Source organism: Xylocopa sonorina, chromosome 1 (assembly GCF_050948175.1).
Source record: "Xylocopa sonorina isolate GNS202 chromosome 1, iyXylSono1_principal, whole genome shotgun sequence".
Lineage (NCBI taxonomy): Eukaryota > Metazoa > Arthropoda > Insecta > Hymenoptera > Apidae > Xylocopa > Xylocopa sonorina.
Window position 1 is genome coordinate 12,582,809 of NC_135193.1, and position 72,089 is coordinate 12,654,897.

The 72,089-nt window shown below is 46.8% G+C and overlaps 1 protein-coding gene and 1 non-coding gene across 3 annotated transcripts; one reads left to right on the forward strand and one right to left on the reverse strand.

Annotated features, from left to right (window-relative positions):
• Positions 1-42,130: 42,130 nt before the first annotated feature.
• LOC143426159 (calaxin) lies at positions 42,131-43,566 on the reverse strand. 2 transcript variants are annotated; one of them, XM_076899380.1, is made up of 5 exons: positions 43,342-43,566; positions 43,114-43,274; positions 42,971-43,051; positions 42,792-42,902; positions 42,131-42,707 (listed from the first exon to the last, which is right to left on the reverse strand). In XM_076899380.1, exons 1-5 carry the CDS (start codon positions 43,466-43,468, stop codon positions 42,519-42,521), a joined length of 669 nt encoding a protein of 222 aa, XP_076755495.1. In that variant the 5' UTR covers positions 43,469-43,566; the 3' UTR covers positions 42,131-42,518. The 2 variants fall into 2 exon arrangements, with proteins under 2 accessions (XP_076755495.1, XP_076755504.1); XM_076899389.1 differs by lacking the exon at positions 42,971-43,051.
• Positions 43,567-43,674: 108 nt separating this feature from the next.
• Positions 43,675-43,748, forward strand: Trnai-aau (transfer RNA isoleucine (anticodon AAU)). The gene has a single exon. It is a non-coding gene; the product is annotated as a tRNA-Ile (tRNA).
• Positions 43,749-72,089: the final 28,341 nt, after the last annotated feature.

The following is a 72,089-nucleotide window of genomic DNA, read 5'->3' on the forward strand; positions in this document are numbered from 1 at the left end:
CGCGGGCCTCTCTGCCAGGGCAGAAACGAGCTGAAGCCCTTCCACCAGCCCGTTTAAATGCGCCTGGCTCAAGTAGCCGCTACCGCAATTTGCATACAATCCACGCTGATTCGGCTCTCCGGTTAAGGGAAGAGGAAAAGGGCACCCACGAGCCACGATTCGATACTATACCAAAGGGGGACGCCTGGCCATCCCCAACGTTCGTGAATTCGATCGTTTCGGTTGGGCGCGTGCTGCGACAATTACTGCACACGGTGAAAATCATTCGATTCGTTTAAAAATTAGAATCGTTTCGAATCGAGCGATTAGAATTATGAAATCGATGACAAGGGTGTTAGGAGATTTGTTGTGGAATGCTAGACGCTGAGCTGTAATGCGAGAAGAGGGTGGCATGTAATGCGAGGCGGTTAATTTCTTTTTAATATTCGGAGAAAAAGAGGAACGAGCAGTAAATACGTGCGACGTGATAGGCCACGCGCAGGGTTCGCATAACGCGCAAGCAATCTGCAGTCAGCGTGCTTAACTTCCGAATTGTTGGCACTCGCCTAAGGACGAATAACCCTCGTAGAAAAGCATCAGGTTCGAGCCGGGAGCGACTCGATTTGCAGCCCTGCTACCGTTTCGTAATTACAATCACTCACTTCGAATCTACCTGCGAATCCTTTGATTCGATTCGTTTTCAGATGAACTCTTATATCCACCTTGTACGCCACTTCGATGTTCATTTTTTACTTGTTCCCCGTTTTATTTTACTCGTATAATACCTCTCTAGCCAAAACTGACACGATTGTGCCCCCTAAAAGCATCCCGCTAAGTCTAATCAGTCGACGTCAAGATGACCCCGCGGTGAATGATGAGGAGCAGAGTAGGACAAGACGTTGCACGCCACTTATGCATTATTCATTCGTGCAATGCAGCCTGAAGCGGGCTCGCCCAGAATTGGATTTTGATGAATTTAATCTCGAATTTGCTTTGGGCTCCGTGCGCCTTGGTGCACGGGATTAACAACTTCTCTCGAGCCCGCTGCAATGGTACGCGGCCACGTGTTGCTCGGATAGTTCTCCCCCGTTAACTCTTTTACCACCCGGCTAATTTTTGTAATCCTCTCGCGATTTTTAAACGAGAGCTTTCCCCTGACAAGTTTAATCAACGTTTCCGCGGCGGCGGAAGAGAGAATTACTTTCCCGCGAACGCCCAGTTTCCTCGCCCCTGCGTCGTGTAGCAAAATACGCCATAAAGGGGAAGAAGAAAACAACGACGATAAAAAAAAAAGGAACAGGCTGCGCCAGAAGCAACGCTCCGCCGAATAACTGTCTCCCACGTGCGCCGCGAGTTTAAAGGAATTTTTTAATTAATCCCCGGGAAGGTACGAAGGGCCAGCGTCTTGCAGCATCACGGACCGATCGAGAGTGGTCTGTAAAAGGGGCTACTCGAACGTATTGGTGAACAGTGTAGTCCGGTGTAGGCGGAGAGTTCACGTTGGCGAAACGAAGAAGAAGAAGAAGAAGAAGAAGAAGAAGAAGAAGAAGACGAAGAAGAAGAGGAGGAAGAAGAATGAAACGAGAAGAAGAAGACGAAGAAAGAAACAGAAAGGAACGAGTGGATGGGATGGTGGAACCGAGAGGCTTAATTAATGAGACGTACGCGGCAGCTGCAGATACCAAGATGCATTGTAAATACACCAGGAGAGGCCAGAAAAACTATTGTCCCCGAACGAGATTTATACCTATCCCAATTACACTCGCGTCGGGCCGTTCAATTTTTTTCGTTCACCAACAGACAATTCGTTGAGCTTCGCCCAGCCCTTTTTTGCATGGACCCCATCGGTTTGATAACGTTCGCGACTCTTAGACCAGTTCCACACTGGAGACTATCGCAACGTAACTAAACACCTTGTCACGAATAAATGTGTCCACGTCGACGAGAAACCACGAGTCAACGTCACTATCGACGTTACGAGAGCTTTGATGAGCTATGGTACGAGATTGAACGCCTGTGACGCGAGCATCCAAAAGTGAGAGCAAAAATCAGGACGACGCCATTGCTGCGCGGTGAAATAATTAGCGAAAAGCCGCCAGTGTGAATCCACTTTTAAGGCGAGCACACGCCAAACACCGAAATGGCCTGGCCTCTCTCGGCGGACGGGCGAAAAGGTAAAAAAGGCACGCTCACACCCACGCGAGCTGACGGGCACGAGGGTGCAGTCGTTTCCATCAGCGTTTTATCAATCGTCGCGGCGGAACCGCGCAGGCACGCTCGTGCAGTCAGCTTGCAATTTGTTTCTGCGATATTGGCTAACGACAACGGAGCGTGCACGCGTTTCAACAGGTGCCGAGCGGCAGCTACGCCGGCGGAATTTAAATATCGCGGAATATAATGGGTCAGGGAATTGATGGACGTTGCGTGCGCGAAATGGCCTGCTCGCAAATCGATTTCACGAGGTACAGATTCGTTTCGAATTCTTTATTTCCAGTGGTAACCGTACTCGCCGTGTCGCTGATTTTATTTTTAATTCGATTCGGATAGAAACGGTTTATCTTTTCCCTCGACAATTTCCGCGTCGAAACGACCTACCGCGCGAAGCCCTCCGTGCGAGCTCGACGAAGATAAAATTCTTCTGTCACGTAATTAACCGTAAGTGGTTTTGTCGTTTTTCTTTTAAATAAAATGCTGATATCCAGAGATCAAATTATGCAATTACAAATTGCGGCAAAATTGCGAGCACCTTAATGAAGTCGATAAACCCGATATCAATCTCGGCGAACGCTACTTCCTTTCAACCTACTCGAGTCGACGCTAATACAAACAGCAGCTAAATTACACTCTAGTTAATTATGCAAACCGCACGCAACGTCCAACGGCATTGAAATACTATTATTACAGAGCGAGCGTAGACGTAGCCGGTTGGCAACGTATACGTATAATTACGGCAATTACGTACCTAAATGGGTCCTCGGCGTTGTAGAGCGCGCTGTCGCCCTACGCCCCGGCTTATCCGCGAATTCCTCGCTGGCTGCCCGCGTAGGATAATTCCACGTCATTTTACGTGGCTTGTTTGAATTGCCTGCGACAGCTGTGGTTACGTGCGAACAGGAATTTCGTGAAGCGGCAATAATCTCGTCGCGGCTACACCCGCGGTGGCTCCTGTCAGAGAGTAATGACGGCTTTAAACACAGCAAGCGATAGGCCGCCGGACACGATAATACCGTAGCATTAGCATCTTTATGTGACACCACCGCGCGGACGCGTCGGGATGCTTGCTGATTTTATCGCGGGTTTCGCGCCGGCCATCTTACACGCACGACACCGTGTAACGACGCCAGCTTCCCTGTCAATAAGCGCGGCGACGAAAAGGAAAAAAACAAACGCCACTTTTATGCTTCCATCTCGACGATCGCCCTCTTTGCCTGGCGATCGCGCCGCTGGGAATTTTAATGCAGTCGATACGCGACTATGAATGGGATGCGTCGCACTTTACGCGGAGGGTGAGCTGGGTGCTTGACTCCTCCGCGAATGTCGTAAACCACGGTGGCATTGCGCGCGACGAAGCGCGCCGTACGGCAATCGCTGTGATTCGTCGCCAGTTTTATATTCTTAAATACTGGATAGGTTAAATCGCCGGCTGGTTGGGAAATATTTAATAGAGATATACTAACTGTTTAGATTTCGAAACTATCGCGAATCGTTCGAGCGTCGCGAGGCTCGAGGTTCTCTAATGGGGACCGGAATGAAATTCGGAGAACGCGTCTCGTAAGGGTGCGGTCAGAGCTCGACTTGCACCGCTGCAACCGCATAGTTCCGATACAAATAACAGTGCGACCGAAAAGGACGAGCTAAAGTGCGGTTTAGGGGAGAAGAAACAGCGGACTCGGATAGGAGGTGGACACGCGGTGGTTGGACGACGTCAAACCAGAACGATAAAACGTATCGTATTTTATCGCGAGTTATGATTGCCGGTGGAAAAGAAAATCGAGCCACAATTTATCGGTCCGCGCGCGACTGTCGGAGCTAAATCATTTTTGCCCGATCTCGTTCGGCCGCCGTTCTTTGCACAGCTGGACGTGAGAACCAGCATGCGAAATCACTGAATATATTCGCGCGGTATACGAAAAGATAAATTGCACTCGGCGTCACACTCGTACGTCCCGGGCTTATGCTTTATGGTTATCGATTAACGTAATTTCAATATCAGTTTTCAATGCATACCTCCCCCTTGGCTTCCTCCGCCCGACATGCTCGGGTCCCCTCGCATTGCTCTCTTTCTTACTTTGTACTCGGGTGGGGGGGAAAAAAAGGCATTGATGCGATCTTGTTGGCCACCCTTTTTGGTCTCCCGAAAGAAACGAGCGCGATCCGGTTCGGGGGCTCGTGTTCGGCTTGTTGACGTTTCAGCTGACGTGATTGTGGTTTAATGACGTACCACACGGTGACTTGTTTGCTGCACAGGTGGTACACTTCCGCGTGGTATCTTGTAGGTATTCCTTTACGGAGTACTCGTAAAAAACACCCCTAACGTTCGCATCGAGCAATAAAGTTTATATAGAATTTCGTGATCCGCGACAGAAGCAGCTTGCTTCTGTTCAGCGTCCACGAGGATCGTTGCCCAGCACTCTAATGGCCGTTGCTTAAACAAAGGGTTAACGCGAGGCTCGCGAGACGTCGGTTAATTGGTGAAAGTACGAAGAGTCGTGAGGGGGGGTTGAAGGCTGTTGTTACACGGGAGATTATTATTTACAGCGTCGTCGTCGATGCGATTCCTCGCAAAGTATAGAAGCCTCGAAAAAGCAATAGCCAGTGGAATGCCAGTCGGTGGGCAGCAGCTGGCCGATGCGCCGCCAAAGTGCCCCCGTTATTGATTTACGTTGATAGCTTCTTGGATCCTCGGTACGCGACTCTCCTCCACCCTGTGTACGGTTTCCGTACCGAGGCCAGTGTAAACAGTGCGTAAAATTACTTTTTCAGTCCGTCCATCCGCAGCGCCTCGAACGGCACGGCTCGGTTCCGAGCAAATTACCCGCGCGTCCATCGTGCCGCGTTTAGAGGGAGCACGCTTCGAGCGCGCGGTGATTATCGTGATATTTTTATTGAGCCTGGCCACGCTGCTCGGACCACGGTTCGTGGCCTCGAGATCTCCATCTCGAGGCTCGATTTCGTTTACGAACGTTAACCGTGCAATTCTGTAATTGGCCAGGCAACAATGGAATCCGCAGAATCCCCATCTCGACATCGCGAATACGTGCTCGATTCTAATATTGAAACTTGCTAATAAGCAAACGAAATTAAAACCCGCGCGTTCCGCTAAAAGGATAAAACCGGACGAATCTCTCCGAAGAACGAACGACACACAACTTCGTACGATGTAAAATGCGAAAGAGCTAGCGGAGGCGCGAAACAATCTGGCAAACCGGAATTCACCCTGTGTGTCCTGTGGCGTTGCATCGTGCCACGATCCCTTGCTCCGTTTCGTCCAGGCGAATCGGCGAATCGATAGCTTTCTTATTCCGCGACGACACGTAACGACGCTCCTGTTACCGGATTTTTCGAGTTCCAGCTAATTACGCGTTGTAAACGGAAGGGGGTACGGGGAGAAGGGGGGCGAGGAGGAATTTATGTAGCTCGTTCGCTTTAAGGGGGATGCTCGGCTCGGTCCGCGCGGCGGGCAAAGCGCTCAGGTGCACACGGCAATTACGCAACGTTTCCGACCGCGTCGCCAGAAGGAATGCACCGCTTGGAACGCAGCCCTTCCAGCGGTGGTTAAGCGTTTCCATGCATGAATTTCGCGGGGTCCGGCAAATTTTCAAAATTAACCGACCCCGTTGTTGGACTCGCGAATTCGCCATTGGAATTAAATAAGCTGCACGCTCGCGTAGAATGGTAACCCGTGTTTACGGGGATGATTCCGGACAGAAGATGGAGCGTTGGTTAGACGCTTGTCCAAATAAGAGGAGCATCTTCGCACGCTCGGAAATTATACATCCCTTGGCGATTTCATTTGCAAGGAATAGATGAGCGCGGAGTATCTTCTGGTATTTGCAATATTCGTGATGCAAATTATTCTTATGCATCCGCGAGACTATAAATTGATCGCTCTGTTTATTAAAAGAGTCATCAATGGTGTACGTATCTAATGTACAATGTGATGACAGAATGAAATGAAATGAATTTTATAATAAAACCATGCTCACTCGAGAAGTAAACGAGTGTCGAAATAACATCGTTGAAACGGTGTACGTTGAAATTGCATTTCTATAGACACGTAGCATTGAAACTGGAGAATCGAGGTCTCGAATGGACGTTAAAAGCCTCGCGGGGCAAACGGGCGAATCGTAAAGCCTGGCCGGTGTCGAAGGTATGTGAAAAGGCGAAGCAACGTCTATACATCACGCGGCTTTAAATTAGATCACATAATAAATTCTTCCCTCCCGGCTGGCTGGTAGCAGCATTCTGTATGCATAGGGTAGCCAACATCTTGCCAGGTTACTTGTTGCCGCTGCAGGTTCTCGCTCCGGGCACCGACATACCACCTTTGATTCTATGAAGAACAGCCCGCTTTCCAATATCGGAAACCTCCCGTGGAATCAACGTTCGATGCGATGATTATAGGTCCCGTGATCTATAGTGAATTATTTCGTCGAACGATGCTGGCGGATTATCCTATTCCAGAAATTTTATTGGTATTATTTATTGCGCTATTATCACGAATTATCCGGATACTGCCGCGCGAACGTCGAATATCTCACGACGATCGCCGATAAAGTTGAAGTTTTACTAAGAACTCTGCTCTACGAAATGGAAATCCGCGAAGTCGAAGTTTCACTCGAAACGCTTACGCGTTACAAGAGCCATCGATTTCTATCTCGGATGAAACTTGGCAAGTTCGTGACCGTGTTGGGGCAAAATGGTCTCGAAACGATCATTTTGAGGTAGGAAACAGGGTGAAACGTGCGAGGTCTATCGTTCAGCGGGCGATCAGCTGCTAGGCGGATAAATCGGCAAAGTGATAATTTGCGGGTCGCGATTAAGACGTGGAACTGTAAATCGTTGTCGTGGCGCGTCCGTTGTGCGTGACCAATCGGCCATTAAGGTAACGCTCGGATCACGCGAGAGGTGCCGGGTTAATTTGCGAGTCGTGTTTCTCTAAAATTATTTCCAAGCTACCCAGGATTCGCACGCATGCCATTGCGTAGTCCGATTTCTCCCTCGCGGCTGTACATGTTACGCCTCCCGAGCGATTTCCGGAATTCGAATCCCACGCTCGCCGTATGACCCACTAAACGGTTATGAAATTTCGTAAAAATCTTATTGAACAATCCGGCACGGACTTTTAAACTTTTTCGAGCATCGTTTATGTTCTTTTTGTCGAGTGTACTTAAGCGTTTCTTTGCTCTATTTCCTATAGAACGGTCGTAAAATTTCAATTAGGTCAGGCAATTTTGCGATAAGTGAATTTTTTGATAATTTTTAAATTACTCGTTTTACTCAGACTTGCCGTTATTTCTGTAGAAAAAAAGCAACGTTTCTCCAGTGTTTTCGACTGGTTTTATATAATCGTACATTAGTGTACCTTTTGTTTGAACGCTCGAAGGTAGCGAAAAACTTGTTCGAAGCGAGCGCGTGCGTGACACGAGAAAACACTCGAGGCAAGCTCGCATCAAAGTATCGCCGCCTCCTTGCTCCGTTCGCCACGTTCTGCCGTGACATCTGGCACACGGCAGCCTCGTTTGTCTCGTTATAAATCGGCGAAATTGGATAATCTGCGAAAGTTTCGCGCCGCGCCGTCATCTTTCGCGTTAAAAATTTTACATTCCCCAATTTCACCGTGCCTGCACCGAAGGCGAAATCGAAGCGGAACGGAGCTCGTGAAATAATTAACGAGGCCTGCACGACGAAACGACGGGCGCTGGTAATTTGACGAGCTCTCCTCGATCCTCCTCGACTGTCTCGAAATCTCGAGAACGCTTCGGCCGCCGCGCTCTATTCCAATTTCGCTGACAGCTACGCCACTGGCCCGTGGTCCTGGCCGTCCTCCTCGCGAGGATCCACCGTGCCAATTTACGCCTCATTATGCGGGGTTACGCTAACAAGGCGCGGCCACGTGAAATTGCGAGCCGCGGGACCGCGATGACTCCGTAAACTTGGCAAGAAAAGAAGGGCGTCGCACGTTCGCACCAAGATACGGTCGCGTACGGTCCGCGATTAATTCGTCAGGTTATGGGGGTCCCCGCCTCTTTTATTCGTCCCGGTGGCGGAGAATCGGGGTTCACGCTGCGATGCTCGACGAACGACCCACGGGTTCCTGAAATTGCTCGACACGGACCGGCGAGGACAGCCCGTGGCACATTATGGGCACGCAACGCGGAATCTGCAAAAAAGAAATTCGGCCACGTTCGATGGCTCCGGTTTGGGGTAGGTGGTTACAGCGTCTCGTCCGCCGGCGAACCGACTACACATTGATAGGCTCAACAACGATCCAATCTCTTCGAGTCTACGTCGTAACTTGCGAAAGTTATTGCGAACTTCATTGAATTTATTCTGTTACGTCAACTGGATAGAGTATCTCGTTTTATAAAATTGAAAACTGTTGGTTGAGCCGAATTATACTGGTGGCCGAATTATAACTGCTGGTTTACCGAATTAGTACGTATATTGGAACCAACATTTAAGCGATCGTCATCAGTCCAAACCTTTCACGCGTCCCTCATTTCATTTCCGACATCTCATGCCGGTTCGTCGGTATATTGAAATTTTTGGGGGAGGGTATATTCTAGTGAACCTTTCTGACGCTTCGAGGACCACTGACTGACCGACAACTTTCCTGGGAACAAATAACTTCCATGGTACGATGATGTTTCAATCTAGTTCGCGAAAGACGAACGAAAAGCGCGAGCGCTCCAACCCCATTTACTCTGAACAACGGCAAACTTAAAATACTGCCCCCGTTCCCGTTGCAGAAAGATTCTTCCATCACGATTTCAACTTACGACGCAACTCCGAGACCGCGGAACTTCTCGAACACCCCGGAGCTCGCAAACTCCGAAACTCCGTCTGGCGCAACGATTTCACCGCGAGCTAACCTAAACCAAATCGTGGTGGCTGACATTACCGCGAATCCATTACCGCCCTCTCCGTCGTGTAACTTCCAAGTCCCGCTCGCCGCCCACGCCCCGTTTTATCGTGGCTGGAAACGTTTCCGTTCCGTTCCGTCCCGTTCGTCCGCGGAACGCAATCAGCCGCGAACGGGGTCGACTCGTTGACCGGCATGAACTTTTCGCGAGCTGGGGCCTCGGAGTCACGACTCGGTCCGGCGAGCACGAGTGGGCTGGCAGTGGGTCCGCCAGCTCGCAGGCGGGTGGCCCCGCGGACGTGACTTTATGCGATGCTGCACCGAGGATATAACGCGCGAGAGCCCGGATACAATAGAGTGCCATCCTCCGGGGCACGAAGGGGAACGAGCGTTTCTCCGGCCTGCTGTTCGCGATTGATGATCGTGATTCAATTCCGAGAAGATCGCGACGGGACGCGTGTGGGGGGGGACCGTTAAACGTGATTGATAATCGTGTCATTAGGATCGTAGACTATGGGGTCGTTGAATCGGATTTTGGCGATAATTAAGACGACTTTTGGAAAAATAATCGACACCCTGGCTTGAAATGAACTCTCAGCTAAGTCCACGTTTTGCTTCTCTTCGCAGACATCATTCGAACAAATTTCATCGAACGCGATATCATCGGAGCCCCATTAACGGTGGGCCAACTCGAAACGCTCGATTTACACCACCCCCGAAGGTGGTGTCGATCGGTTCTCGGAACTCTGGCTGGCCGTTTAAGCGACCCAATTAAGGGAAACCACGAACGAAACGGATCGGACGAGGTGCCCGAGCGACGCGGGCCCGGGAATCGCGATTGTCACGGCACAAGTGCGCGCCGTGACGATCGTGGCCGGGTTCACCGGATAGCGCGGAATCACGGCATCCAACGGACTACGGATTCGTGACAATGCTCGAATTATATCTGACACGGTGCCCGTTCGGCACGAGCTAGATCAAAAATTCCAACGGCATTTTAAAGAGCGTTCCAAGGCGTATCTTTTAGGATAGAAATTAGAGAAAAAAAAATTCCAAAATTTTTCCGAAAATCACCCAATACCCCCCCATTGGGGTGTTTTTGAAACTTCAAACTTAAAAAAAAGTAACTTCCCGTGCAGCTAGATCAAACATTCCAACGGCATTTTAAAGAGCGTTCCAAGGCGCATCTTTTAGGATAGAAATTAGAGAAAAAAAAATTCCAAAATTTTTCCGAAAATCACCCAATACCCCCCCATTGGGGTGTTTTTGAAACTTCAAACTTAAAAAAAAGTAACTTCCCGTGCAGCTAGATCAAAAATTCCAACGGCATTTTAAAGAGCGTTCCAAGGCGCATCTTTTAGGATAGAAATTAGAGAAAAAAAAATTCCAAAATTTTTCCGAAAATCACCCAATACCCCCCCATTGGGGTGTTTTTGAAACTTCAAACTTAAAAAAAAGTAACTTCCCGTGCAGCTAGATCAAAAATTCCAACGGCATTTTAAAAAGCGTTCCAAGGCGCATCTTTTAGGATAGAAATTAGAGAAAAAAAAATTCCAAAATTTTTCCGAAAATCACCCAATACCCCCCCATTGGGGTGTTTTTGAAACTTCAAACTTAAAAAAAAGTAACTTCCCGTGCAGCTAGATCAAAAATTCCAACGGCATTTTAAAGAGCGTTCCAAGGCGCATCTTTTAGGATAGAAATTAGAGAAAAAAAATTCCAAAATTTTTCCGAAAATCACCCAATACCCCCCCATTGGGGTGTTTTTGAAACTTCAAACTTAAAAAAAAGTAACTTCCCGTGCAGCTAGATCAAAAATTCCAACGGCATTTTAAAGAGCGTTCCAAGGCGCATCTTTTAGGATAGAAATTAGAGAAAAAAAATTCCAAAATTTTTCCGAAAATCACCCAATACCCCCCCATTGGGGTGTTTTTGAAACTTCAAACTTAAAAAAAAGTAACTTCCCGTGCAGCTAGATCAAAAATTCCAACGGCATTTTAAAGAGCGTTCCAAGGCGCAACTTTTAGGATAGAAATTAGAGAAAAAAAATTCCAAAATTTTTCCGAAAGTCACCCAATACCCCCCCATTGGGGTGTTTTTGAAACTTCAAACTTAAAAAAAAGTAACTTCCCGTGCAGCTAGATCAAAAATTCCAACGGCATTTTAAAGAGCGTTCCAAGGCGCATCTTTTAGGATAGAAATTAGAGAAAAAAAAATTCCAAAATTTTTCCGAAAATCACCCAATACCCCCCCATTGGGGTGTTTTTGAAACTTCAAACTTAAAAAAAAGTAACTTCCCGTGCAGCTAGATCAAAAATTCCAACGGCATTTTAAAGAGCGTTCCAAGGCGCATCTTTTAGGATAGAAATTAGAGAAAAAAAAATTCCAAAATTTTTCCGAAAATCACCCAATACCCCCCCATTGGGGTGTTTTTGAAACTTCAAACTTAAAAAAAAGTAACTTCCCGTGCAGCTAGATCAAAAATTCCAACGGCATTTTAAAAAGCGTTCCAAGGCGCATCTTTTAGGATAGAAATTAGAGAAAAAAAAATTCCAAAATTTTTCCGAAAATCACCCAATACCCCCCCATTGGGGTGTTTTTGAAACTTCAAACTTAAAAAAAAGTAACTTCCCGTGCAGCTAGATCAAAAATTCCAACGGCATTTTAAAGAGCGTTCCAAGGCGCATCTTTTAGGATAGAAATTAGAGAAAAAAAATTCCAAAATTTTTCCGAAAATCACCCAATACCCCCCCATTGGGGTGTTTTTGAAACTTCAAACTTAAAAAAAAGTAACTTCCCGTGCAGCTAGATCAAAAATTCCAACGGCATTTTAAAGAGCGTTCCAAGGCGCATCTTTTAGGATAGAAATTAGAGAAAAAAAATTCCAAAATTTTTCCGAAAATCACCCAATACCCCCCCATTGGGGTGTTTTTGAAACTTCAAACTTAAAAAAAAGTAACTTCCCGTGCAGCTAGATCAAAAATTCCAACGGCATTTTAAAGAGCGTTCCAAGGCGCATCTTTTAGGATAGAAATTAGAGAAAAAAAATTCCAAAATTTTTCCGAAAATCACCCAATACCCCCCCATTGGGGTGTTTTTGAAACTTCAAACTTAAAAAAAAGTAACTTCCCGTGCAGCTAGATCAAAAATTCCAACGGCATTTTAAAGAGCGTTCCAAGGCGCATCTTTTAGGATAGAAATTAGAGAAAAAAAATTCCAAAATTTTTCCGAAAATCACCCAATACCCCCCCATTGGGGTGTTTTTGAAACTTCAAACTTAAAAAAAAGTAACTTCCCGTGCAGCTAGATCAAAAATTCCAACGGCATTTTAAAGAGCGTTCCAAGGCGCAACTTTTAGGATAGAAATTAGAGAAAAAAAATTCCAAAATTTTTCCGAAAGTCACCCAATACCCCCCCATTGGGGTGTTTTTGAAACTTCAAACTTAAAAAAAAGTAACTTCCCGTGCAGCTAGATCAAAAATTCCAACGGCATTTTAAAGAGCGTTCCAAGGCGCATCTTTTAGGATAGAAATTAGAGAAAAAAAAATTCCAAAATTTTTCCGAAAATCACCCAATACCCCCCCATTGGGGTGTTTTTGAAACTTCAAACTTAAAAAAAAGTAACTTCCCGTGCAGCTAGATCAAAAATTCCAACGGCATTTTAAAGAGCGTTTCAAGGCGCATCTTTTAGGATAGAAATTAGAGAAAAAAAAATTCCAAAATTTTTCCGAAAATCACCCAATACCCCCCCATTGGGGTGTTTTTGAAACTTCAAACTTAAAAAAAAGTAACTTCCCGTGCAGCTAGATCAAAAATTCCAACGGCATTTTAAAGAGCGTTCCAAGGCGCATCTTTTAGGATAGAAATTAGAGAAAAAAAAATTCCAAAATTTTTCCGAAAATCACCCAATACCCCCCCATTGGGGTGTTTTTGAAACTTCAAACTTACAAAAAAGTAACTTCCCGTGCAGCTAGATCAAAAATTCCAACGGCATTTTAAAGAGCGTTCCAAGGCGCAACTTTTAGGATAGAAATTAGAGAAAAAAAATTCCAAAATTTTTCCGAAAATCACCCAATACCCCCCCATTGGGGTGTTTTTGAAACTTCAAACTTAAAAAAAAGTAACTTCCCGTGCAGCTAGATCAAAAATTCCAACGGCATTTTAAAAAGCGTTCCAAGGCGCATCTTTTAGGATAGAAATTAGAGAAAAAAAAATTCCAAAATTTTTCCGAAAATCACCCAATACCCCCCCATTGGGGTGTTTTTGAAACTTCAAACTTAAAAAAAAGTAACTTCCCGTGCAGCTAGATCAAAAATTCCAACGGCATTTTAAAGAGCGTTCCAAGGCGCATCTTTTAGGATAGAAATTAGAGAAAAAAAATTCCAAAATTTTTCCGAAAATCACCCAATACCCCCCCATTGGGGTGTTTTTGAAACTTCAAACTTAAAAAAAAGTAACTTCCCGTGCAGCTAGATCAAAAATTCCAACGGCATTTTAAAGAGCGTTCCAAGGCGTAACTTTTAGGATAGAAATTAGAGAAAAAAAATTCCAAAATTTTTCCGAAAGTCACCCAATACCCCCCCATTGGGGTGTTTTTGAAACTTCAAACTTAAAAAAAAGTAACTTCCCGTGCAGCTAGATCAAAAATTCCAACGGCATTTTAAAGAGCGTTCCAAGGCGCATCTTTTAGGATAGAAATTAGAGAAAAAAAAATTCCAAAATTTTTCCGAAAATCACCCAATACCCCCCCATTGGGGTGTTTTTGAAACTTCAAACTTAAAAAAAAGTAACTTCCCGTGCAGCTAGATCAAAAATTCCAACGGCATTTTAAAGAGCGTTTCAAGGCGCATCTTTTAGGATAGAAATTAGAGAAAAAAAAATTCCAAAATTTTTCCGAAAATCACCCAATACCCCCCCATTGGGGTGTTTTTGAAACTTCAAACTTAAAAAAAAGTAACTTCCCGTGCAGCTAGATCAAAAATTCCAACGGCATTTTAAAGAGCGTTCCAAGGCGCATCTTTTAGGATAGAAATTAGAGAAAAAAAAATTCCAAAATTTTTCCGAAAATCACCCAATACCCCCCCATTGGGGTGTTTTTGAAACTTCAAACTTAAAAAAAAGTAACTTCCCGTGCAGCTAGATCAAAAATTCCAACGGCATTTTAAAGAGCGTTCCAAGGCGCATCTTTTAGGATAGAAATTAGAGAAAAAAAATTCCAAAATTTTTCCGAAAATCACCCAATACCCCCCCATTGGGGTGTTTTTGAAACTTCAAACTTAAAAAAAAGTAACTTCCCGTGCAGCTAGATCAAAAATTCCAACGGCATTTTAAAGAGCGTTCCAAGGCGCATCTTTTAGGATAGAAATTAGAGAAAAAAAATTCCAAAATTTTTCCGAAAATCACCCAATACCCCCCCATTGGGGTGTTTTTGAAACTTCAAACTTAAAAAAAAGTAACTTCCCGTGCAGCTAGATCAAAAATTCCAACGGCATTTTAAAGAGCGTTCCAAGGCGCATCTTTTAGGATAGAAATTAGAGAAAAAAAATTCCAAAATTTTTCCGAAAATCACCCAATACCCCCCCATTGGGGTGTTTTTGAAACTTCAAACTTAAAAAAAAGTAACTTCCCGTGCAGCTAGATCAAAAATTCCAACGGCATTTTAAAGAGCGTTCCAAGGCGCATCTTTTAGGATAGAAATTAGAGAAAAAAAATTCCAAAATTTTTCCGAAAATCACCCAATACCCCCCCATTGGGGTGTTTTTGAAACTTCAAACTTAAAAAAAAGTAACTTCCCGTGCAGCTAGATCAAAAATTCCAACGGCATTTTAAAGAGCGTTCCAAGGCGCATCTTTTAGGATAGAAATTAGAGAAAAAAAATTCCAAAATTTTTCCGAAAATCACCCAATACCCCCCCATTGGGGTGTTTTTGAAACTTCAAACTTAAAAAAAAGTAACTTCCCGTGCAGCTAGATCAAAAATTCCAACGGCATTTTAAAGAGCGTTCCAAGGCGCAACTTTTAGGATAGAAATTAGAGAAAAAAAATTCCAAAATTTTTCCGAAAGTCACCCAATACCCCCCCATTGGGGTGTTTTTGAAACTTCAAACTTAAAAAAAAGTAACTTCCCGTGCAGCTAGATCAAAAATTCCAACGGCATTTTAAAGAGCGTTCCAAGGCGCATCTTTTAGGATAGAAATTAGAGAAAAAAAAATTCCAAAATTTTTCCGAAAATCACCCAATACCCCCCCATTGGGGTGTTTTTGAAACTTCAAACTTAAAAAAAAGTAACTTCCCGTGCAGCTAGATCAAAAATTCCAACGGCATTTTAAAGAGCGTTTCAAGGCGCATCTTTTAGGATAGAAATTAGAGAAAAAAAAATTCCAAAATTTTTCCGAAAATCACCCAATACCCCCCCATTGGGGTGTTTTTGAAACTTCAAACTTAAAAAAAAGTAACTTCCCGTGCAGCTAGATCAAAAATTCCAACGGCATTTTAAAGAGCGTTCCAAGGCGCATCTTTTAGGATAGAAATTAGAGAAAAAAAAATTCCAAAATTTTTCCGAAAATCACCCAATACCCCCCCATTGGGGTGTTTTTGAAACTTCAAACTTACAAAAAAGTAACTTCCCGTGCAGCTAGATCAAAAATTCCAACGGCATTTTAAAGAGCGTTCCAAGGCGCAACTTTTAGGATAGAAATTAGAGAAAAAAAATTCCAAAATTTTTCCGAAAATCACCCAATACCCCCCCATTGGGGTGTTTTTGAAACTTCAAACTTAAAAAAAAGTAACTTCCCGTGCAGCTAGATCAAAAATTCCAACGGCATTTTAAAAAGCGTTCCAAGGCGCATCTTTTAGGATAGAAATTAGAGAAAAAAAAATTCCAAAATTTTTCCGAAAATCACCCAATACCCCCCCATTGGGGTGTTTTTGAAACTTCAAACTTAAAAAAAAGTAACTTCCCGTGCAGCTAGATCAAAAATTCCAACGGCATTTTAAAGAGCGTTCCAAGGCGCATCTTTTAGGATAGAAATTAGAGAAAAAAAATTCCAAAATTTTTCCGAAAATCACCCAATACCCCCCCATTGGGGTGTTTTTGAAACTTCAAACTTAAAAAAAAGTAACTTCCCGTGCAGCTAGATCAAAAATTCCAACGGCATTTTAAAGAGCGTTCCAAGGCGCATCTTTTAGGATAGAAATTAGAGAAAAAAAATTCCAAAATTTTTCCGAAAATCACCCAATACCCCCCCATTGGGGTGTTTTTGAAACTTCAAACTTAAAAAAAAGTAACTTCCCGTGCAGCTAGATCAAAAATTCCAACGGCATTTTAAAGAGCGTTCCAAGGCGCATCTTTTAGGATAGAAATTAGAGAAAAAAAATTCCAAAATTTTTCCGAAAATCACCCAATACCCCCCCATTGGGGTGTTTTTGAAACTTCAAACTTAAAAAAAAGTAACTTCCCGTGCAGCTAGATCAAAAATTCCAACGGCATTTTAAAGAGCGTTCCAAGGCGCATCTTTTAGGATAGAAATTAGAGAAAAAAAATTCCAAAATTTTTCCGAAAATCACCCAATACCCCCCCATTGGGGTGTTTTTGAAACTTCAAACTTAAAAAAAAGTAACTTCCCGTGCAGCTAGATCAAAAATTCCAACGGCATTTTAAAGAGCGTTCCAAGGCGCATCTTTTAGGATAGAAATTAGAGAAAAAAAATTCCAAAATTTTTCCGAAAATCACCCAATACCCCCCCATTGGGGTGTTTTTGAAACTTCAAACTTAAAAAAAAGTAACTTCCCGTGCAGCTAGATCAAAAATTCCAACGGCATTTTAAAGAGCGTTCCAAGGCGCATCTTTTAGGATAGAAATTAGAGAAAAAAAAATTCCAAAATTTTTCCGAAAATCACCCAATACCCCCCCATTGGGGTGTTTTTGAAACTTCAAACTTAAAAAAAAGTAACTTCCCGTGCAGCTAGATCAAAAATTCCAACGGCATTTTAAAGAGCGTTCCAAGGCGCAACTTTTAGGATAGAAATTAGAGAAAAAAAATTCCAAAATTTTTCCGAAAGTCACCCAATACCCCCCCATTGGGGTGTTTTTGAAACTTCAAACTTAAAAAAAAGTAACTTCCCGTGCAGCTAGATCAAAAATTCCAACGGCATTTTAAAGAGCGTTCCAAGGCGCATCTTTTAGGATAGAAATTAGAGAAAAAAAAATTCCAAAATTTTTCCGAAAATCACCCAATACCCCCCCATTGGGGTGTTTTTGAAACTTCAAACTTAAAAAAAAGTAACTTCCCGTGCAGCTAGATCAAAAATTCCAACGGCATTTTAAAGAGCGTTCCAAGGCGCATCTTTTAGGATAGAAATTAGAGAAAAAAAAATTCCAAAATTTTTCCGAAAATCACCCAATACCCCCCCATTGGGGTGTTTTTGAAACTTCAAACTTAAAAAAAAGTAACTTCCCGTGCAGCTAGATCAAAAATTCCAACGGCATTTTAAAGAGCGTTTCAAGGCGCATCTTTTAGGATAGAAATTAGAGAAAAAAAAATTCCAAAATTTTTCCGAAAATCACCCAATACCCCCCATTGGGGTGTTTTTGAAACTTCAAACTTAAAAAAAAGTAACTTCCCGTGCAGCTAGATCAAAAATTCCAACGGCATTTTAAAGAGCGTTCCAAGGCGCATCTTTTAGGATAGAAATTAGAGAAAAAAAAATTCCAAAATTTTTCCGAAAATCACCCAATACCCCCCCATTGGGGTGTTTTTGAAACTTCAAACTTAAAAAAAAGTAACTTCCCGTGCAGCTAGATCAAAAATTCTCCGGCGACGCTTCGAATCGATTACCAGCGGCACGAAAAGCGTACGGAACTTCTCCGGTGGTCCGAAGTCACGGATCGGCGGCGACAAACTGGGCTGATCGTACGAAGAAGATTCGTGTGGAATTTCAGCTGGAAAAATTCTGATCCCAGCGAGATAACAGCGAATCGACCGTTTAGTAGTCTGCGGCGTTCCGAAGCGAGGGGCAGAAGGAAGGCGGAATAGAAATTGGGGGATGGAGGAAAGCTCGGCTCCTCTTCTTATCGCGAGTATCTGGTTCGACGTTTCAAATTAATTGGACGTTGAAATTCTCTCGAGTGTCACGCTGTTCCGGATATTTCAGGGTTAGATTTATGCCAGAAGAAGTCGCCCTTGTGATTCCTCGGTTGTTCGAACTTCGTTTTCGAGGTTCTCGTGCAGGGAAAAGGGGATAGTTCCACGGCGTATTTCGTTCACGTATGGAAGAAACTGGCGGGCGAACGCGCGTTATCGCCGGGGCCATAATTCTAGGCTGCAGCCAGGGGCCGCCGCCGTATTTGATCCATTTAATGCCGCCACGACGACAACGCGTTGTCCCCGGGGGATGATTTGCGGCCGCCGCGTACGTGATTCCTCGTTTTCTAACGCCACGGCTGGGGCACGCGGCGATAAATTAACGGCGATACAGGCCGCGATAAAGCGAGAACTCGATCGCGCCGCGGCTAGAATGAATTGCGGGCGCGTGTTCCACGTGGAAAACGAAGAAGGATGGGGCGCAGGTGTAAACGACGATAGGCGTAGTAAACCCGGGTACGCGAATTTCGTCTGTAAATCTCGCCGCGGCGGGTGTCCCGCGACGCCGGTATCGATCTGCAATTATAATTCGCCGCGTAGACGGAGGCGTCACCCCGTTGACATTGTACCAGCCGACGGACTCGGGACAGGGATGAGGAATGGCGCTGTATTTCTAAGTAGTATCGCCAGTAATATAAACGGGTTCATTCGGACAAGTATCGGAAGATTAATTGCGAGCTTTCCTTCGTTCTCTCTTTGCGCATTGTATATGGTAAGGAGGTGATTAAAGCAGCGAAGTTCGAGGCAGAATTGGTTTTACGACGAAGAAGAGTGAGGAATGAGTAAGAACAGAGTAATTTACGTTCTTTCTTCGTGGTTTTTTCTTCTTTTTAAGTCGGACGTAATCGAAAGATGATTTATTGGACATTGTTGTAGAACATAAATTTCTTCGTTCTATGATGGTGAATTTAAGAAAGATGAATTCTCGGTTTTAGATGCTCCCGATGTAAGTGCCAAGTGTTGAAGAGAACACGAATTGACCGAGACAAGGAGGTAGCGTCTGTAAAATCGGAAATTATGCAGATCGTCGACCGTAACCGGGAATTTTGATGGCTATGTGCTCCAGATTAATATTAATTTAATTCCTTACTCGCGGCTATAAGGCCAGCCGGACGTTCGCCGTTGCACGTCCCTTCAAAGGGATGCCATCCTTTTTTTCCCCGAGACGAGACTAATGATTAAGAGCGCAGAACTCGAGCATGCGCTTCTGTTATTACCGTTCGCTGCGTGTACGATTGTCTTACCATCGAAAAATCCTCCTTTGATCCCTAGCCAACCGGGTTATTAAAGTTTACCCAAGATCGCGTACGATCGCGCAGTTGTAATTAAAACGTTCGTTAAATTTCATCTGACCGAGGCAAAAATCTTTTTGCAAGATGGTAGACCAGTGCGAAGCAATGTCTTTTTTTTAAGCGTTCTCCGATCTCCAAGGCAAATGGAGCACCGTTTTTGAATATTCATCCTGCGAACAAGATTGCCATCGTTCCATTCAATGTTTAGGTTAACAAAATATTGAACTTCTTGAATAAATGCATACCTTATCTTTTTCTAGTCGAATGGAAATTAATATTTCCGTTGCTTATTAATTTGATTTTTAATAGTGTTTTGAATGAGAATTTTTATATATTTCATATATTTGCCATGCTTCAAAAGGGAGAGTGAGATATATTTCTGTGATGCAACGATGCGCCTGGATACAGTTTACCCGCTAATCAGCGTTGCAATTTCAAGAGCTTTGGGCCTTTTTCTTATGCAAGTTTGTATCACTTAAAAGTATGAGACAGACTATATATACGACTGCATTTTTACAGACTAATTGTCTATCACATCATAAAATATTATACTTGTTAAAATAAGTACATTAAGATAATAAGATACCATAAAAGAAAAACTGCAGAAGAACTTTGAAGAATTAATCAAATTTAAGGACTCTCATTAACTAATCAGCAAAATTATTTCAAAATTGTACAATTAACGCAAGTATATACAATTTCCGAGCAAAACTAATCAAAAAGAAAAGAGAAATATTCGTTACACAACCTCCGCTATATAAATTCCAAGAAAAATCGTATTGCGCGAGACCTATACCTCTCTTAGTCCTTCATCGATGTTCCAAAAGCCCATCCCCTCCATTCCCCTTAATTAAAACCAAATCGGTACCCCTTCATTATCCCCAATAACGAAGATGGCCTGGTAATTAAACAAAACCTGGCCTCTACCCCTTCCCTCGCTGGGTTCAATGGTCAGCATCCCGTTGGGAGGCGCGATACCCCGCAACGTGACAGTGAAACGTTCCCTCATATGACCCCACGGCACGCACCTGCCTGACCCTCGGCCGAGCGAGCACGTGCACTCGTGCCGATGCGATGCACGCTGCCCACGCGCCTCTCTTTCTCTCTTTCCCTCTTTCTCTCCCTCCTTCTCTTTACGCCAGTCTACGTAATGGTTATGCAATTTCTGGAATCCCTCGGAAGAAGCATGCAAAGGGCGTTACGTCGGCCACTCCGCGGTGGAACGATCGTAAAACGCGCGAGTGGCTCGAGCGAATCCGCTTGGAAACACGCGGCGAAGCCGATATTTGGCGCGACGAAGATTCGGCGTGTGGGTTGCGCGCGAACACGCGGTGCGTGTTGAGCGAACGAAATTTATTCGCAATAGGGTTCGGCTGTTCGATGGAAGCGAAGGTAGAAGGTTAGGCTCTCCCAGCTTTGACAGGTATCGATGGCGAGGGGTGGCTGTTTGGTAGGCAAATTATCGCCGTTGCTTGAATTGCTTCCAGTGATCTCGGATTTGCCAGGAAGGTACTGCGTGTTGGTATCTTCGATTTGATCCAACGCCAGTGAGAGATCTAGGTTTTGCAGTCTGGACTTTTCGTTGCTGTAATTGCGCAAAAAATTGATTAGCTATCTTCAGGAGTAACTGAAGTGAAAGAAGAGGTGAATGGAAGATTGAGTTAGAATTGTGCGACGTTTCGGGGGAAAGGTTCTCATCGGAAATTGCCTGTAGGCTCGCACTCCCTTTCTTCGGCTATATTCCTTCAGGTCGATGAAGCACCGATGGAAATTACTAGCGGGGTCACAATTCAGGAACAGTCGATTCCGTGAGATTATAGGTTCGATTAAAGCAGCGGTCGATCGAGGCGGCGTGGAATTATCCGGGCGGCTCGTAAAAATCCTGACAACCGAGAAGATTTTCTAGCCGAGGGCAAACAGAGGAATTTATGATGATCGAAATTTTACGAAACGCTGCGCAGTGTGCCGGATGTCGAATCTGGCTGGACAAAATTAATAACTTGTGTACCAGAGGCACTATTATAACAGTATGAAATTTATAAAAAATTTGTAAAAAATGTATAAAAAATTATGTAGACTAATGCAATAAGTTGCAAAGAACATAAATTTGCAGTAAAAATATAAAAATTAATAAATCACGAGCTGTTATAATATGAAAATTGATTTTGTCAATCCGCAACCTCCAGAGAGTAGGGGGTTGACGGTAGTGGGGGCAAGTACTTAAATGCAGTGCCAGCCTGTCAAGTGCCTTTTGACCGTCTGGACGTCGAAGCGAGAAGGTCGGGGAGAAGGATGAGAGTGGTCGCTTCTGATGACTGGCTGTGGAGTGACCAAGGGTAGTGGACACTGGTGGACCATGGTGGACCATGATAGCCTATGGTGGCCCATGGTGACCCATGGTGACCCATGGTGACCCATGGGTGGCCCATGGTGGCCCTTTGTGGCCCATGGTGGCCCATGGTGGCCCATGGTGGCCCATGGTGGCCCATGGTGGACCGAGGTGGACCGAGGTGGACCGAGGTGGACCGAGGTGGACCGTGGTGGACCGTGGTGTACCGTGGTGTACCGTGGTGTACCGTGGTGTACCGTGGTGTACCGTAGTGGACCATGGTGGACCCTGGTGGACCGCGGTGGACCATGGTGGATGGCGGTGGACAGCTGTGGACGGAGGTGGATGACAGCGATTTTTACCTGCTGATGGGGTAAGTGAACAAGGGGTGGGTCCCTGCGTAGTCACCTCCACGGGGTGGACCTGGGCCCTTGGTAACGTTTTCGAGAGACCGGTCTCTCGAAAACGATATCAAGCTAAGGACTACGCACGTAGATAATAAGTATAGTTGTAAACTCAATACTAAAAGTATCGGAATTAGTTAAAAGATTACGATTTACAACTTCTGTCTTGCATACAGATTTCATAGACTTGCTATCATCATTTCATTTATTTATTTCATTATCCAACTGTTATTTCATTAACTTTGTAGTAGATTAGAATAATTTAATCACTGGTACTTTTAGTATCGAGTCTTTTGCAGTACAATTTAAATCTCTCAAGTCCTTTTCAGGACTTTGAAAGTTTAAGTTGGATTGCAAATAGTTTAAGTTAATTTTAGTGACTATATCTGTACATTCACATAATGTAATTTTATAAATACGTAACCTGAATCCCTTCTATCCTGACTTCCCTAATTTATCTCGATGGAGCATAATTATGGACGACGTTAATTACTTCATTTGGTATTATTCTCATTATTTTTCCATAAACACCATTGATCGGAACTAGGGACATTTAAAACAATACTGCATAATCTGTATTACTTTCTATCTCTCTGTGGTGTTTGTCTTCGACGGAGGATTGTTTGATGATTGGAAATCGAGTTAGTCTCTACTTTATTTTAATTTCTGCGTTTCTAAGTTTTTCCAAGATTCTTTCCATTGAAATTCTTTCCAAAAATTCTTTCGAATGATGGTTGGAAATCCATTTCATTCTCTTTTCATTTCAATTTCTACGTTTGACGCTGAATCAACGCTGGATCACCGCTGGATCACCGCTGGATCACCGCTGGATCACCGTGGGATGCGTGCGACCTTAGTTATAAGCATTTAGATTTAAGTAATTTAATTGTAACTGAATTGTAACAAAATTGTAAAGGAATCCATTATCATATCCGAAGTGAGAAATAGCCATTTCTATAATCGCGTGTAGTCAGTACTGATAAACATGCGTTACACACTCCCTTGAGCATTCTAAGTTTCTACTGCGTGAAATCGCTTCACGTAGCTTTTCTTTTCTTTTCTTTTCTTTTCTATTCTTTAGAGATTTCGTCTTCCATCGTCACGCAGCGAAATAGTCGATACTCAATCAAACTGATGTGGTTTTCGGAGCCCATTGAGATTTCGCAGCCCTTGTCGATTGGTACGCCCGTTGGGTACTCGACTTGGGTATAGGCTTAGTACATTGGACGCGCTCACGCGGGTTCGTTCCGAGTAGCTCCTACCCCGTGTCGCTGGGGTCTTCGGACCTGCTGTAAGACGACTTGGGGCGGTCTGCGAAGTTCGTTCTTGTCGTTGAGCAATGCGTCCTACTGCTAAGTCTCGCTGAATTCTTGATGGTACCCGCATTCACCATTGGGGAGAGCGTGGTATCAGCTGTTTCGTCGTAAGACGTGACATAATTTGCTCGCGCTTTGTGTCGGGTACGCTTCGCCTAGTGACTAGTGCTGAAGCATCGGGTTAGAATGCTCTCGCGAGAATCTAACGCTGGTTTTTCGGTACTTGTTCGTTTTGATCGCGTCGCGAATTTTATGTCTATTCTTATTTGATATTAACTTCTTTTATTAACTTTAATTTAACTTAATTTTATTCGAATTTTTACTAAGAGTCATCATCTTAAATATCGTACCGTAGAACACTTGAATTTTTCCAAAGTGTAAGTAGAGTCATCTTAGAAATTTCACTTTGTATAAGAAAATGGCATTCCTCGTCATCCCTTTCGCAAAAATCCATACTACAATTTCTAAAATCTATGTTAGACTTTGGAAAATGTATTATGGATTCCGGTTCTTTAAAATTTACAAGTAGAGTCAGTTCTCGGTACCTTCTGTACCGAGAACACACAGATGTAATGGAGGGTGGATGGGATTAGGGACATAGGGATGGGTCCCTGCGTAGTCACCTCCACGGGGTGGACCTGGGCCCTTGGTAACGTTTTGGAGAGATTGCACTCTGCAAAACGATATCAAGCTAAGGACTACGCACGTAGATATAAGTATAGTTGTAAACTCGATACTAAAAGTATCGGAATTAGTTAAAAGATTACGATTTACAACTTCTGTCTTACATAAAGATTTCGTAGACTTGCTATCATCATTTCATTTATTTATTTCATTATCCAATTATTATTTCATTAACTTTGTAATAGATTAGTATAATTTAATCACTGGTACTTTTAGTATCGAGTCTTTTGCAGTACAATTTAAATCTCTTCAAGTCCTTTTCAGGACTTTGAAACTTTAAATTGGACTGCAAATAATTTAAGTTAATTTTAATAAATATGTCTGTACATTCATATAATGTAATTTTATAACTTTGTATTTATCATAATATAATTTTATAACCTGAATCCCTTCTATCCTGACTTCCCTATTCTATCTCAATCGAACATATTCGTGGTCGACGTTAATTGGTTGAGTGGGTATTATTCTCATTATTTTTGTATTGCCTCTCTGTGGTGCTTGTTCCCAACGGAGGACTGTTTGATGTTGAACATCGACTTAATCTCTAATCTATTTTAATTTCTGCGGTTTTAAGTTCCTCTATGGGCAAGAACTCGCTTGAAATCATTGTGGGCTTGATAAACAGTTTTGTATTCTGTAATCGTAAAGCACTATCATTATTCTCTTTATATTTCCAAAAGAGAAAGTGGTATTTCTGATGAATATAGCGTTAGAGCTTCAACTTTTCCAAAATTCTTTCCAACTGTTTCATGTGAATAGATTGTCTGAATCTGTTCTGAACCTGAAATCACATTTTCTTTGAAGTTGTTCTCGTCATTCGATTCGTAACCCATCTCGTTCCTTCTTCTCTTCAATGTCTACATTCGACGCTGGATCACAGCTGGATCACAGCTGGATCACACTTGGATCACCGTGGGATGCGTGTGTCCTTAGTCATAAGCACTTAGATTTAAGTAATTTAATTATAACAGAATTGTAAAGGAATCCATTATCATATCCGAAGTGGGAAATAGCCATTTCTATAATCGCGTGTAGTCAGTACTGATAAACATGCGTTACATACTCCCTTGTGCATTCTAAGTTTGTACTGCGTGAAATCGCTTCACGTAGCTTTCCTTTTCCTTTCTTTGCTATTCTCTTCTTTTCTTTTCTATTCTATTCGTTCCAGATATCGTCTTCCATCGTCACGCAACGAAATAGTCGATACTCAATCAAACTGATGTGGTTTTCGGTGCCCATTGAGATTTCGCAGCCCTTGTCGATTGGTACGCCCGTTGGGTACTCGACTTGGGTATAGGCTTAGTACATTGGACGCGCTCACGCGGGTTCGGGCCGAGTAGCTCCTACCCCGTGTCGCTGGGGTCTTCGGACCTGCTGTAAGACGACTTGGGGCGGTCTGCGAAGTTCGTTCTTGTCGTTGAGCAATGCGTCCTACTGCTAAGTCTCGCTGAATTCTTGATGGTACCCGCATTCACCATTGGGGAGAGCGTGGTATCAGTTGTTTCGACGTAAGACGTGACATATAATTTGTTCGCGATTTGCATCGGGTATGGTTCGACTAGTGACTAGTGCTGAACCATCGGCTTAGAATGCTCTCGCGAGATTGTAACGCAGGTTTATTGGTACTTGTTCGTTTTGATCGCGTCGCGAATTTTGTCTCTATTCTTATTTGATATTAGTTTCTTTTCTTAACTTTAATTTAACTTAATTTTATTCCAATTTTTACCAAGAATCAACATTTTTAATATCGTACCGTAGAACACTTTAATTTTTCTAAAGTGTCAGTAGTGTCAGCATAGTAACTTCACTTTGGGTAAGAAAATGGCATTCCTCGTTATCCCTTTCGCAAAAGTCCATACTGCAATTTTTAAAGTCTATGTTTAGACTTTGAAAAATGTATTATGGATTCCGGTTCTTTGAAATTTACAAGTAGAGTCAGTTCTCGGTACCTTCTGTACCGAGAACACATAGATGTAATGGAGGGTGGATGGGATTAGGGATATAGGGATGGGTCCCTGCGTAGTCACCTCCACGGGGTGGACCTGGCTCCTTGATAACGTTTTCAAGAGATTGCGCTCTTGAAAACGATATCAAGCTAAGGACTACGTGCTTAGTTTTAAGTTATTTGCAATTCAGTCGAAATTTTCCAAGTCCTTTTCAGGACTTTGAATCTTTCAATTGGATTGCAAATTGTATAATTAGTTAAAACATAGCTCTCGCGTAAATTAGCCCGCATTTTCTCGATATCAATAAACTATTCCGCTTCGTACTCGCTTGCTTATATCGTTCGCTGCATGGAAGTAGTGAATAATCTAGTTTTATGTTTCGTAAGTTCGCTTGCACGAGTAGTTTCACATTGGCTCGCATCTCTACCGATTTATCGTCACGGTATGGCGCTCTGCCTAGCCGCGAAGTGTAAATCCGGGCGCGAAGACTATGTTATTAAACGTTTCATTGCAATTAAAGAGGTGGAGCAGCGGTTCGGATTAGGAAATGTTAATTGAAGTTTTCTACCCGTTAATTTCCAGCTGGCCGCTCGCCGTTTTCGGAGCTACGATTCCCGGGCTAAGCAACGGAAAGAAATCAGGTCTACGAAATTTATGTCGTGTTCGGCACCGCGATAACATCGCCGTACGCTTTTTACGCCTCCGTGAGAAGCATTACGATTTAATTCGTGATTCATTTCCTCGTTTAACCGACCGGCTGGCGACTAAAATGTATCCTTTTTTTCCACCTTACACGCTACCCGAGTCCCTACCTACCCGTGTAACGTTTAATACATACGGATCCCGTGTAGAAATACTATGCAGGATCCCCTCTGAATCGTAGCTCTACCGTTCACCCACGTGAATCGCCGCGCGTACGCGTCTGCGTCCGTGCGAGCGAGTACTTATCGAAAACACGTCCCGTAAATTCTGTTTTAAGTGGATAGCATCGATTAAAAGCTTACAACCCGTCGGAGATCTTATCTGAACGCGTAGACACGTGGACTTACCGGGAAGCCGCGTAAATAGTCATCGTTTTATCGAGAATTTCTACTATTCGAATTCCTATTAGAATTTCTCTGTTTACCGGGGAATTTTTTCGATCCCCGTACCTGTAACCCTCGTTTCGTCTCAAAGTTTCCAAGACGTGGAAGGATCGAGGCAGCCTTGGAAGCTGCAACCAGATCGACGCAGCAGCATTCGCGCGACTTCAACCCTTAAGAATCGCTCTCGCTGTCTTTTTAAAGCGTTCGCCGAACGCGCGATTTCGTTCGATTCGTGTAACATTAGTGATTCGCGAATATAGCTGGTCAAATTTGCCTAGAAATCTCTGTCATTTTCCGGCAAGCAGAACAAGAGGACACGAACCGATATAGAAATTTCGAATCGCAAATTTCGCGTACGCACCCCGAACGATCGGCCAGCGAAGCGTTAAAATATTCAACCATCCAATTCCGCTCGTTTCCCATCGAGAGTTCATTTCCATCGATATCCACCGCGCTGTCTATGTTTATTACCACCGACAGATGGGCAACGCAATTTCTGCGGCCCGTACGAATCGCCAGTAAATCCAGCCGACCCACTTCGGCGCAATTTCACTTGGCAGATCTTCGTTATTGCCGCATCGTTGCCCGCTACCTACAGAGGCTGTAAAAAGTATTCGCGCGCCGCGAAATTTCTGCGCTCCACCGACAATTTGACGTTCGAATTTCGTTGGACCGCGATCGTCGCCAAAGCTCCGTTCTCGCAAATGATTACAGCGAAAACAGTAGATCTGAACGCGATGCGATTGTCTCCTCGCGATACTTTAAATTACAATCACGAAGCACGAACGCAACGCGCGGATATTTCTTTCGAGTCACCGTGTATACTTTCGCGCGGACGATCGCCAGAGTTCGATTTACAACACGAGCCTGGGTCCGTATCAGCGATATCTCGGGCTGGCTGGTCCGCGTGCAAACGTGGGGCCGCGTTACAGCTCGGAACGAATCGATACGGTGCCTCGTCGATGCACTTCTGTGATTCCCGAACGTTTCACCTGGCCCGGCCGACCTGTTGACCCCCCACGTCAAGTACGTCGAGCTGAAGCCCGGCCACACGGACCACGAAAATGAGAGGAGCCATGATTTATAATGGTGTAATGAGACCGCGAGACGATACGGCCGTTATTGTTGCGCCGCGAGGCATTATTGCGATGGCTGACCTCGGGCTGCCTTCCACGGAGCATCGAGCATGGAACCTAGAACCCTGGAGATCGGCTAGATCTCGATTCATCGAGGAAAGTTGGCCTCGATTACGTACCACGGGATACCGCATATGATCGCCAGCGGGCAGAAAAGATGGCACGTCGAAGGAGAGATTGGTATTCGGTGATTACGAGTGAAATTGATAGTAACGCGATTGTTTATTTGCAATTGGAATTGGTAGAAGTGATTATTAAAGCGCGTAGGAGCGAATAGAGTCTGTCGCAATAGAGATCACCATCTTGACCGAGTTATCCGCGACGCGTTCGATCTCTATCGCTCGACGAAAACCTGTAACGATATTCGTGACGTTCGCGACGCGACCGAGGTTATTACCATAATTACGCACTATGTATAATTAAGTGTACTCATCGTCATAATCATGATCGCCATCATCATCAGGGGCAATGGCATCATCATCGTTATTACCGTGGCCCGTTCGGGTACCGTGCTCTCTTTCGAGAGGGTTGCATTTAAAAGCTGGGGGCAGGCTATAATTTCCCGAATAATTCATAAAATAATGCCCCGTATAATTGAAATACTTTCGTGTGTACTTGCGCGTTTAATAAATTAACCGTTGACTGTAATTTGACGATAATTTCGCCGGCAAATTGTGCGCGATCCGGATTCGATAAGCCGACTCTGCGCCGCCGGACCATCCATAGCTATTAGGCTGAATAAATCAATCGGCTACGAGAGCGAACCGCCATGCTCCTGTGCTTTGCTCACGGAAAGGAATTCATCACTTTTCGGCTAACTTAACTATGACGTTCGATCTTGAAACGAGCTTCGATCGAACTCGTTGGCAACCTTACGAGATGCCATTCCTTTAGAAAAATTTAAATGCCCAACTGTCGCATTCTATTGCACCTTACACTGTGCTCCATTAATTACACTTCCAACTAAATCACGATCTTAACTTTCTATTCGTGAAATCGAAGAAGATAACAGTAAGAACGCGAGATCGATCTTGCTATGTACAATTCCACCACATGCTGTTCATTATCGAATAATTCTCGAGCTCCACCCCTGGCTTCACCTCTCGAAGCTGCACGAAAGAAGTCGCGCGCCATTGCGCGTCCGGGTTTTTTAACGGAATCCTCGAGGAGCTCGTTCCACTTTTATCTTCACTGGAACGTGGCATTCCTGTCGAACGAAGTCACCGTGAAACAGCTGCGACGTCGACGAGCCGCCAGGTAAGAAAGTATCGCACGAGATTCCAATAGGTTCGCCATAGCTAAAAGATGGGCCATAAGTTTGCAACTCTCATCTCCCGATTCCTTGTCATTTCCCGAGGATGATCGTCGGGCCAAAGTTTTCTTTCGAGATCACCGTCCACCGACATATTCTGTCCCCTTTCCGCTATATTGAGCAATGTTCCGTGCCCAGCGCACCGGCTGGCCGATCTCCATTCAACGATTTCATAAATAACCATTATTGTCCCATTTAGAAGGGCGACCCGTTAAATTTGTTCAAAGTAAAAAGAAACGGAGATCATAATTTTGGGGCTGGATACAGTCGTCTGGAATATATACGTCGCTTCAGAAAGAGACTCTCGAGAGATTTTCCAAAAGCTAAAGCGACAGACACTGTGGACACTACGATGGTCGAGTTATGAGACGATCTAGCGTGAAGAATCGAAGGATTCGCCGCGAAGAACGGTGAACGGATTCCATTTCTTAGTAGAAACTCTTCGTGCTTCCTTCAAACTGTCATTGCCAATAAAGCCATATTCGTCTACAGCTAACTAATCCCTGCGTCGGCTGTCGTGCAATTTTCAGTCGACAAATTTTCTCGAATGTCCTCTCGGCCTCCTTTCCGGCGTCTCGCGGGGTCTGCTGGACGTCCGTTGCGCGTAAACTACAAAGCCCATCGGCCGTATGAAATTTATTCGACGTACCCCGTCAACGCGTAAATGATGGCCGGGGCTGATTGCGCGCGGCGGCGATTTAAAACACGCGGCGGCTGTCAATAACGAATCTCCGTTGCGTGACACCGCGAAACGGCAATGAGGAAGTCGGCTGACCCGGTCGAGCGGCGCGCGTAAGTTCGCACGGGCGTAAATTTACGCCCGACCGGGCGAGGCGTGAATCGCGGACGACGAAGGCGCGAAACCGCACACCGCTGCTTTTTCTACCCACCCCCGTAGCCGGACCGCGTCATAAATGTCGATGGCCCGTTCGGATTCCCTGGCCCTCGTCACTTCGCGTTACGCGGCCGTGCCCCCAGGAAACGTAAATCGCCACAATGTTGAAAGGCGAAGTTGCACGGAACACGCATTCAAAATAGGCGGAACGAACGAACGACACTCAATTTTGTTGAATCTCTTTGATGTAGGCGAGAGATATCTTTGGCACCGTGTGGGAGTTGGATTACGCTTCTCTCGTACGGTGTTGCTTGGAATATATTCATGGCTATGGAGATGTTAAGAGCAGATAATTTACACGAATCGATTATTGAAAGAATTTAATTCTCATTGAATTTGTTGGGCGTCTGCGAAGGATTTTTAATAGAGGATACGAGGCGCGTACGTGTGCACGTAGGAACGAAGAGATGGCATGCGGATAATTTATTTATTAAAGAATACGCGCATCGTGCGCGATGTTCGTAAGCAAAGAATATTAATTAAAATTGTTTTACATAACATTTTGAAAGGAAAGGGCGCCAGGTAAATTAATTACCCCGATGCTTATTCAAAGAGCGCTTCAAAGCCAGAGGACCCTACAGCAATTAAGTTAATTCTGGAGATGAAAGTACATTGGCCTGAATCTAGTGGAAAATGTAATCTTTAAGAAACACACGTTACCTAACGCAGCAGTTCTTCAGAAATCTGAAATCTTATTAACGAAACACGTTCCTGCTCGTTTAAAAAAATTGAATGACGGAATTTTCTGCTAAATGTTAGCCGGTGATTTTTACCAAGGCACTAGCAAAATTAAATTAATTCGTTCTCACAACGTGATATTTCTCGGTTTCCACTAGCAACATATTCCTGTTCTTGATTTATATCTTACGAGTACCGTGGAATGCAGTATCAATTCCTGCTCGATTATTTTTGAGACCTGCAAGCGAACTACACGATCCTCTTCCTCGATCGCAGAAAACCACTCCGAATCCTCTCTCGCTATCAATCCCTACTTCTCATCTCTCTTCAAATACACTTTCTATATTCCTACAACCTCCTAATTCTCCCACTTACACGAACACTTCCGTGTTTCTTCCGTTGAAAAAACTCTCACCCCCTTTCTAAACTGTATCTTCCCCTTTTCTGCGCTGGACACTCCCCTGGAACAATTTCATTTCATCCCTCTTCTTCAATTTCGTCGTCCCCTTTCCTGACCACCGCGAGCCACGAACGTCCCTCCTCCCCTTCGTGCGTCTGCCCACCTTCCCCATCGTCCCTGTATCCCCTTTCTCCATTCGAGTGGACGTGCACGAAGGGCACGGTAGGATACGTGATTACAAGCAGCCTCCGTGGCAGCAGACATTGCCCAGAGGTTAAAGGTCGTCCCGCCTCGGCTTACCGGGCAGGCTGCAAATAATTACAGCTGACTGCAATCCCGGGAAACCGCATCCTGGGCTGGCTGTTAGACGAAAAATTGCACCGGTCCACGTGAATGGGCACACTTTCGCGTGGACGCGAGAAAGTGCGCGTGGAATTCGCCACGAGCTGAGACTTTAATGGCGCATTATCGGCGGTATTACCCTTCGACTTACCCTCGACGAAATATTTATTGCCCCGCTCGAATATCAATCATACGGTTTTTGCAGTTCTTTTCATGTACGTCCGTACTTCCCTTGTTATTAGGTAGCAGTGGAAAAATATTACAGCCGTGTAATGGTCGATAATTGAATTTAGCATAGGAATGAACGTTCTCGTCCGCACCTGTGTCCGCTTCTGGCTCCTCGCTTATTGGACTCAATTTTCGCGCATTAACATGTATAAATTCGTCCCCGGAACGAGCAGGGCGTCGGAAGACGATGAGGTGCGAAATTTACATTCCTCGTCAATTTCGTCACGCTGGCCGTGTAATTTTCTGGATCGCTGCTACGAGCCGGGGAGACACGAATTTTATAATCCCTACGAACTGACACACGCGGTACGCGGTGGCCGGGTGATTGTTAGTTATTAACGAAATTTGCAAGCGGAAGGTTTAATCTCGCAATGGACCTTTTTGATCGGGGGAACGGTGGATCGGTTGATGAAGTCACAGGGACCACGCGCGAAGAATTCGCGCTCCTCGAGCAAACACCTGCGTAATCGTGGGCCCCTATTTACCGCGTATCAAGTGATGGTAAACTCAGCACCGTTTTAACCAAAACCGGTCGTTTTCCCCTCGGCTAAAATACGATGCAAATCTATTAAAATTCCCGGGCTGAACGCATACACACTTTGAGTATAATCATTTCTGGCCCGCGAAAGTCGATCGTCGTTAAGGGAGACGGCCTGGAAATACGATCGGCTACGTACAATGTACTTTTTTTACCAAAGAAAACGCGGTTACCCGTTTCGAAAAAATTTCATTTCCCAATAAAATCCCAAACCTTACGATGCAAAATAAACCGGACAAGACTCGCTTTCCGAAGAAGAGGATCTTGCGCAACGCACGATAATAGAACGCGGCAAGATCGAAACCGATACCGTTTCATTTTCATTGAATTATTAGCCCAGTTACGGGGGCCGGACGGGAACAAGTAATCCGCCATTGAAAAGTCCATAAATCTAACCGGCGGCAGAGGTATGCAAACTAGATGAGGCTCGATCGTCGGTAATGAACGATCGAGCCGGCACGAGAACCAGGCACAAATATCCCATGAACTCGCGCATTAAACTCCTCCGGGACCGTAAATACTTACCTCTAAGCACGCACCTGTCAGCGATTCATCGCCGCCGGAAATTGATCCGCTCGTAATTCACGTTAACTACGACCGCCGCGGCAAATCAACGATAATAATGAACATTAAATAACGAGCCGCGCTCGATACCGCGCGGCGGCCGTTCCGCCGTCTATTGTAATCAGGTAATTCGCGTGCTCCGTAACCGCGCATCGCTCGCAGCGCCGTGTTACGCCGCTCGTCTGGCAAAGTTGCCGAAGATTCACCGAGAATATCGAGACGCATCTCTACGCGCGGTACCTATCGATCGCGAACGATCGATATCTGCCCACGTACACCCGATATCCGGCGTGCCTGCACAGTGTACACTCCCGCGGCCCCGCTCACTAACGATTATCGATCATTTCCGCGCCGAGGGGTTCGCGATCGGTTCAGAAGCTCACGCGAAATCGACCCAATTCGTGCATTCCACGTTTCCACTGCGAATTACGATTTCTCTGCGAAGTACGATTTTGAGAATAGTTCATCTTGAGAATGCGGATCTGTCAGAAATTTATGATTCACAACGCGACCGAAGGATTACGAGTATTGTGCCGCGGTGACTCAGCGCGAGGAATATTTTGAAAATACGTTTTGAATATTAGTCTCGGAAGGCGAAGTGTCCCGAAAACGTCGATCCGTTCCGAGGGAGTCGAACAGCCGATTCGATTGTCCCCGGGGTGTTAAAGGCGACAAAGAGGACGGCAACACGCTTACGAGGATATTTGCAAACGACGTGATTCCATTGTCGGTGACGGGGGCTGGTGGATTCCAGCGGATACATGGAAATGCGAGTTTTGAAACGCGTGACGACACTCGTATAATGGCTCGCTAACGACTCGACATCTGTCGTGTAGTCGTTCGAGGCAAATGACGCCGCGACGCCTTCCCGCGGCGAGAGGATCTATCCATCTAACTTTCGAACGTTCTTCCGTCGTTCTGCTCGAGTTTCGTAAACCAGACGCCACGGATTAATAAATGATCTTGGGGAAAGAAATTTGTGCATCTGTTCGTCGGACGTTCGCCGAGCGAAGTTGCAGCCGAGCGCGCTCGTGAATCGGTAAATCGTTCGAGTTAGAAGTTGGGGCTAAAATCACAGTTTATTCATATCGCGGTTGCAAAATCGTTCGTTATTCAGGCAAGCGAGGCTTCACGAGGTACAGTTACGTCCGAAAATAGAGGCACGTTTGTATCGCGCCACATCGCCGCGTCAAAGAACGGTGAAAGCGAGATCGGGCCGTGTTCGCAACGAGGCGATACGGACAACCCATTACGGTGGCCATAACGCGAGGCGGTTGGTAAATCGCGATTGATATGCAAATCCGTCGCATCATTAGTGCCGCGTACGTGCGCCAGCAAAGAAGCAACGAGGAGGTGTGACCATTGCAGGGAAGAGCGATTCAAAGGGTGCGCTGTCGCGCATTCAGTCTCGAAAGGAGGAGAGATGCTTGGGATGGTCATCGGTCGTTAAAGTGAAAAATTGTGCTTCCCTTTCCCTCTCTCTCCCTCTTTCTCTCGCCTTCGTCTTTCTGTTGCCAGATCCAAATTCAAACGGTTGCATCTGCGCGATGGTCAGCTGCGGGGTCAAGCCAATTAGAGGCCTGCTCTCTTGGTGAGAAAGTGGCGACGGAAAGGGTGGGTGAAACGGAATTTCTTCGGCTCGATATGCTGGTACGTAAATAGGCTGTCGTAACTTGAGCGCCGCTTCGAGAGCGCACGAATTCGAGGGAAGGAAGCAGTCGGATGAGTTGTCGTCGAGGGTTCTCGAAGAAAGCTTGTTCGAAATCATTGTTATTAGAGATAAATATGTACAAACGGCGAAAGAACATCCGCGTAGAACGATGTTACGGAGGCTCGAGAATAAGAAACGCGCCGGGGTCTGTCTCGCGTTCCTCGTAAACGAGAGACTTCCATTTACACTGAAAGAAACACGAACAAGAGCTTCGTTCCGGTAGTCGTCGTCTTTAAATAATTATCACCGGGATCAGGCTCAATTAATATACCTACAGCTCCATCCCGGATCCGAGGCGAGCCAGTGACGACGAGAAAAGAACAAACGCACTTCTGGTATTTAGCGTGAAGGATGGCGCACGTCAGCGTGATGGATAAACCTCGGTTTCCCGGCGTACTTTATCGTAAACGGCGGACGGAACATTGCGGAGGCGAAAAATCAGGTGGCCACGGTTCTGTGCTACGCGAAGTGGTATTATGCAGCTTCTAAGTAAGAGATCCCGTGGCAACAATTAGGAACATTTATTCTCGTGCTGCAACTGTCGCTTGCAGTCGCCGGTATTATGAGAAATCGCGGAAGAAAGCAAATATCCTGCGTGAAAGTATAACGAGGGTACTTAAATTTAATGGAAATTGCGGGGATAATGTTCTCCAACGTTAGAGAGAACTAACACTACGAAACGAATAACACTGAAACGGTTTCGCGAAATAAATAAATTAGACATTTTCTAAAGCCCCACAGTTTGTATAATAGTCCAGCATTTTTCTTGGGGATTAAATCTTTATCGAGCTCCATTGTCCGCAATTATTCTTAGCTTTCCTAAATTCACCTTTCACAAATTAATAAATAATCCGCCAGCCGGATAAAAATTAACGAGGCAGTTTAACATTTATCCGACCCGTCCTATTACACGAGAAGTTTCTCATCTGGCTATGCAAATCTTTCTCGTAATCGTAAAACGATGCAATCGCAATCCCGCTATTAAAACGGCCGAGAAAAAGAATCGACGAATAAGAATCGTTTGCTATATTGCGACGGGAGGTATTAGATTTAACATCGGCGTTACCTAACGCGAGCCCGTCGATGCCAGATGGGTTTTATACGTCGAGCGTCGGTTGGCGGAGTAAAAAGCCAGCCGTATCTTTTCGACGAGTCAAAATGTTTCTTCTCTATCCTCGTCATTATGCTAATCCGGCCGTATTTTAAATTTCACGCCGGCTACGCGACCTACTTCGTGGAGACCTGTCATTTTCCCCGCGAGTATCCTGACAGGATAATGAGCCGTCCTGCGAGCATTGGATTACGTTCAGCGAAATGAGGAAAAACGAGTTGACGCGTTACCGTGGGGGATCGGTTGAATTTCACGGCGGAATAAATTTGATTCGATTTGCGTGTGGTCGATCGATCCGCGAGAGGGATGATACGTGTTAGAGGAGATGATCAAACGAATATATCCGATATATTTAAAGATTTAAACGAGACTAAAAGCATTTCTCGTTCCGTCTTTTCAAACAAAAGTCCTCTCCCTTGTCAGGCACACCTGTATTCCCTAATAGAAATCGGTTGGCAGAAATGCGCATCGCGCAGGAAGGAGCGATCCAAGAAAAAAATCTCAAGCGCAGAGGAAAGAAAAAAAAAGCAGATAAAGGAACTACGAATCCCCGTGTACTTTGAATCATCAGATCGTTCTTACGATCTCTGCCAGGATTCCCTCTGGGAACAATGCGAAAAGCCATTGAAGCCAGTCTAGCTCGCCCCTTGTGAATGAACACCAGGCGCGCGATGGTACACCGAAACCGCTCTCGATATCCCTCGAACGTCCTCTGAACGTCCTCCTCTTTAACGGCCAGGAGGGGTGGCGAGAGGGAAGAAAAAGAGATTCGACAGAAATGACCGGATGTGGATAATCTCCCGGTTACCCACGGTTGCGAGCCTCGGCACGGCGAGCAGGATGAAGAAAACGGTGGAAAAGAAAAAAAGGAACGAAGAAACGAGCAAGAGGAAGGGGGGTGGGAATGGGAGGGGGCGAGTGGACGTCGCTGAAAAATGGACGATGCACGTTTTGCGGGTCGAAGAGATACTGCCCCGAGATCTGGCCGACGCGACGCCTAATCCTGTTTTGAAAACTCGGTCTCGCATGACCGTGACAAACTCGACACCTACAGATAGTTTATGGCGATGGGCCACGGATCCCCGAGCCAACTGCGTGCCTCGGACATTATCTCGCGTTGCTCAGTCCCTCGAGTTTTCGCCCTGTTAGAACAGCCCGTGGCCACCTTTTATATCGACGGCGAATCTTCTCGCGTCCATTAATTGGCCTGGTTATCTGGGGGCCCCGATCGGATCTCAAGGGCGCGCGTTCAATAAGGCGCCACGGTATCGGTCGTTCATTTTTTACGGGTGTTTGATTCGGCCTCGTTATTAATCTTCCTTTGTGCGCCCGCTCGGATTTGATAAATAATTGCTGGAAAACGTCCGACAATATCTTGATGGGATGGGAGGATCTCGTTGGGCTCGAGGATCGTTGCGGTCATTTGGGGCGGATAATTAATTAGGGGCCCACCTCGCGGGGAGAGGGGATAATTTCGATTTAATTTGATGAGGTTCGCAGAGATTTTTTGCGAGGAATTCTTTGAATCCAGTATTAAAATAAACCAGGGAACGGGATTTATAAAAGCTGAGAGGAAAGTGAAAGCATTGTGAAACGATAACCTTCACTAATTTCCACCCAATTAAAATTTCACCATCCCCGGGTAATCACCCTGATACACTTACTCTCTTCTACGAACACTAGGAATTTATTTCCACGGTTAAACGAATAGTGCCATCCTCGGTTATCTATAACGTGACAAATTCCACCGCCGTTTGGCTGAGAACCTCCAACGGAAGAGGAATGCGAGCAGCCCGGCGGCGTGGCGCGCGAATTTCGGTCATCCCCTGATCCGTGAGGCGTCCAGGAGAAAATTGAATCCGGCTCACGGGAGAAACAAACAGCTGGATAGCAACGGGATGATTTAATGCGGCCGTCCGTCACGACGCGCTCTTTATACCACGGTAGACAGGGCCACGCGAGACGACGGACGTTTCGCCTCCCTTTCCCCGGGAAATCTGTCTAGTCGCGTGGCAAGTCGCGGGCGTTACCCGGTGCCGCGCCTTTCGAAGGCGATCCTATCGTCCCCCTCTGACGTCTCGTCCGTCTCGCTTCGCCGAGGCTAATTAACTCCGTGCCATGCGAAATGAGAAACTTCTTCTCGCGTCTTGGAAGCGCGCAAATTTCGGAGTAGACCCGTTCAGGATGCTTAACGCGAGACTCGTTAAACGGTTATAAATCTGGCTATACGAAATGCCGTCTTCTTGGAGATAACGAGAGGCTCCTGAATATCAAGAGGAAGATTCTTGCTGTTTATCTGAGTTTGGCGAAGAGATGTTTAAGACAAAAGATAGAAAAAGAAACAAATTCCATGCTGAGAGACTGGAGCTAGGAAAAGCAACCCCCGGTAGGTTCTCCGATCTCGTCTAACAATAACCCATACGTACCAACCCCGAAACCGTCCCTCATCCTGGCCCTCTGTCAGTAAACACTCATCGCTTGCCTAATCCTCGAAAAATCCCCAATATCGTACCCCATCCGTCGCGTTGCCCATATTTACCATCCTCCTTACGTCCCTCTGGAAACAAACCGCTCTCGTATTTCCGTGCGCCATAATTCTTGCTCTCGGATGCCCTTACGTGGAAACTGACGGGCTACCAAGGAAACGGGGTCCGCCGCGGCGCGATAAATCAGCGGATTCGTTAGCGGAATCTTCCTGAATCCATTTGTCCGGCAGCCGTGTCAGCCGAACAGATCCCGGTGTTTCGACAACGCGGTGTCGTGTTCGGAACGGGTGACCTCGCGTTTCTGCTCCGTTCCCTCTCGGCCATCCAGCGGGTACCGCACCGTTTCGTTACACCCTGGGGATCAGTCCAGCCGTACGCACTCGCGCGCGTACAGTGAGCAATGAAAGTACACGAACGATACGACAGTATTAATCTGTCATGTAGAATTTCCACGCGTGTAACTGCGATTCCCTGGAACAAAATTACACGTGTATTACTTATACGTCAGAGGAAAGAGGATTGTTTTATTCTGAGGGGTGAGAGAGAGAGAGAGAGAGGCTTGAGAAATATTTAAAAAATTTTCAGTGTTCCTTAAAAAAAGGAAATAGAAAAATGAGCTACCATGCGATTACTTTCGCCGCATACTCGCGCAACGCGCATCAACACGCTTCATTGAACATTCCGCGCGCGCGCGAAACATTGCGCAACGCGGCTCAGCTAGAGCAGAACGGCTCCATCGATATTTATGGATCGTGGCGCGGCGCGACCGAAAGCTCGCCACGATTTTTCTACCAGCGACGAGCGAAACGATCGGTTCATGGTCCACGCTTTCGCTTATCCGTTAATTAAATTTATTGGTCGCGCCACGGCCGACCTTTCGCCCGCTTCCATTCGACGCGTGTCCACGTGTGTTCGTGGCAATCATAAATTTCTGGATGCTTGATTTATCGGTTTACCCGATCGCCTCGTTGATCCCGCGTAGGTGTCCGCCGCACGGGGCAATGATTAACGCTCGATGGACGCGATTAAGCGGTCGCGGGAGAACGGAATTGGCGAATGCCGGGCTTTCCAGACTGCTCTCGAGTAATTGGCGCCATTATGGACGAAAGGATTGCAAGGGGGTGTCGCGTGTAGACGAGCGTTCTCTATTTTTAACCGCGACGGTTAAACAAACTGCAACAGCAACGCAAAATGTCGCAACTAGCTAGCCGTTTAGCAACCAGAAACATCCTTTACATCGGAGATCGGATTAAGTTCGAGAGAAAACGAATCCTTCTAAGCGACGAACGATCTACGAAGCGGCTCTTCCGAATCCTCCTTGTAATTGCATTCAAACGGAGTTTCTGGCTCTCGCAAATTGTACGTAGGACTGGTTTCGAAGGCCAGAGGGTCACGTGTCGGTTGAGTAAGAAGCAGGACATTTTTACGTCTCCACCCTCACCTTTCACCTTTTCTAAACTCTCCTCCCCGCGGCCGCGCACGCGTGAATACGATCTACGCATTGGATTTCACGTGAATCGTGACCCTCGACGAATTTACCAGGCTGGATTTATCGGCGGTGAAAAAGGCTCGCAGTGTATTCTCGTAATCCTTTGCCGTGGACGACGATGCCGGCCCCTTTGATGCGTGGGCGTGGGCCACGCAAATCGAATCGGTCGCCGTCTCATCACGTTCCGTCCAAATCACGACCACTCCGCGTATTCGAGTCCTGATTATAATTTATATTTTCCGTGCGCGCGATCCGGCCGCTTTCCGGCGGACACGCTCGGCCATAAAGAAGCGATCCTAAATGATTACACACCGATACAGTCTGTAATTGGAATGGCCAAAAATATAAATACTAATTAGCCAGTAATATTTTGTTCCAAACGGATTCGTTCGAATCGCGCAACACTTTGAAATATTAACGGAATTAACTACAATCCCGCGGTATTTGACTCGTCCCTTTAACCAGCGGATCGAGTAAATTTCGTAACGCAGACTGTGTCTCGTGAATAGCACGAACGTGCGCAATGAATCGTGCAACTCGTGCAGCTCGTGGAAAGGGTATCCCATAGAAATCTGGGTTATTCCGCCGCATCCGACGTTGATTATAATTTATTCCGGTTCCCGGGCAGAAACACTTCCGTCGTCGACGAAATAGCCCCTATCTTCGCGATCGTGCCACAATATATCATAAGTCGTGATTTCACCGTGTCCGGGGCATAGAACCGTGTTACGGTGCGCACCTGGATAAATCGTATATCTCCTCCAAAATCAAACGGAGTACTTTCTTTAAACATCCTAAACGCTACATCGCTTCTCGTTGATAACGACGAGCCTTTGTCGATTTTCTATTCCACCGAGAAATCCCCTGAACTCCGCAGTACGAAGTAATCCGGGAAGAGGGAACTGGATTGCACGTGGCCGTTTCCCGCATACGCGATTCACGAATTTACGAACATCCTGGACTACCACTATCCTCCCGCCCCTTTAACATGTAACGCGTACAGACCGACACAAATACGAACATTTCGCTGTCGACACGCCACGGGCATGTTTTCTCAGCTGGTGCTCTAACTCTCGATCTCGAACGATCCTCCCTTCCTCCACGCCAAGCCAGATCCTGGTGGATCCTTTCAAGACACGGTCGGCTACCCACAAAGGATCTGCCCTTTCATACGCACGTTATTATACTCTTTACAGAATATCGTTCCACCTTCTCCCTTTTGGAGGGAGGAAGAAGAGGGAAGGAAGGGCAGAAAAAAAAAGAGGAGAAAGAAAGGGAGGAAAAGGAGAACGCTCGGTTTGGTGACGTGCGTGTTGGTGTTTTACACGTGTATACGTACGTACGCCCGCGCCCACGCATTGTGAGCCCGAGCCCGAGGGCAGGGTGGACGTTTCGACGAAAGCCTCGAGATTTTCTCGTTTAATTTGTTGTTATAGCTGCTTGAGACGCGCGGATCCGGCCATTCCGCCGGCCCACGATCCTCAAACATTCATTATGTTTTTTTGTAACACATCGACCGACGCGACTGGGATCGCGGCTTCCGCGCGCGTCACCCTGTTTGCTCTCCGCACTCGATCCGGAGATCTGTATTTTGCCACGTTCAACGCGCGGGTAGCCGTCTTTATTAATCGAGGGGAAAAACGGAGGCGGATTTCGGAGGGTTGCTATTGTGCGCGTGGGCGGTGGCGGTTAAACGATGCTTCAGGGAGACGGTTGTACGTAATGGGCAATTAATGCTGTAATATTATCGTCGCTTCTAGATACCTTCAAATATTGTTAAATAGAATCAACGCTTGGTTAATAAAATTTCAACTCTTTCCACCATACATAGAATACATCTCTTCACATATTAGTTTTATTTTCTTTTTTATATCAGACGAAAATCGATGGTATGAATATTTATAATTTGTTTGCTAACGATATCATTTTCAGTGATAGCAATCTATATGATATTTTTTCGATCGGCACGTACATAAAACGGCAAAGCACGCAACACTTAGGAAACTCAATTGAGCAATTGATCGCATCCTATCGACGATTGCGCCACGGATCGCACGTGATGCGATTAGGAAGACGTTATTATTGCGGTCCATTAGCGATTGTTTGCAAGAAAGAGGGGAGTCAATCTTCCACGTTCGATGAATCGTGACGAACGCAGCTCAGGCAGCCTCGAAAACCTAGCGAACCGTTCACAAGGCCTAGGCGGATCTATTCTGTCTGATTTGGCACGTTTTCCTCTCCTATCGCCCGCCGTCAGAGCGTGCTGTTACCTTTTCTCTGCGGTCTAACCGTGCTTGGCGTAATCACGCTACGAAATGAAAGTTTCCTCTCGAATTATTCCTCGATAAGGATAGCACGAGGAATTATCAATATCTTCCTAGCCGATCTGTGAAACTGCTCAGAAAGACGTGTCGAGCCTCTCTGGAAGGAAACACCGGACCCATGCACTCCAGGAGGAGCGGATTTCTGTCTTTAACAGTGATTCTGAAGTCCTCCTCTGAGATAGACCCGTCGCGATCCACGTCCAATTTTTTTATTAGCAAATCTATCAAATCCTATAAAATTAAAGAAGCGATAATAATCCTTAATGGAGTGAGTGTACTTTAAAGTATATGGTGAGATATTCTGGGGAAGATTACCTTCACAGCTTCGTCTGGGTTTTCATCGTTCTGCAGTTTAATTAAACATCCACGCATTATGGGAAATATATGCTCCCTTTTTAATCTGTGGGTTCTCATTACATCGTACACCTGTTATTAAATTGTGAAAATTAATTACAAGAGTAACGTATGCTGGAATATTAAACAGGGTTGATTACTTGATAAGCAAAATGAATCTTTTCGTCCAAAGTTCCACGAAGAATTATTGACAGGCATTCGATCCATTGATTAAGATGTATCTATATCATGTGGTGTGATGTATATTTGACATGCAATGTACTTAATATTATTTAATTTTTACCTGCAAAGCGTTACGTTTGTCGACCACAGAAAACATTTTATCGACCAGCAAGTGGCGAATATTTTCTGTAAAATCCAGGCCAGCATGGAAGATATCCCGAAATATTAGTCTGCTTATGGGGCCCAACGTTTGTACGCATTTGCGATGAATAATTGCCAAAGCTGACGCAGAATACATTCATAAGACCAAACGTGAATGGATGAAATTATAATAATATGAATACTCAACCTTCGACTTCTCTTAAATTGAAATGTGTGTTGCGAGCCAATCTTTTAAACCTGTGCAGATTCTTCGTTCGAAATACGATCTCTTGTAGAGTATCGTTTAACATATCAATTGGTTGTTCTGCCGGCATTTCGATTTCTCGTTGGACTTGCAAATTTTGATCCTGAAATTATTAAGAAAATTTACCTCTTGAATTCTGTCATAAACCTCCCGATTCGATTTTGAACTAATTCGTCTGTTTTATTTTCTCATAGACAGAAAAATATTTAAATGCCTACAATCATTTTGCAAGCTGAACTACCGCTGAAATATTCGCAATTCAAGACGTCTTTCATCGGCCCATTAGCTCAGTTGGTTAGAGCGTCGTGCTAATAACGCGAAGGTCGCGGGTTCGATCCCCTCATGGGCCAATTTATTTTTTGCGTTTTTGAATAAAAATATCTGAATATGTGTTCTCTGTAGAGATAAACGTATGAGAACGGGAAAAAAAGAAAAAGAGACGAAAAAACATTTCGCTCTGGGCCTGCTAGTGGCCTTATCAGTAAGGCTACCTAGCAGACCATATCTTCAACGCAGGAGAAGATAAAGATAAGGATTTTACTTATATAAAAACTAAAGAAGAAACGAGGACTTGAGGAGAACTGCAAATGTTAACTCTCTATCTACTGACGAGCGCTGGAGGATCTCCGCATACAAAAATTTAATAAAAGGACTCCAATAAAATACCGCCTAAGTATATCTAATGACATCATTTCGACAAAGCCACGGGGATTTCGTCGACCGTGTAAAAGCTTGGGAACGGATAAAGGAGTATCCGCAAGGGTGGGCACGGCCTTTCGGAGGCAACTTGGAAGTGGTCACTTGGAAGGGGTTGTGGACGCGGCGACTGGCATTTCGTATGGGATTCGTGGTCTTGCAGGAATAAAAACGAGCGGAATACGAAGTTCTGGCCGTTCCTCCTGTCACAGGCGAACTGTCGCGCGGCTTTAGAAACCGACGGCCACTTGGCTTTGGGCGTAAGCGAAATATTAAGATTCTCCGGAGGGAAGGGTTAAGGATGAACCTGTCTACGAGATTTCGTAAGGAAAGCCGAATTTTTATGTGAGCGTGGTTCAAACTGTGAATGAACGAGATTCGAGGGGAGATGGCCGTGGAATATTAGATTACATTAGATAAAACTCGTTCGTAAACTGGATTTCCATACACCCACCTTTCACTTCTGTTTCGCTAGAAACGCTGGATTCGCGCGAGCCACCCTTCGAGGAACCCGCTCGAGTCGCGACGAGCGCGGTATCATCGGCCATAGCACGCGATGCATTTCAATGATCTCGGCCCCGCCGACCCCTGTCACCGTTAAGCACTCAATCAAGGGCCAACAGGCTTCGAGCGAAACAATACGCGTCCGCGTGTATTCGCGAATGAAATCTCCGTTCTCGCGTGGGCGTCCAGCTTGATGATATGCATCCGTGGCCAGCCACGGGTCGATCCGCGACGACAGACCGGCCGTGGACGCGCGCGAACGCCCGCGAGAACTTCCCTCCTCGCACGATCCCTGTAATCATGGGCTCATTAGTCCTCCGCCTGCGGATAAATTACTGCGGGAGAAGAGGGCAGCCGCATTGTTTCGCGTAAGTGGGCATCCACCCGTTACCCGACCACAGTTGAAACGGAAGGTTTCGCGAGAGGCACCGTAAGCAGAGATAGGATCAAGTGTACGCCAACTAACAATGATCGACGATCCGAATTACTTTGCTCGGTTACGATTGTTACGAATCGAACGAACGTCAGAATACTTGGAGATATGCTGGTTAACGCTACAGTTACCTATTTTCGTACTGGAATTGTATCGAATTCGTGACTGTGCATCGCGAGATTCACCCTACACCGAGCCACAAGCGAAGGTGAGCCAAGCGTTTAAAGCGAAGGGTGGAGCAGACGATGAAAGAATTCCTCGCGTCCTCTCGTGGTTGGAATCGAACGACCGTAATCTTGGGCTATCTAACGTTGTAAACGTAGCGAGGTGATGATTTGCGACCTCCCCGCAGCGTGCGTGGCTGGAAGGAAGGCAACCGGCCTACCTCTCGCTCCTTCCACCGGCTCTGGACCCCTTTAGATTCAATTTCGCGGGGCGTCAGCCCGCTGACGCGACGTCCGCCCACCTTTTGCTGGGACGTTGATGTACGATACGGTGCACCGGGCCGGACGCGTGAAACTTCGAAAGATTCCGCGCGAGAAGATTGTTTTTCGGCCCGTAAACGCGTTGCGAGGTAACGCGCGGGCGCTGGCTCCGTTTTCTCTCTTTGGACGGCTCGAACGACGTTTAACTGGCAAGATGTTAAGAGTCGCGGACGCGGAGGGGGGAACGGGGACGAGGAGATGAAGTGTTACTTTTATAGTTTATAAACAAGAGGATGCTGCCTGAGTCCGCGTGGGGCGTACAGGTAGAGACGGTGATGTAAATAAAAAGATGGAAAGAGGAGAAAAAGAAACGGTCGAGGGTTGCTCTCGAGCGCACCGAAGATTTTATAGGCGAGGATCGCGCGCGCGGATTCGGCCGCGAGAGCTGGTCCTCCTTCTCCACGGCGTCATTTACAAGCAGTGCAAGCGAGCGGTCCATCATAAATTTGGCTTCCTATCGCCGGCTGGGATCGTATTTATCTAACAAATAATTATTCCCGATTATCTCGCGGGCTGATGCATGCTTTGGCAAACAGAGATCAAAGATACGGCGGCCGACATCACCGTGGGCTCTTTTGTTTAACGGTTAAACCAACCCGAAAGGCTATAGCGGTCAACAATTTTCGCCTTTATTTACGACGTGGCGCTGCCTTGGGACGACTCGCCGTTCCGCTCTGCGAACGCGCGCCGAGACACGTGGGTGTTGATGCAAGGGTTGAGCGCGCCTATTACCGTCGCTCGCCTTCGGGGGTAGACTACCCCGATGCGCCCGGAGTGCAATCAAATTTTAGAGTTATTGCCGTGTGACTGCACGTGTTCGACGTGGTCACGAAGGTGCGGGTGGGTTTCGAGAGGAACGCTCGGTTCGGATGGAAAGATGCTGGCGCTGGTTTTCGTGGGTTCCCCCCCTTCGTTCCGCCGTGAACGACTCGAGAAATTTATTTGACGTTAAGGTGCTCTCGACTTCACTCGCTTTGGCTATGGATGGTTGTGGGCAAATGGGTGATTTCGGGCAGCAGGCTGGGAGAATGAATTCATCGTGACGAGCAACCTATTGTGGGGAAAGATTCTGACTATATCGGAGGGTTTAGTGGAGTTTGAAGTTCGTGCAATTGAGTTTTGCTTGTCCGAAAGTACGATTTCTGGAAACGAGGTGACTCGCGTTAGTCTTCGATTTATGGAATCGAATGGCTTAGGGGATGAGAACGCTATGTTATTGCGTTTAAAAATACAGGATGGATAAAGGGATTATGTTATATGCTGTCAAGTGTAGGCAGATTGACTTTACACTCGATTTACTTAGAACCTCTTGTTTGCAACGCAACCCTTTCATCCTCCCTAAGCCCTTCGATTAGTATGACTTTAAGAATAGAGCGGAAATTTTTAGCTACGATTAGTTATATAACTTGTAAATATATACAAAGACATTTGTGGATATACGTGTCAGTTGAATTACAGAAGTTTTCGTTCTAAATATAATTACTGGACAGAGAATGTAGTGGCTGCACCAGTTGTCAGGACTAGGTAAACTTTTTCTTGGAACAAGTGTTGCTTCTGTCACGAAAAAACGGAAGATCAAACAAGGATTTCCTCGATGTAGGAGGAGATTGATTAATTGCCTCAGGAAGCAACCCATGAAATGTTTCCTTAGGCGTTCTGTAAAAACAGACCTGTAGCGCGTGTTAAATTCATCAGCAGGAATTCACCCTTCTTAATGACCGACACTTTGCTCGCTCGAAAAACGGGAAATGATTGATGGTCATCGAACTTTAATTGCCGAAAACCTCGTTGGCACAGCTGCCACTGTTTTCACAATTGTCAAACATCCTCTCACGTGTACATTTCATTATCACGTTTCCCTGTTTCACGAAATGCATGATTTTTAAATGCATTGTAATAACAAATTTCTTCGAATATTGTATACCAGGATAATATTCGAGGAAAACGTACGAGATGTACAGTTTCGTACGGCAACATTTATCTTCTACCGCCCCCTTTCGTATCGTACAGAATGAACGCAACGTAACATTGAACAAACTCCATGAGAAGGAAACTTCCAGCCGCCAATTCTCGAGTAGCAAAACGGGAGAACTGGGTCTTCACAAAACGGACGTCGACGGGTGGCTCGCGTGTCGTGAACACGCGGGATTGTTATGTAACAACATCGGAGTAAGTTGTACGACAAATGTCGAACGAAGGCTCGAACTAAGTGAACCGTGAATCGATGGGATCACCGGTTCGGCCAGCTACCCCCGTCAGAGTTTCTTCTCGTCCCTGGCGTTTTCCCTTCCTACTGAATGGAACACCTTTGGACCTCATACCGGGACATTGTGCAACTTTTACGAACAGAGAATCGGACCGTCCAGAGAACGGAGGGCTGCGTATCCGTGGCCTGAATGCGTGGGTGGCGGAGTCACACGCCGTCAGGGAACTCGAAATCCTGTCTAATAAGGCGTTCCAACGTAGCAACACGGCTCGTTAAATTTCTCGAACGCGGTCGATCCGTGGAAGCTTCGCAGAAAATGTTTCCTGCCATGCAGAAACCCTGCGAGAGTTATTTACCGTTCGTGGTCACCGTTGATCGAATCATCTACGCTACCAAAAATACCGAAATCCTGAATTTTTGATCGATAAATTGAGAAAAGTAATCCTCGTGCAGTTCGAAGTGAACCCCGCGAGAATCCATGGAAAAGCCATCAATTTTCGAGACGTACAACAAGCCACCTCTATTATAGTTCTCTGGTATGAAAAAGGTGTCAAGAACGTGGATAAACTGCCGGCAATTTCCGGTGTATTTATAACCGAAAGACGTGTGCAACCCTTCTTATAAATGGGCCAAAGGGGGATCGCGACAAATGGGGTGGTCGATGTCTGGTATCTCGAATAACAGTCGACAAGTTCGCTCGCTCGAGCAGCTATCATCCCCTATCAACGCGTTGGCATGACTGAAAAATCGCGGCTGCTTTATCACTTGGCCCCCCCTGACACGACTAAATCAAGCGTGTTTCTTTAAGAGGTGGTGGGCGTTGAAACGCGGCTCGCCTGGCTGCGGTGGCGCGAGGTTCGGCTGTCGTCGTGTACCGGAAAGCCTCTAGTCCTGGATCGAATGAATAAATTACCTAAGTCAAGGAGAAAAATGAGGAAATTATTCCGGGCCCTCTTAGAGCGCCTTAGGCGTGCAGCGTCGCTCCCTTCTTTCCGTTCCATTCGTGGTTAGACTTATGGCGAATGTCGAATTTCGTATATTTACATCCCGTGTGTCACCCTAATAGAAATAACAAAATTTACATTCCCGAGGAAACACTTTTATATATAGAATTCGATAAATTACGAAGGTAATCGACGGGATCCGCGTGTAAACGTTTTGTCACGCGCCTCTTGCGCGATCCTCCTCTCGCGGAGGCACACGTTTCCACGGACAATGGAGTCCCGTTTCGAAAATGTTCTTTATACGGTTACATAATCTACATCTCGCGCGGTCCACGTCTCAGGGAGCAGATGTCCGGCGACAAAACGGTGGCATAAGAAATATTTAACATAGAGGAGTGAAAGGGCCGGCGTTCCTAATTTTCAGTCTGGCCGGCATCCAATCTGAGTCGTCGAGATCCACAATGCCGCTCTATTTCCTTGACGCGTATACAATCGCGTCATAGTAATCCTGTTAGGAGACGCTCCGCTGGCCAGAGTGCACCCCGCTGGGAGCAGAGAAAGGGGGTGCCATCTCACAGTCGGGACCGACCAATCTCAGCCCACGTGAAAGCCAACTCGATTTATCGCAAAATAGATTCCGCCTCGGCAACGGTACGTAACTAGGATCGTGTTTAGACCTGCCAGGGACGAGCTATTGCGACGTTTACACGAGAAACTCATCCGAATTGAATGATTCGCCGAGCTGCGAGCACGAACAAGTTCTAATCGCGACGCTCTACGCATATCTGGAAACCTTATTTCCGTCGGAATAATTCTGGATCCCGAGACACTGAAATCTAGGAATTTTTTCATTTCCACGGGAAAACTGAGCGGCGTGGAAATATTTCTGCATACTTCCCTTGAATAATTTCACCCTTTCTAAATTCCTGGACGCTCCTCGGAAAGAAAACACAGCTGACGCGGCCCAGCTGGATTTACTTTACAGAATAAACTGAAATTAAAACGGGAGCAGCGTAACAACCCGTGTAACTGCACGCGCAAATATTGAATTCGTTAATTTGGTTCAAATGAACAAATTTCGAGCTTAATTCCGTGCTTCATCCGTGCATATTTCTCGCAGTGGAGGATAATTTCATTCCCTCAGTACGGTTTACACACGTTCCCAGCATTCGAACACGGCGTCGTCGAGCTTCGATCGTTCTCTTTTAGGTCACGCGTACCAACGAGCACCCGGGTTTCTCGGTAAAGCATCAAACAAAAGTGTTACAAAGCCATCGATCTCGATATTCCCGCATTTCCATCGGGCGAGCAAAGTTTCGAAGCCCAGGGTCGCTCGGAAAGCGCGCAGAGAACTCTAACTGGATTCCTCTGACCCGTTCCTTTGCGCGAGGCTTTCAAAGGCTAAATAACAAACACGGTCGATACATCGCATCGGAATAATTTGCGCTTTTGTGACCGCGTAAAGAACGAGTTTGACGGACTACTCGGCGACAAAAGGTGTGCACCCCGTGCCGGGCCTGGGCCCAACGAATAATCCTTTCGTAGTAAATTACACTTTAAAGGAGGCTTTCGCGACGATCCGCCACGAGTCGCATTAAATCCCTTATACCCTGTATTATGGAATTTGCTTGTAAACAAGATTTAGGGATTTGTCCCGCGGCACGAAAATATGATAAGCCGTTTGGTATGTTTCTTGTTCTGTCTCGTTCTCGTTGTCAGTCTCGTCTCTGTCGCCCTTTCGGCCACCCCCAACCGCCAACGCTCCTGCGTCCATCCCCTTGCGATCTCGATCTTACCTCGGACGCACCGTCGTGTTTATGAAACGTAAAACCGTGAAAAAGCTCGCAAAGAGGATTCCGAACTTAACCAACCGTGGGGATCCCAGCGACCATGCGAGATTGCTTGGTAATCTACAGGCGGCCACAAAAATACACGCGTCGCTACAAAATTTTTAGGATTTTAAAAGAGACCGGAGAGATTCGAACGTCTTACCGATCGTAACGCGGCCTTTAGTTACGATTTCCGAATTTTTAGACTGGTTTCTACGTTTTTACATCCCCTTCAGAAAAAAGTTAATGGACTGAAGGTACGATTGGTATAAAAATAAGGTATGCAGTTACCATCAAGCTTCAACGTTGTGCCAATCCAACGTATTATTTGCTATATTATATAAATATTACTTATATGCTATCTGTATAAAGATTGTTCGCATGTGAAAAATGTTCAGAATTCCTTGTCCTTGGCGAACATTAGAAATTCAGATGGTGTACGTAGACTTTTGCGGTCGACTGTATGAACTTGCCCAGGAGTTTGTAGTACTGCCGCGTACGGTATAATGTCGCGGAACATAATATTTTTAATCCACTTTTTTCATCGAATATCAAGCACACGATTCGTGCCCGATTCGAGGAAACTTAATATTCGATCGAGGCTCTCGTGTTCTCCGGCGATTCCCGTATTATTTCCCCGGGCAGGAACGGATTACCCCGGCGTGGTGCACGGCTATATACTTTTTAATCCCCGGCCCTCGTAACCGGATCGCGTCGATAGATCGAGGTTTATCGATCTTAAATTACCGATACACGGGTCGGGAATTGGGTCGCGCACCACCCCTTTTACACTCCCACGTGCACCTTGGGCTTCGCCGCTTTTTCGCCGGCTAACCTGACAGCCGACGCATTAAGGATTACCCTTGGCGTGCCCGGGATCTCGATTAATCACCGAGAACGCGTTTCACCATGAAAAAAAAACGGAACGAATCCATCGAAGGCTTGCATGTAACCGCGCGTCCTTCTTCTGCCCTTTTCTCTATGGAATTTCTGACGATACGTGGATATTGTTGCTTTCTAGACAGTTTTCATCGAACGCGCGATCGAAGAGATTTTGAGACTCGCGTGGAACTTAACACGAGTATCTGAAGACTGTTCTAATCGACGGTTACAATACGTTTCCGTCGTAGACACGGTTTCCACTCGTGGAGGGTTTAAGTACCGTTGCATAGTAATTGCTTCATCTCGACGATAATTGACTCGCAAAGCATCCCGCTGTCAATCACCCCGTAAAAATCAATTTAACCCCTCATCAATTATACCGAGCGTCGTGGAACTCGAGCACTGCGCAACGCTGCCCGACAGCCTAGAAAATGCTGGACAAGGAAATCGTGCCGAATAACAGAGCTCGTTACCAAACGATCGATGATCGTTCGCGATCGTGTCTGCGTCGGCATCGACGGGAAGAGGGGCCGTGGGACGCGGACTCGCGACGCGCGAGAAGGCCCCGTAATCGAAGGTGGCGACCCCCGTCAAAATCGACCAGTCGAGATTCGATAATTCGTGTAATTGCGACTTTCGTGGCCGGAAGTCTGAGAATTAATGGTCGTGCCCGGCGATGCCGCGGCTGGCAGAGATGAAATCGATGCACGGGTCCCGGACCTTTGCCACCGGGACTATTCATCAAACCGCGATACACGTGACCGAGTCCTTAATTAAAGCTATGCATACAGCACAATTAGAAACGCGGCGTACGGAACGGAAGGCGTTCGCGTTCTTGGCCAAATAATTTATGCGGGTACGCGCGTTTAGCTGGCTCTCGATGAGCCACGCTAACGAGAATCGATTTCCCGATAATTAAAGGGGGTTGGCGGAGGGGTGGTTGATGCTCGTCGAAGTCGACGGTGCTTCATTTGCAATATTTCATAAGGGAACGTTGGGTATTGTACGCGAAGCTGCATGAAATTGCGTTACGCACTTCCATTAGGGACAGTTGCATTTCTCTGCGCGTATCTCGTGGAAGATTTACGTTTGAGTGGAAATTAGCTTCGTTGGAAGAGGAGGAATGTCAACGAAATCGAGATCAAATTCGGAGCATTGTTGTAGAGTAAAAGATTCTGGAGGAAGTAGAGAAGCGATTGGAGAAAATCTGCGAACAAGTAGCGCAATCTTAATAACTTAAACGATACCGACGGTTCGTATTGAAAACATAATCTTGACTTCTCCGTGAGAGGGTATTCATCAACGGAATCTCGCGATGCGATCGCGTTTCGATAACCATATTCCGCTAATCATCGAAGCGAGATGGACGCGGCGTGCTGCCGCGCGTACCTTTGATTTCGCCAATCAACTTATCGGAGCCGATCGTTTAATTAACGCCACAGAGAAAGTGTTAATTCGACGGCGTTAAACAGATGTTCGATTGATACGCATCTTTAATTTCGCCCCAGCTCGGCCGTAATTGGCGCGACGAGATAAGTCGGTGCTCTCGTTACAGTTCAACTGTTTGCTTTGTTAATATCGGTGCCCCGTGGCATTGTTTCGCCGTAATAACATCGTGTCCGATAAGGGGCGTTCTTTTACGCTTGTTCGAGATCACGTAACTCGCCAGGATCTCTCTCCCCTTCACCATTTTCACCCGTGGCGCTAATCAAATCGTTTTACCGATAGAAAGTGTCAAGCCGGAGAAAGGAGAAAGTTCCGTATCGGTTTTACATCTGTTGTGCATTGCGCCTCTGCGTGCCTAACTTTTGCATCGAAATATAAATGTAACGTTAAACTTGAAAATACGCGAGTAATAATTAATAAAGTTAAGTAATTATTATTGCCCCGATCGAACAAGACGCTCTGATGCAACTCTGATGAAAGTACGCCAGGAACGTGGCCAGTGGTATCGTAAATGCCCCTTTATCGACCATAGCGAATCGTATTAAACAATCGTAATTCACATTTTCGTTACGTAACAGGGCACTTGTAACCAAATATTGTTACCAAAGATGCAGGCAACAAAAGAAACGAAGATTGTTTTAAGCGTGGCCGTGCCCGACGAGGCAGCATGGCAATCAGAAAATCCATCAAAAATCAATCAAGGAAATCGGTGATTACTATCATTACTTTTCCCAAGCCAACGGCGATGGCTCCAAGGGTTCGTTGTTCGTTCTACAATTCCATCATTCAAATTATAGAATTGAATCACAATAAAAGAGTTAAATTGATACACGATGCAAGATTGGAGGTGAATTTTATTAATTTTTTCTTGTTTTAATTCTCTCCGGTTGCAAAACGTTGAAGCGTTATTTTTCGGTCTTCGCAGTCATATTTTTTTCAAGCAGGTGTAAAGAATACTCGGTATCCAGACTCCGAAAAGGAGGCGAGCAACTCCATTGTACAGTTTTCGCAGAAGAACCTGGAACTGGTCAGGGCATCGCGTGCCACATGTCGTGATGGCGGAAAAACAAGGAAATCGAGCGCGATCTCGGTAAAAAGACGCGAGCCGACTGTACGCGGTGGTATTTCACGAAAAGAAGATCGTCGATAAACGGCAGGAACAGTTTTGCAGCTTTCAAAATCTTTTTCACCGGAGCATCGATGTACGAAAATCTAATGAGGTAGGATTCCATTGTAGCCACTGTTAAAGCGTCCCATTGAGAAGCTCCCATTGAGGACCATTGTGTTTACCATAAGCGGAAGAATAACGAGATCTATTCTTATGAAAATCTCCGGTGGCCACTTGGCGACCACAATCGTTTGTTTCGTAACTGGTTTCGAGAACCACGAACGAGAGAAACTTGCTAGACAAAATTTTTTTTAGACACTTTCTGTTACTTTTACTACCCTCGGATTTAATTAGGAAAAGAATTTTCTTCTCGATTTTGCCATTCAAGTCTATGAAATACCATCACGTCTTAATCAGTGGCTGAATTTTAATTCAAGATCTAAACTCGCTTTAAATTTAAATTTCGAATTTAAAGTTAAACGCAGGGTTTCTATTCGTGGCCAAAATTCGATTTGAATTTCAAATTGCACGTTTAACTTCGACAGCGAGAACTTCTAATTAATATTTCAATCCCACGCAAGGTTATCCCTTTTACAAAAATTTCAATAAAACTTCCCCACTTTACCACTCTCTCTCTCCCTCTCTCTCTTTCTCTAGAAAGTACAAGCAAGTTCGCGTTATTATAACAAAAAACGAAAATGTCATCTGGCGAGGATCGTCTTTTAATTACAGATCGATCTCGAGTTAATATCGTACCGAAAATTGACACTCACCTCTTGCGTCCCGTCCCTCGTATTCCTTTACAACCCTATCCGGTGCCGTTAGCGATCCCAGCTGATAGGAAATTCGTTTAATTAAACTGGCTAGAATTCCGATTCCAGGGCGCAGCAGGGTCATCGTGGTCGCGGGACAGAGAGAGAGAGAGAGAGAGAGGAAAAAAAAGATCGAGGCGGTAGCGAAAGAGAGAGGCGGTCGAACGTTATTTCTATTCCACGGAGAACTGGTTCTACCCATTGGAAGAGGCGAGCGCGCGCCGCGCGTGCCACTCGCGTGTGTCACGTGTCCCTCCGGAGTGGTAACAGGCAAAGAGGTAACAGGTAAGCGGGCAGGCTCGAACCGCAGGTAAATACACTTCGCGTCTTCGTTGCGGGGACGCTCGTAAATCCACCGTTGCCCCGGGGAATTATTGCGAAATTAACAACGCCGCGGCGCGACGCGGTGGTTCCCGCGCGCACGTGTTGCGCGATTAACGCGAGAAAAATCCAGGCTTCCGATTATGAGCCGGGATCCAGGCTGTTTTAGATAAGCGCCGGGTTTTATCGCTCCTACGGTTCGCCTCGGATTATTCACCGTCTGTTATTTACGCGCGTTCCTGCCTCGAATTTTTATCGTTCGAGCGGTACGCCGGTTATAACTTATCGCTGGCTAGCCAGGCGTCCTGATAAATAAGAATCGCGAAAATAGTTGGCAACCCGCGGTTACTCAAAATCAACAAAATTATCCTACTTAAATTATATTTGCTCCGGCCTCGTAACCCTGATGGGCGCGCGAGTATAACGCGGGAGCGAAACCGGTGCACGAGTAATACTCGAGGCAGGCCCTAAATTATTTAACGAAACGATAAGAGCCACGCGAGCTCCCGCGGCCTTTAATCTGCCGGCGTAGCTCAAGACCATTAGAGATGCGTGCGTGTAAACCGCCGTGCCGCTGACACGGATGCAGGATTCAACCGTCCGGCAAGCTCCGCCGGCCTCCGTTTCGATTCTCGCGATTGGAGGCAGGAACGGGATCGTGGATGCTCCTTATTATTCCGCGTAGGTTAACCTCAGACACAGACGCGCACCGCGCGCGTACGCAACACCGTGGGAAGCGGCGCGCGCCAGTGGAAATGCTAATTTTATGCGATCCCTTCGAGCCGCACCGCGCCGCTCCCTCGCCCCGCGTCTCTACGTGGTTACGCAATAAAACCGGCAATAATTGTGAGAACGTTCTACGCTCGATCGACACGACGAGCAACCGCTACGCACTCGCTGCGTGACACACCGCCATCAGCCGCAGCGGAGTCTTAATTCCCGGCGAACGCGCGGCCCCGGTGCCCCGACGCGATTTACGCGACCCTCGCGGTGAATATCGCCTCGTGGAATCTGAGTACTTCCCTGATTTACACGGCGAGGAAGAGGAGAGAGGATGTTCAGCTGGGACTATCTCGTGAAAGGGGTTGCGTGGAGATCGGGAGGAGAGATTTAGAGTAGGAAGGCCCCTTCGTTCGAGACTCGTCGGAGTTCTCATTGCTATTTTGTACAAACGATCGATGAAATTGTTGTTGTTACTGAATATCTAGTTTGGGACCGCAAAGTCGCGCAATCTTTGCTTCGTACACGTTCTGCGCGATGAATCATTCACGAGTGGTACCAAATGATCCAGTAGAACAGGTCAGTCTGTCTGTCAAGCGACCTATTCCACTTATCTCTATCGCGAAAGGTACCACGAACCTCGCGCCTTCGTCCTTCGATCTTTGCCAAACTTCCCGCGTTTGTTCGCTATCTTCCAACAGGACGTATCATTTTTTTCGAACACGCGCGCGAACTGGAAACGTGGGATTGTTAACCGAGCAATTAATTAAGCGGGCCGGATAGACCATTCAATTCGAGGGGAGCGGCGTATTAAATTTGAATAGCCCCGAGTATTCCGTCCGGCCACTCGCGTTTATTAAAAATAACGAGCCAGGCTGGCCCAGCTCCGTGGTTTTTCTCCTTTTTACCGTACACCAGGAGATCGAGATACCACCGCGTCTCGTAGAGAAGGGGCGGCTGCGCGGAGTTTCGTAAAATAAACAGCGAATCGGGCCACATGCTTCTAAGAATGTTTCGTTCGATTATGAATATTCATGAGGTCGGGCCACGGCGAGGCGGAGGCCTGGTAAACGTGTCTCCCGCGGGCCCCGGGACACTTTTATTTTTCTATAATAATAGCGTTCTGGCGGCACGAATCGGGGGCCAGCGCGGTGTTCGCCGTGCCGCTTAAGCATTTTATCGGATCATTTATATCTCATGAAGAGCCATAAAGACACGCGTTATACGGGGAGAGATGGCGGTGGTGTTTTGCATGAGAAGTGGTCGAAAATACACAGGAATTAATTAGACTGCCATAAATAGCGATCTCCATCTACCTTTTTTCCCCCCCGTCCGACTTCTTCTTTCTTTCTTTCTTTCGTTCTTTCCTCGCTGAGCGAACGATTCATACGCCGATCCACACGGCTGGTCACTTTTGCGCGGAGGCGTGTTTGTTGAAAGAGGACCCTTGACACTTCTCCGCGCCACGTAAAACGCGCTCTAAAACATATTTCAACGTCGTAACGAAGCAATGAATACATTAACGTTCCCGCCTTGTCGATCCCCTTTCACGAACCGATCATTCTACCGATTTCCTGCTCAATTTACTACGTCCGCCTTCGATCGAGAGGGTAGAACGAGCGAATTCAACCATGGAATTTGCGTTGCCCCGCACCGCCTATTATACAAAGAGTTGCAGGTTTTACGACCCTTAAATCATCGCACCAGTTGCTGGACGCTTCGAAAGTGATCTCGCGCCTCTTGGACTGGTATTTGCTCGCGCCCCGTAGATTTATCGTTAGATAAAACATTTTTAATTAACGCGACCGGAAGTCTGCCTCGAGTCGCTTCTGAAACGCACACGGTATCGGATATCGAGTATTCGCCGATCGAGATTCAGTATCTAATGACAAACGGCGGATTTGAAAGGCAAAGCCAGTTTCTATTTCGAGGTGCACACGATCCCAGGGAAGTTCGTCTGAACGTGAATCGAAAATCGCTTATGGACGCGCAACTTTGCTCCGGATACCCGTCCATTATAACCGTATCGTATCATTTCGTTCGGGTCGGTTCCGCGTTCGATGCGCTCGTTTTCCGCCCGCGCGTGACACCGCTCGACCCAGCCGCGATAAATATGCAAAGCGGGCAATTTGTTCGCGAGGAAAGCGGGACGCTGCTCGGTTTCCCCTCGACGATCGTCCCCCGTCCGATTCGTCAAGTTCCCGTCGATCTTTCCCCGGACGTTTTAATAACCCGGCGATCGGTTTGGAACGATGTGGCCAGTAATTAAGGAACGCAGGGACAGCGAGCGGTTCGTTGGACTCGTGGCTGGTTTCCCAGAAAAGGCTCCGTCACGATGGTTCCCCGAGGATCGATCGATCCACGTAACCGCGATCCTTCTCTCGCTCGCTCTCACGTTTTTCTGTTCGACGAGAAATAGATGGAAAAGGCCTGGAACTTCACGGGTGTCAGCTTTGATTTGGGTCGGGGCGCGAGTCGATTCGACGGCCCGATAAGGAGAGTGCTCGAACGGTAGTCTGTAATTAACGACGTTAAGGAGAAGGATTTTCGTTTCTGTTCGTCTCGTTTCAGTGTCTGGCGCAGCTGCATTGTGAGCGTTCACGTGCGCCTTTCCACCTCGTGTGTACGTGATAAGGTGCAATTAAATTGATTGGCTCGCGGAATTCAGCTGCAGTGAACGCGCGCGCTGGAATATGCATTTATGCAGGGGGCAAAGGTGACCCCGCGAGCTCGCGTTGGTAACGCGAGAAAAGAGGTGGGACCTTGAACGAGAGCGTGAGTGCCGTCGCGACTCGCTTTGGATCGGCGCGGTAAGAAATACTTACTTAGTAAGAGCACCGGGTTTTGCAAGCCTCCTTTTCCTCCCGGGTACGCGTTTATTGTAGCGGAGGAATGTTGATTGAAGTATCGAAGCGGTGAATAGTATGAAAGATAGTAAAGAGATAAGTAGGGAGTAATAGCTTGTTGCGTTCGATGAAGATTAGCAGAACATGCCAGTCACGTGATACGAATATTTAGACGTACGATTTCTTAGCGATTGTATCGAGCGTAGATCGAGAGTTTTTCTTCGAAAAATCCCCGTTCGAAAACCATAGAAACGATACCTCAAGAAACACCAGACAATCATAGTTTCACGAACTAACGATTCCAACTTGGTATACCACACTCTTCTGCTTCCTGAAGAAACCCGCTCCACTTGTTGGTCGCCCAATTTCCATCTCGCGCCGCGATCGCACCCAGTGTTTTGCCCAGAAGGGGCACCCGTGGCAGCCTCTAAACACACAGCAGTACCGGGAGCGCGGCGACCAGTTTCACACGGGAAACGGTGAAGGTGTCCGGGGCTAAACCAGTGGTTTGTCGAGGGAATCTATGGGGCTGCCGGGCGAACGGCGTGGAACGTTCCCATTCTACTTTTTCACCGTGGGCCCCCGGAACGTGGCCCGCGGCGATCGCGAAACGTGCCATTAGAGGAGCGTGAAAGGGAGCATCGATAAGGAAGGTGTTGAGAGCGCGAACGTGAGATACGAACGTTGTCTCGGACAGGGCGATACGAGAGGGATCGCGAGGTGTTAAGCGGCCAGGCCGCTTTATGAATAGGCGTTCCGCGCGGGCGAACGGAACGGTAGGCGTTCGTAACACGTGGACTCGTTTTATCGGCCAGGCACAAATCATCAGCGCGGCTCTGGCTGCGTACCCGGCCGACGGCGGATGATCTCGCCGGATTCGATGATGCGCCGCGCGGAACAGGTTTGCGTACGGGCGGACGGTTCCTAAGCTGTGATTATTTCAATGTCGGCGGTCGGGTAATGCGTGTAGTTTACACGAAGGGTGGAGTGGTGAAACGTGTGATGCGCGCTGAGTGCTTGATGATGGTGTAAGTCGGCTCGGCGAGGTCCGCAATGCGCTTTAATTGCGATACTTGAGGTTTTCTAAAGGATTCTTTAGTTGTAATTGAGATTGATCTTCGGTATAAACGGGTCGATCAGTCGGAATGAACAGAATTCATTTTTTTAATGGTCGAAGAAGATAGCGTAGAGCGTTATAATTTTCTTGAAACTTATCGATCGCTCTGTATTTTATAACCGAGCAATCGCACCAGTGCTAGCAAAACTATTATACCTGATTTTACCCCCAACGAAATCACTCGTGCCTCATTTTATATCCAAATTTTAATATGTATACACATCGTTAAAAAGATTGTACCATAAGAACACGCTGCCGATCCCAGCATCCTAATTCGACAAGCGCGGAGAATAGAATTCTCCCGTTTTCTACACCGTGGCGGCTAAAACAGAGGCGAGCGCCTCCCATCTATGGGTCCAGGACCGAATTCCCGGGCGAAAAAGATCAGCAAAGAATCGCCCCTAGGGCGGCGTTTCGCGCTGGTCGCGCGTAGCGTGGAATTAACCGGTGCTTGGCCCTTTTCTAAAACCAACACGTAATTATCTCGCCGACGGTTCTTCGGTAATTTTCATCCCGGCGGCCCCTTTTTCCACCGACAGGTACCGTGGCCCGGGCCGATAACCGATATTTACATGGCAGGTGATATCAATTATCGTCGGCGAGGCGCCGCGGTTCGCCCCGGGGGCCAAAATTGCAGCCGGGCTTTTTCGCCCGCTTCCCCGTCAATTTACTCGATTCGCGCCTTCGTTCGACTTTTTTTGCGAACTCTTCTCTAGCCCCGTCGCCCTGCGGACCACGCTTCGACACCGTCCATTCAATCGGAAGCGACCGCAAAAAATGCCCACCGTCGCTTAATATTCAGTCTTCAGCCTCGAATCGCGCCTTCGAGACTCTTCTGCGCTCCGCCGTCCTTCAATCGCCACTCGCGATTACTCCTCGATGTTCACCTTTTTAATACCGCGCGACGTAAACGTGGCTCGCGCGATAAATTTCACCGGAACCGCGCGTCGTTCCGAACCGAGCTGGCCGTTTCCCCGAGGAGTCGAGCGGCACCCGGCACCCACGCTTTTTCGGGGAACGAGAACCGCCGTCCCTCTGTTCTTGTTTCGCCCGAAAGAGGACTGGGCGTGGACGCACCGTTGCAGCCGGGGCAAAACGGTGACTCGATAAGTACCGTGATGGTCGCCCAGGGCAAAAACAAATAATAACTCGGCCAGAAGGGGCCCCGTTGGTTAACGGCGTTCGTCCAGCCAGATCGAACCAATCTCGCCTTATTTCCGAGGAGACGATCGCAATTTTCGGAACGGCATTGTCTCATCACGAAAGCTCGGCCAGGGCTCTCTAGCCCCGGCGAATTACAGGGCGCCCGCCACCCTGTCGTATTACGGTGTTGGTTTTCGAGCCTTTTGTGTTAAAAAGACACGTGTAATCATCCTTTCCCTCGTCGTTCGCCTTCCGGCCTGTGGAAGGCCTTCTCGACCATGCCGGATACCGCAAACTGGCGTTTAACGAATCCTGGATGCTCCTATTCCTCGCCCACCCCTTCTCTCTTACTTTTCATTCGTTCGTTGACTATAATGGGACGCGCGTAGATCCTGCTCGGTGTGCAACGAGCCACGTGAAATTTCCGAGGAATCTCCCTTTTTATTCGTGCCCGCTATCGACGGGGTGCGTTGGACTTTGCATGAGAATCATAGAGAGCGCGAGTCTCGATAACAGGTGCCCAGGGTGAGCTGACGTTGAGACGAAATTGCAGGCTGCAAGGCCGTCTGGTGGATCGATCGCGTGATCGAATACGGGCGCGGGATTCGATTCTTTCGTTTAAGCGGGATCATGAAGGTTTATAAGTAAGGAACTTTTGATAGGTTTCGTGCAATGAGTTTGTTTAAGACGGCGGAATGGAGGCTTGGGTGGGTTCGTTCGATCGAGCGTAATGCGGCCCTCTCATTGAGGGGATCAAGGGAATTAACCCTTTTTGATTGAACAGGCCGCGTGCTTGGTAAACAGTAACCGCGCGATTGGTTGCGCGCGGAATGCGATACGGTTTAATATCAAATTGCAGATGTGTTGGAAAAAATGGGGAGCAGAGTCGTTTACCTGTGAATACGGGACAAGCGTTTAGTCGGGGGAATTGTAATATTGTATTGAAACGCATCGACTGTACGACACCGTGCAATAATCATTTATCATTCACCACTCTTTTCACCGCTCCGTCCCCCAATAAATCATCACAATAATTCTTCTTCCCGACAAACGAGAGCAATCTGCCTTCTCGAATGTCATGGCGGACCGTTCGCGCCCTCCCATCGGGAACGCTGCAAAAAGCCATCAAAATCGGCGAATTCCCCGCGAAATTCCGGCTGCAGGTGCCTCGAATCGAAGTCAACGAACCGAGCCGCATCCTCGTTTCGAGCCTTTAAACGCGGTTTACATTATGATTTATATGATCCATCTTTCCGCGACGGGGATAGAAAAGGAACGAGAGCGTTAAATGTCCGGCGGAACGTTGGTCCACGCGCACAGCCGCGTCCGGCCCTCCCGAAAATTGGCCACGCTTTTTCCCTCCTCAAGTATGTTTTTGAAAGATGCGTTTTGCTTTTTGCCCGGCAAATTGGTTGTCCTCGGGAACGTCTTCCGCAGTGGGGCGACGCGTACCTTTGATGCGCGTGTTTTGCACCGTGGATAGAAGAAACGGAAGAAAGGAGGCTCGCCGGCACCGTCGTTCAGCGACGAGTGGAAGAACGAAGGGGGCAGCCCAGCCACCGAGTGGCAAAAAGACACGCGCCGCGAAATTCGTTTCTGCACAAAGTGGCAGCTGGATCGCGGTGATCACAGGCCCGTATTAACGATCCCCGATGGAACGTGTCATTACGCGGCCGCGACCGGCCAGAAAAACCGTTTGTTCATTAATTTTAATGAAATTATTCGAATGGCCTGATGACACGAGATAATGGGAGGCGCGTTTGTGACTTCGTGATTTTATTCATTCGTCGGAACCTTTTTGTGCTCTAAACGGGATCTTCGTAGTTAGACGAGGGTTGCAATTATAAGAAGAAAGAAAACCGTACAAGTTATTTCGAGGGTGTTATTAAAATATGGAATAGATTTAAATTAAATGTAAATTTAATTAAAAAATTCTGTACGCATTAGGTGTCTAGTATTTTTAATTTCTAAATATTGATCACGCTCGCTTAATTGCTGTTTCGCTGTCAGAAACTTGAGAAGCAGTTAATGCAATAACCCTTGCGCATTACTAAGTTACCGCCGACAAATTAACTATTAGCAACCCGGCCTCTAATTACAAAAATCGCGTAGGCGGTGCTTTGGCGCCGTAGGCCTTCATCAATCATCCGTCAATCTACGTCCAGAAACCGGCGTCTCTTTTCTTTTTCCTCTTGGATTATCTGATCTTTGTCTAGAAGGATAGGTCCGTAGTTACCAGGCAGTAGGTGAACCCACAACTTGCAATTATCCCTTAAACTATAGTTCTATATTAAGACCCCGACACTGTTATCCGGATGTTTGTAGATGCACGGATAAAGAGGCTGTACAGGTTAATTAATCTACGATAGGGATCGAAAAATGTTGAAAGCAATCCCTGTGCCTGAACAAATAATTAAAGCCACTGTACACGATCTTGAAATTGCAAGACCGCGTCGTGCATCGAAAAGGCCAGAAGCGAAAAGCGGTTACGTAAGAATGTAACGAACGAAATGAAATTTCGAGGCGATCAGCATATCAGCGGGGATCGAGAGGGGCCGAGCGTGCAGCTTCCCGTGCGCGAGGGGGTTCGCGCGGTCCGCGGCAAACGGCCGTGGACTTTTCGCCGGCGGTGATGGACGTGAATGATGAATCTCGCAGAAGCGGTGCCAGTGTCCGGTCGATTAAAATCTTAGGACGCGGCCGTGCACCGAATCGCGGCGATAAATCATAAAAAAGGAGAAAATCGATCTTCACGCCCATCCCTGACAGGGGGATCTGGCCGGTTGATCGCCGCCGGTACCTCGCGGTCACGCTTCCGGCCGATATTCGTCCGCGATCAAACAACGAGCCGGGGCTTAACAATTTTCGCCTCCCATGCTCGCATCGCGCGGCCGCAGTTTCGTCTGCGATCGCAAGGTGTTCTCAGTGGCGGCGGCGGAAAGAGGGGTGGCGGACCCGATGGAAAAAAGAGAGCCAGAAGGAGACGACGAAAATGCATCATCCGGAGCATCGCCCGCGGTCGATTCACCCACGTCGAGGGAACGATCGAGTTTCGAAAGCGTGCACGATCGAACGGTGCAACGGTGATGCAACCTCGTATCGACGGGAGATGGAAAGGCTCCGACGGTTCGTTGAAAATCGTACCGAGTTATCCAGGTGCGTCGAGTTAAATTGATCGAAGGTATATTGAATTCATTTATGCGCATCGTGGCGATACGGTTGGGGGATGCGAGAGGCAAGATATACGAACGACGTCTTCGCGCGATGGAACAACGTTCGGATATTTATACGCGGGTCTCTTGGCCGCGCGAATTTTTCGCGGACAGAAGGGGGTCACGAAGGCGAAGAGGCAGCGAATTTCAACGTTGTACGTTCAACTGTATTTGGACGAGCCTACGCAAAGTTTATTCACGCTCCTGCCACATTTTAACAACTGGGCCCGGTTCTGGCTAATTCCCTCCTATTTGGCGAACGGATAGAGCTGCTCTAAGTTAACACAGATTGCTATTTATCTTGCAGCCAAGCTTTAAACCGCGCGTACCGGCGCGAAATGTGAGAATTTCATCTGCAAAGTCAAGTTCAGGTGTTCTTCTTCGAACTATTTCATAGAGTTATAGTTTCGACGAGCGTACAAATCGCTTTCAATTAAGAACGAATTCCTGTGAAATCAGTATGGTAACGTTCGTATAAAAGGAACGGGATACGTGGCTATAACAAAATGCCCGATTCAAGATCGTTCAACAGTAACTCGTTCCAATTTCAATTTAACCGCTCTATAGAGTGCTCGAGGTCTCGTTATCGCTATATAAGTCGCTCTAAAAGCCCACGAACGGCGATATAATTTATCTCGACCATTCCTACTGTCAGGAAAATTTGTTCCCCGTATCGAGGCGGCGGCGCGCGAACGGCGTGGCGGCCCGTTTCAAGGTGGAACGTTCAAAGTTCTCGATCGGCGTTTGCTCCCAAACATGGAATAATCGCGGCCATTCTCTCGTACGTGATCGGTAGCCGCGGCGTGCGCCAATTGCCGAGAAAATTGCAGAAATGCCGATGGAAGTGGGTCGATTATCCCGCGTTCCGTAACGGCCGGCGTCGGAAACGCGGCTCGAGCCATGACTCGCCGCGGTCCCAAGTGACTTAATTAACTGTATCGTTTCGCTCTAACGAGACGAACGATCCCAGACGCGCTACGGACCCCGATATCGATTGCATCTTTCCTGCCGGCTGGCTGAATTTCTGCGGAAATCGCGCAAAAAGAACTAGCCACGGGGAGAGCTGTTCTGGTTTTCGATTCCATTGGAAATTCTGATGCGCGGAGCGATGCATATTTACCGACCAAGTTAACGCTTCCAATATCTCGCTGTTGGCTCGACGTGTGGATGATTCCTCAGCCTCGATAATCGTCCACGGGTTGTTCAGGCGGTATTCGATGCTCGCGAATCAACCCTAACCAAGAATTACGTGTTCCCGAATCGCAAAAACCCCCGTGCCCTCGAACAACCTCTCATCGCGTCTACTCAGAATCTACACTCACAATTTTCGTTCTACGGCCGCTTAAAGATAAAAGCACGCTGAAGCAGCACATTCCGCCATCCATTTTGTCGATTCGCGACGGTTTTACCGTTCCCCGAACAATCTCCATCCGACGCGGGAGAGAGCGAGAGGGAGGGCGAGGAGATTTCCGACCTAAACACGACCACTTCTCGAGCCTGCCAATTATTCCCTGCCACACGTCGGCGTACTGATGGAACAGCGCCGCGAAAGAGGCGTAGGGTCGTGATAAATCTCCCTCGGGGGAAAAAACTAGTTGCCTAAAAATATATGCAAGCTGTAGATGGATGGGTGGAGTGCAAGGGCGGTGCCCGTTCCCGAAACAGTCTCGTCTTAGTTTGTTTCTCAGGACGAGTCCTTACGCCTGCTTTACCCGCCACCCTCGCCCACCCCGTTCTCCCACCGCCAGCCTTTTTGGTGAATTTTTTACCGATCGAACGATTAGGAGAGGGGCGGCCCTCGTCAATCAAACATCGAACTCGTTTCTGGCTTGCTTACGCGGACAGAGGCGTCTATTATTTCCGACACATCGTATCCGCCGTGTACAAAAACTTGCCCGAACTAAACTTTTCCAATAACCCATCCCACAAATTCAGCTTCGTTACTACCGTAACTAATTTCTCCGGTGAATTCGTTGCAAACGAACCAGGAAATTTCTTTGTCGTAAAAAAAAGAAATATGCGGTAACGGAAGGTTTCGCGAATAAAAGGAGTAGTAAAAAGAGTAAAAAGGGGAAGAAGAAGCTAGTTGAGATACGTGATTCCCGTATTTAACGTTATTTGTTTTCCCCGGTAGGAATTCAACGATGCCGTGGGCAGCGTTAAAAAGCGCGCGCACTTTCGCGAGCATTACCGGGCCCAGACTGTTTTACAGCTCGCAATTGGTGTAACGACCGAAAGCAGGATTGAAAAAAGCCGCGGAGGAACCGCCTGCGCGGCAGAGAACCAGTTATTATTCAACGTTGCACCTGTATTTGCGGAGAGTCGGTTGTTCCAAGGTCCACTAAGAGGCGCGCCGCCTCCAGTTCCAGCTCCCCGGGTCCTAGTAAAACATTCCTAGAGAGATGCCCCGGCTGCTTGAACCCGTTCAGGAAGGCCTTGTCGCCCTGCTGGCCGCGCTAATTTCGACTTGTCGTTACAAATGAAAGGGTTCGCCGCGTCTGCAGCCTTCCGTGGCACAAATATTTGTTATTCCAATCGCCGGATGTCCTTAGAGGCTGCGCAGGGGGATAACAAGCCTCCCGCTCCTCGTGGTCCCGGCTGCTTCTACGTGCAATGGCGTCGACACTTGCGACGATCCTCCGCAACGATTCCAGTCGTCGAAACCCGTATTCGACGTATTGGGACGCGTCGTTCGTGTCGCAAAGGATGTCGCGAATTCGCCCCCGACTCCTCCCACCCCCCAAGTTAAAGGGTGCAAGTTTTAATAGCTCTCGAAAGTTTTCGAAGTTTCGAGTGTCCCGAGGTCTCGATGCGCTGTTAGAGTTCAGGTAAACACGCGCAGACGATGAGCGAACAAACGCTGGATAAGGGCCAACGACCAGGAACGGCCATTGGACGAAGTCCAACGCTTTGGGAAACTATTAAGAATTTTCGAAACGAGCGAGACTCGTGGAATTTTGAGAATCACGTTCGAAGGGAGTCGAATTTTCGGAATTTTCACTGGAAAACCCGGAATCGCTTCGAAATTGGGATCCGAACACCTATCGCTTGTATATCGTCGACTCTTTCTTTCTCGCACAGAAACGCGGCACCCGTTTGAAGTCCAGCGTCCGTTTGAACAGCGGTCATTGTCTCGCGTTCCCTTTCTCTTCGTCGAGTCGCGTCCATCCTTTTACTTTTTTGCCCCTTTTCCCTTCGTTCCCTCTCTTTCTGTCCCACACTTTTCGTTCCCCTTTTGCCGGTACGCTCTTGTCGAGCGCGCCGCTACCACCGCAGCAAGAAGGCAGCTCGTTTCAGATAAGGACCGACTTAAAAGCTTCCCCCAGGCCCTCGCGAAAAGCATTTTTTACAACACCCCACGATTAAGGTGTCTTTGCGCGGGGTCAGTTGATTTAAGGGCGACGCCGCCGGTTGGCAAACGATTTCCGGTGCTCCTGCCGCATCCACCAGTCATTTCGCAGTCCTCTCCGTTCAATTTCGTTGACAGCGCTCAGGACTGTTTGTTACTTCTTCTATTTCCTCGATTCTTCACTGTTTCAGTTAGACATTCTTCCTTAACTTTTTATATAAGACGTTGTGCAACACAAATTATTTATTCAATGTCTTTTCGACTAATTTGTTTGATATTCTGTCCACTCGCAAATTTGTTCAGCGATATTAAAGCGATGTACCGTGTTACAGGATTATTTGTAGAATTGAATTTCCGAGCGATTTTACGTGTGCGCTCGTAACGAAAATAAGTTCCGACGGGTTAAAGTTTGAGACGACGATAAAATGGGATCAGGCAGGAAGCGTAGCTCCATTAAATCGCGATGACTTAAATGGCCCGCAAAAGCACGTTCTATTTGGTCACCCAATATTTGACTTTCGCCAGATTGGACCGCGGTACCTTCACATCGCTGCTACCACCCATTTGTTTGCAGTCTGCCTTCGGTTTCGGCTCGCGGCACGTTGATTTAGGATTTAAGGATTTCTGCGTTTGTTGTTCGAAGATCACGTGGATAAATATACTCGAGATGATTCCTCTATTTAGGGAACCGCGGGTGGCCCTCCATCCGAATTCACAACGCGAACTCGCGTCGCTCGAATTGATTACCTCCGAACTCGTCTTTCAACGATCTTCTACACCGCGAGATCGAAAGGTTTCGGCGAATTTCACTCGATAATTCGATTTCGAATGAGATACAAAAAAAATTGTGCAATTTTATTCCCAGATGTTTCAGGCAAACCGGGAGCAGCGAAATCGTTCGTGCGAAAACTGCCTCCCGACCGCGGATCGTCTCTGTTTCGCCGACAAAAGTGCGCCATGAGAAAGTACCAGGGTGGGGCCGATCGAGGCAACCGGTGGGATCTCATGTTTGGATAGTCTTTAACTGACTATTACACCTGAATGGAAGGTCGTGAAATGGAAAAGGCCAGCCAGGCCCTTGATCCGACCGGCCCACTTCCTGTGGAACCCGAATGGGTAGACCAGAGGACCAACGGTCAATGGTAATAATGACGAATGTTTCTTTCAACGGGAGAAAGAAAGAACGGGACCACGCGTCGTTTCGCCGTTTGCGACTGGTCTTACCTGATGTACGAATCCGTGTCTATTTCTCTTTCTTCTTTTCGCCGGCCCTTCCTTCGAGAATCATTCGTGGAATCAAGGAGATTTAGACAAGGAATCTTTGGGGATTCGGTGATCCTTAAACAGAGATCGTGTTGGTGATCGGTGTGCATGGAAATGGAAATAGTATTTGTTGTTCGCCGCGAAACTTGTTTGCCAAATCCTCTTTTCCGTTCTACTTTTCTTTCCAAAGTATTTATACTAAGCTTTTTAGCACTGGAAACGTTGCGTCATCTAGTTTCTTATGGATTTCTTGGTCGACGAAGGTTGATATCCTAACGGTTCGTGGAAAAATGGGTGCGCGTGGTTTAGCGAAATATTGAATACGAATTTCCACGAATCACACGATGAAACGTGCGTAATAGCGCCTCGTTACTCGCGATCATTTCGCCCTGCATGCCCGCGCAACACATTATTTCCATCCAGTTCGACCCATTCACCAGGGAAATGATGCGTGACGGCGAAAAATACACGCTGCGTAATGGAGCATCGTGCCCGTTACCTGAAATTCGCTTTTTCGCGGGTATGGTAATTTTTGGCGCGGCCAATTAGCGTTTTTCTGGCGGGTCGCGTTAAAACGATTCCCTTGTCGGACAGAAAGTATAATTCAGCGCAATGAAAGCGGAAAGGGACGTCCTGAAATCGTTTTTATTGGCGCGCTAATGGCTTCAAGGAGGAACTGGAATGTCGCATTTGCCGGCTGGGGATCTCTCGCAGTCTCCAAGACGCTTCTTTCTTCCTGCGTAACAGTTGCAAAAATCAATAAATCGAGGAGTGCTCTACTTTCCTCGCTTCGATATTGTCCCAATAATTTCCCAATATTTTTCCACTTCATCGATCGCGTGGCAAAATCCTCTGAAATAAACTCCGCAGATTCCATAACGCGAAAGCTACCGCGACAAGATGTCACGGTGCAATCGCCACCGAAAAGAGCACAACGAAACATCGCGTGGAACGGGTGCAGAGACATGCCTCTGCAACGGAGGAGTGCAATGCACACTTCGAGAGCGTAGGAACGGTTACAGACGCTCTCTTTGTCAATCGATTTGTAACGCTGACTGGAAACTCTCAGCCAAAGCAACCGAGAGGTTCAAAATAAAAGAAAAGCGCGACGTAAAAAACATTTGGATGGTTCAAATGATTAATAAAGATTCAGTCAAGTGTACGGGAAAATCGTTACAGAAATATGAAGCGCGAAAAGACCGCTAGAAAAATTGTCCTTAATTTAATACAGAGAAAAAAAGTAGAAAAATGATATTTGTGCGGTACGTAAATCCGTGCTCCCACGGGAGCACCGGGAGCAGACAGGTCGTGACATAACAGCGTGTAGTTTGAAAAGGGCGCATTCACGTCCGTCGAAGTTGGGAAACGGCTTCCCTCTGTGTGCGCGCGTACCACCTTTTTCCACCTTCGCCAAGCGATTCCTACTTTTCACTGCGCCCAAACCTGCCGCCGTTCCGCGACAATACGCGGCATTGTGGACGTTTGTTTGCCCGAGGGCTGCCACGGAAGGGACTCGAACAGCGTGGAGGGGATGCTGGTCGTGTGGCTGTGCGCGTGTTTACTTAGGATCATCCCCCCGACGAGCAGCCAGCATAATTCCACTGCCTCGTGCAAATCCCGGAAAAGGCCCTGATACGGATTAGAGGCCTTACCGTGCCGATAGTCGGCCGGATTCGAACGTGGTTCCGGTCACGGAAGTCGCTCCGTCACGCAAACTCCCTCGTTGGATTATTTTGCACTACGGTTTGCCGGGTTAACTCGAACTAGGACGAGGATTTCCTCGTTTTCCTGCTATTTTTTTTCAACTCGCACTGTATTTCTGAACATTCCACGCTTTTGTTTTAATTTCCTCTGGGACCGATTGGATTCACCGATTTATCTCAGGGAACTACGTACGATCAAATGTTTTCCGTGCCAAGGTCTGATGGTTATCTTTAAACGGCAACTTTTTAATACAAATTATCCAATCAATCTGCGGTCTGATTTTGAACACTAGTTTTTCATTACTATTCTCCGTCATACGTTCTCATAGACACTCTGTTCCATCTAAAATGTATTTTATCGATAAATAAACTTTCAGCCTACAAAACTGGGTCAATCGATACAGCGCAAACGGTTTTAACTGAAACGAAAAGCAGCGGTAACTACGGCGAAATTTATTGTACATGCAGAGTGAATATTTCCACGCGAAACTCCTTCTCCCCACGGATTCCCTCAAAGAGAAACTTTACCCCCCGTCACAATCGCCCCCGAGCTGAACCGCCTGAGCATCGTACCGGAAACCAGGTGGGCAAAGCCGCAAGTGCTACTCGAACAATTTTAATGAACCACCGTCGACAGTTCGATCTCTGGACAGTGTCGCTGGAGCGACAGTTGGCGATGTTTCACTGTCAAAGAGGGAAAAAGGGAGAAATTATACGGTCGAGAGGGAAGCTGCTTCCCAGCAGAGCCCCGTCGTACCCCCGTTTGCGACTATCTGACGAACTTCTGGCCAGCAAGTGGCCTCCGGTAACGAGACACCCTGCCTCAAGGTTTCGACAACAAACAGGAACTGAAAAGGGCGGCACACTGATCCGATTACTTGGCGCAGCTTGGCCCAGTATCACTGATTTATTGGCGGAAGTCGATTAGGGCCAATCTTACAGTTAATTAGCGCGCCATCCCGGCGTGACGACGTATCGAAGATGGCCGCGGATCCGAGGGCGCAGCTTTCTCTCTCTCTTTCTCTCTCTCTCTGCCTTTATCCGCGATTTAAGATGATCGCGCGCAAATGTGTTTCTGGCTTCCACTAACGCTTTGAGAAATGAGTGTTTTCAATGGATGCCAGTACAGCTTGTTATCGAGCAGCTTCCGAAATGGATGTTCGCAATTCTTCTCTTTCAATTCCCTTAATTTATTGGCTCTGAAAATAAGTGGTTCATTCTGATCGAAAGCTACTTTATTACGAAACGATTCAGTAATTTTTATTTTGTCCCGTTAATGTAAGAATTTCTCTCGCTCTTATCCGAACACTCGCGCGCACGTTTCCATTTACGGGGAATTGTACAATAAAATTGATTCATAAACAGTCGAACGGCCGAGTGAAATGCTTCCTTATCGTTACCATTTCTGTTCATATTGGCCGCTACTAAATTTCAATGCTCGAGTGTACAGAGTCGATGCTCTTCAGCTTTCGTCGATACGCCCGCAGACCGCAGTCGCGACAAATTCGATGAAGACATAAAAAGGAATATTATACGGTAATTGAGATGAAGTCCCCGGCACTCGTAAAACAGTATATAAATATAGAAGTAACTGCTCGGGGATATAAAAGTAAATTCGAACGATTGCGCGGAAAGTCGTCAGCATCGCCGGATCGATCGTCCCGGTTGATAT

Excerpts from the sequence above, each read along its gene's own strand:
- LOC143426159 (XM_076899380.1), bottom strand. The coding sequence starts at position 43,468 with ATGCCGGCAGAACAACCAATTGATATGTTAAACGATACTCTACAAGAG. Across the intron at positions 43,052-43,113 it reads ACAAACGTAACGCTTTGCAG|ATACATCTTAATCAATGGAT; the intron begins GTAAAAATTAAA and ends CACATGATATAG. Across the intron at positions 42,903-42,970 it reads AGATTCATTTTGCTTATCAA|GTGTACGATGTAATGAGAAC; the intron begins GTAATCAACCCT and ends ATTTAATAACAG.